The sequence below is a fragment of the Meles meles genome, chromosome 2 (assembly GCF_922984935.1).
Source record: "Meles meles chromosome 2, mMelMel3.1 paternal haplotype, whole genome shotgun sequence".
NCBI classification, from domain to species: Eukaryota; Metazoa; Chordata; class Mammalia; order Carnivora; family Mustelidae; genus Meles; species Meles meles.
Window position 1 is genome coordinate 176,387,435 of NC_060067.1, and position 72,089 is coordinate 176,459,523.

Sequence of the window (72,089 nt, forward strand, 5' to 3'; positions counted from 1 at the left end):
GTCTTATCCAACTACCCGGGTCCCTACACTGGATGTGTTATTGCCTTCACCTGCCAGACGACCTGTCACTAGGTTTTTTGTCCGCAGGTTTCATGAGTCTGGACTTTGTCTGACAAAGGACCCTCCCATCTGGAAAGAAATGAAGATCAAAAGTCCCTTCAGGAATATGTCTAGGTCTTCAGGCTCTGAGAAAGGGCCCTAGTTTGAAGAGCTGTCAGACTCAGACAGATGCAGTGACATTTGGAAAGTAATTTGAATTACCAGAGGACCATGGATATTGGATAGTTGGCAAAAATGTCTCCCCAACACCTGCTGTCAGCACCAATCAACCGCTGGTCAGGCTTCCTCTAGAGAGGAGCATTGGCTTCACCTGCGTTTTGGTGTCTTATGGAGTTCTATCATTTGGGCTGGCAGCCTGGGTGTGTTGCCAGAGAGAAATAATGGTCTGCGACTGGGATCATCCGCAGGGAAGATTCTGGGGTTTAGAAAGTTCCACTCTGGTGTTCTGAGCTTGCCAGAGAAGACGGGGGCTTGAGTACTTCCTCCGTGATCACCACCATCATTGGGAGCCACCCGTCATGGCCACATGGGGGCACTACCCTGCAGTCCCCACATGCAGGCACTACCCTCTAGCCATCCTACAAGGAGAGTGTTATAAGTCCTGTTTTAAAGATGAGAAACAGGGGAACTTGGGTGGCTCGGTCATTAAGCGTCTGTCTTCCGCTCAGGTCCTGATCCCAGGGTTCTGGGATTGAGCCCCATACCATGCTCCCTGCTTGGCGGGAAGCCTGCTTCTCCCTCTCCCACTCCCCCTGCTTGTGTTCCCTTTATTGCTCTGTCTCTGTCAAATAAATAAATATATAAAATATTAAAAAAAATAAAGATCAGAAACAGGCGGCTGGAAAATCGCGGAGCTGCTGGTCAAACTCTTGACGTTGGCTTCCTCTCTTGCCACTGGGCCTGGTTGTGCTTCTCCTATCCTTGGTCTTCTTAGAGGCCCTGGCCTCACAAGTACTTTTTTTCTGGCAGCACAAGAAGAGGGAATCAGGAGCTCGGTGGAATGATGGTGGGCTCCAGAAGGCAGAGATCAAGGCCAGGGTTCGAGGGCACTGACAATACCCTCCCGTCCGCAATCACTATTGCTCATCTCCTCTGGGCTGCCTGAAATCCCCAAAGTGGAGTTGGAATCCTTTAGCTTTAAGGTTTTCCCCCGCTAAGATGCAAGGATATAAATAACTCTGGAAAGGTAGGACTTTAAGCTGTTACCACTTATTTGCAACTTTAGAAAAACAAGTTTCACGTTTTTTTCTGGAGAGGAGATTTTTCTTGGAAAGGGGGCATGTGGAAAGTGTGAGCTGTATGGGTTTAGGTTAATCCCCTGAAGGGTGGAAAAGGGTACAGAGGAGCAGGCTGGGGGCACTAAGATCAAGTTCATCCCCCCGCAGCTTTATCAGGACTTGTTTGGGGGACAATGCTGAGGTTAGAGAGCAGAAGCTACCCTGGAAAATAAGCACTTGGTGAGTCCTACCACAGCCCAGAAGACACCCGTCATGGGTGTAGGGTTGGGGGCCAAGCACTACACTGGTGATTCGGAAGCCCTAAAACACTAATCATGACAGTGTCATTTTGTGTTACGTCCTGTTTCCTGGACCAGTCACCATTTATTCCAAACTTAAAGAAAACTTCCAGTACTTAATAGCACCTGGCACAAAGTCAGGACTCAATAATGTTTGTTCAGTATGAAACATTCTGCCCCAGATCCATATTTGCACAAGGAGTGGAGGGGATCCTGTGTGCACTCCAGCGCAGTGCCCCCACATGGGGCTGGAAGGAGGAAAGGACTCCGTGATGACACACGTCCGTGTCAGAAGATAGAGTCACTTGCCCCCAATGAGAGAGCTAGGTGGGCTCCTCTGCATGCCTCATGCTCCATATCAAGAAAACTGTTTTTATTTCTACCTATTTCTACCTGGTAAATAAGAAGAAATGGAATGACTTCCAGGCCTCAGGACATTGTGTTGTCCAAAAATCATATGTCCTCTTCTTCACCACCAGGCTGTGCCAGGGCTGGGCACCCAAAATCCTCTTGCTGACTTTTCAACCTTCGTTCCTGATCAGTCCTCCACCCACCTTCCTCCCTCATCTGCCCCTCGCTGGCCCCGGATGCCTGTGTCCTAGTCGTTCTCGTCCTCTGACTATCGCGGAACACAAAACCCTCATTTGCCTCGCTTCCTCTTTGCCGAAGCAGTCTCCCCTGGCTGGGAAAGGCTTTGTGGAGACCCTTTGTTTGAGTCCTGACCCAATGATGGAGTTTGTTTTCTGAAATATTGTGGCCCTTGTGGTAGAAGCCAGTCACCTAGTCCTCTATAATTTGCTTCCTTGGTTGGATTACTTAGTGGGCAAGACGCACATCTTCAGTGTTTTATCTAAAGGGCTTAGCGTGGGGCCGGCCCCCAGAAATTGCACAATAATGTGTGACGATAGCAGTGTTTCCAAGTCAGTAGCTCCTATTAGTCTAGGAGTTATTTGTAGGCATGCGCCTTGTGAAACACGGGCTTTCTGGTCAACTATGTTTGGCAAGTGCTAAGTTAAATGAAATATGTTTCCTTTCTGCAGAACTTCTCAGAATCTGTATAATATGCAGAATTTCCTACTTATTTACTTGACCATGGGGCCTTTCCTATGGGTCTATTAACCTCTGTATACACTATGAGTGTTGTGTTGGAGATCAGCTTGTACGAGCTTGCCAGAACCAATTGGTGAATTTCCAGGAATTTTTTCAACTTGGTAGATGTTATATCGGTACCTTGAAATTGGCCCATAGAGGGGACATTTACACCACGGAAATTGCTAAATGTTACAAATCAAGGCTCTTTACCCTCAGGGAGCCAGTCATTAAAGATTAATCAGCATGCTAAGGACACGAGACTTGCAGAGAACAACTTGGGAAATGCTGGGTTATAGGGACCCAGAAGAGAGGTAGTGGCAGGGTGAGAGAAAAAGCAAGAGAAAGGAACAATTAATCTGGCAGCCAGAAGGTTCTAGGATCCTTCTAAGAGCTCTCCCGGGCGAGAGGCACGCAGCATTGCTGGTGGGCCACAGAGGTGGTAATGAAGTTGATCGGATCTAACAAATGTGTGCGTCTCGCTCCAACTTAATTTGTTCCTTACTGGCTTACAGAGCTTGCTGCCAATTAACCAATTAGTAGCTAATTTAATTTCCTCATCAGGGTTGTAGCAGAAGGTTTTCTGATTTGAGTGTGAGGCATGCCAGGGCAGGTGCAAGCATGCTTCTGCGTCTGATAGTGACAGGCTGGCCTGCCCGGGGCCATGTATTCTCAGGGAGAAAGAAGCTAGACTGTCTGTCCCCAGTATGCCACCAGCTGATGAATGACCCTGGCCATGTCCTTATCCTCTCTGGGCTGATTTCTTCAGCTGCAAAATGAGGGGTTGAACCTGACGAGCTTTTAGGGCCCTTTCTGATTTAGGGCTCTGAGTAAGTGACTTTCTCTGTTACTTTCTCTGTTACTCTTACTGCTGTTGTCCCATGGGAGACAGACCAGTCCCCAGCCCGATTTTCTGAGACGTCAGCTTCCATAGGGCCCACACACAGCTCAGACACCATAGTCTGTGGCCTTGGGAAGGTGAGTTTCTCCTGCAGGCAGGTGTCCGAGTTTGTCCTTTGGTGGCTGAGAGAACCCAACCCTTAGGGCTTTGATTTCTTCCTTCAGAAATGGAGAAAATACCATCCTCTCTTCACTGCAAGTAAGACCTTCTTTAAGTAACCCTACCAGATTCAAAGCAAATGAGATTGGGAATTGATTATCTACTTTACAAATGGATCATTCATTCTGGAAAATGATGCTTGAAAAAGACATTTTCCTTAGGGAAATTAAAATACTAGGCAATTTGGAATTCACTGCTGAGGGCTCCTCCTCTCTGATTACCTACCTGATTGTTGCCAGTGGGGGTCCACCTTCTTTCCCTTCTGACTGCTCTCCTCCAGGTTCATTACCATTCCCTCGCGCCTGTTAGAGCTCCTGACCTGTCTCTGCTCTGTCAGCCCTCACGTCCGTTCACCTTATGCAGTGCCTTGCATTATGTATACATTTATATTTAGGAACTCCCAAATCACAGCCCCCACTCCTTCATGTCTTTATTAGTTCTAGCTACCCTTGGACTCTCTCTAGATCCCAATTTGAGGGTTGAGAAAAGTTCTAGATCAAGAGGTTGGACTGTTCAATACGGGGCTCTTGTAGTAGAGTAGAAAGAATTTTAAAAGCATCAGAAGCGGTCACTGGTGAGTTCAAGGGCTGGGCTGGAGGAGGGCACCTTGCCTGGTGTTCGTCTGCACACAAGTAGGCAAAGGTAAAGAATGCTACCTTACTGAGAGCAATTCTGCAAAGCCAAAATTCTTTTTCAAACAAAGAATAATCACACCCTTGTAAACCTCTTTGGGACCCAGATTCTCTTAAAGCATGGGCACTGCAAGTATCCCTTTGTCCTTCTCAATTCACAGATGCTCTGATGTGTTGTTGTTTTGGTAGGCATTCCTTTTATAGCAGTTTTACTGAGATATAACTCACATACTATATATAATGTACCCATTTAAAGTGTACGCGATGTTTTTCAATGTATTCAAAAGTTGTAAAACCATCACAACTATTTTATGAGACTTTCATCACCTCCAAAAGAAATGTAAAACCCATTAGCAGTCACTTCCCATTCCATCCTCCCTACCCCACCAGCCCTCGGCAGCCAACCAATTTATTTTCCTTCTCTGTAGACTCGCCTATTCTGATATTTCACTGAAACAGAATCACACGTGGTCATTTGTTACTGACTTCCTTTGCTTAGCCTAATATAGCCAAGGTTGCAGAATGGATCAGGACTTAATTTTTTTTTAAATTTCTGAATAATGCTCCATTATATGGATATATCACTTTCTTAAATCTATTCATCAGTTGATGGACATTGGGTTGTTTCAATTTTGGGTTATTATGAATAATACTGCTGCCAACTTCATGTACAAGTCTTTGTGTAGATACATTTCAGTTGCTCCTGGGTATATATCTAAGAATTGCTCAGTTATATACTATGTTTAATGTTTCCAAGAAGTACCAAACTCTTTTCCATAATCCTGCCTCATTTTGCTTTCCTACTAATAACCTATGAGAGTTCTAATTTCTCCCCATGCTTACCAACACTTATTATCTGCTTTCTGATTATAGCCATCCTGCTGGTGTTAGGTAGTATCTCACTGTGTTTTTGAGATGAAAATCCCTAATGACTAACGACGGTTGAGTATCTTTTTGTGTGCTTATTGGCCATTTGTTTATCTTCTTTCGATGGATGCTTATTGAAACGCTTTACTCATTTTATTTTATTTTATCTTAAGATTTTATTTACTTATTTGACAGAGAGAGATCGCAAGTAGGCAGAGAGAGAGAGAGAGAGGAGGGAGAAGGCTCCCTGCTGAACAGAGAGCCCGATGTGGGACTCGATCCCAGGACCCTGATATCATGACCTGAGCCAAAGGCAGAGGCCTAACCCACTGAGCCACCCAGGCACCCTTTACTCATTTTAAAACTGGATTTTTTGTCTTTTTAATTTTGAGTGGTAAGAGGACACAAATCAGATACATGATTTGTGAATATATATACATATATATTTTTTTCCTATGTGGGTTCTTTTTATTTTCTTGATTGTATCATTTGTAGCACAAAAAAATTTTCTTTATTGCTTCGTATTTTGGTGTCATATCTGACACCTAATTTAAGGGCGTGAAGATTGACTCTTATGTTTTCTTTTCAGAGTTTTATAGTTTCATCCCTACATTAAAGTCTATAGTTCATTTTGAGTTAATTTTTGTGTATCATGTGAGGTAGGGTTCCAACTTCACTCTTTTGGATATCTGCATCCAGTTGTCCTTGCATCAAAGGACAGTTGAAAACACTGTTCTTTCTCCACTGAAATACTTTTACACTCTTGTTGAAAATCAGCTGACCGTAAAAGTAAGGGCTTATTTCTAGATTTTCAATTCTAGGCCATTTATCTGTATGTCTGTCCTTTCACTTGTACCACATTATCTGGATTAGTTCAGCTATGTAGTCAGTTTTGAAATCAAGAAGTTCCAGTACTTCAACTTTATTCTTCATTTTCAAGATTGTTTTGGCTATTTTATGTCTCTTGGAATATCATGTAAATGTTAGGATAAACTTGTCAATTTCTGCCCAAAAGTAAGCTGAAATTTTCAGAGAGATTATGTTGAAACTGTAGATCAATTCAGAGAATAATGCTATTTTAATAATATTAGCCTTCCAATCTGTGAAAATGGAATGTCTTTCCATTTATTTAGACCCTTAAATTATTTAAAAAAATGTTTTGTCATATTTAGTATACAAGTCTTGAGATTTTGTTAAATTCATTCCTAGGTATTTTATTCTTTTTTGGTGCTACTATAGATGAAATTGTTTTCTTAATTTTGTTCTCATGTTGTTCATTGTTAGTGTATAGAGATATGATTTTTGTATATGATCTTGTTTTTCTAGTCTTGCTGAATTTATTTATTCTAACAATTTTTCATTGAGTTCCATGGAATTTTCTCTATATAATATCATGTCATCTGCATTAGGAATAATTTGATTTCTTTCTTTCCGGTCTGAATTACTTTTAATTTCATTTTCTTGCAAATTGCCCTGGCTGAGACCTCCAGTACAATGTTGAGTAGAAGTGTCAACGTGCTTATCTTGTTTTTGTTTTTGGGGAAGTAGTTGGTCTTTTACCATTAATTGTGACAGTAGCTATGGGTTTTTTGTAGGTGCCTTTTAATCAGGTTGAGAAAGGCCCCCGTTGGTCCTAGTTTGTTGAGTATTTTTTAAATCATGAAATGGTGTTGGATTTTGTTAAATGCCTTTTCTGTGTCTATTGTAATGATCACGTGGTTTTGTTTTCTATTCTATTAATATGGTAGATTACACTGATTACTGTTTGGGGGTTAAACCAACTTTTCATTCCTAAGATAAATGGCATGGACCATGATGTATAATCCTTATTTTGTTGCCGGATTTTTGTTGAGGACTTTGGTGTCTGTATTCATAGGGAGTACTGGCCAACAATTTTCTTGTGGTCTTTGGTTTTGGTAGCAGGGTAATGTGGGTCTCCTAGAATGAGTTGTTTGGGGGAAGAATTTATGAAGAGTTGGTATTAATTCTTTAAGTATTTCACAGAACTCACCAGAGAAGGCTTCAACATCTGGGATTTTCTTTGTGAGAAGTTTTATAACTATTAATTCAATTACTTGTTATAGCTCCATTCAGATTTTCTATTTTTTCTTCAGTTAGTTTCAGTAGTTTGTGTTTTTGTAGGAATTTGTACATTTCATCTAAATTATTTAATTTGTTGGCATGCAGTCACTCATAGTATTTTCTTATAATCTTATTCTTTTTATCAGGTCAGTATTGATGTCCCCTCTTTTAGTCATGATTTTTACTAATTCTAGCATCTTTTTTTTTTTAATCAGTCTAATTAGAAGTTTGTTGATTTTTTTGATTTTTTCAAAGAATCAGTTCTTGGTTTCCTATGTCCTAACTTTCTAAATTGTTTTCTATTCTCTAGTTTATTTATTTTCATCCTAATCTTAAATTTTTTCTACCTTCTGTTTGTATTTAGTTTAATTTTTTTTTAATTTAGTAAGTTGCAAGTTAGGTTATTGATCTTTCTTTTTTTTTAAATTAGGTATTTACAAGTAAAAAATATCTTCTAAACATTGCTTTAGCAGCATTTTATAGATTTTGGTGTGTTTTTATTTCTGTTTTCATTTATTTCAAGGTATATTTTCTAATTTCCTTTGTGATTTCTTTTTTAATCCATTAGTTATTTACAAATGTGTTGCTTAATTTCTGCATATTTTGAATTTCCTGAATTTCCTTCTGTTATTGATTTCTAATTTAATTCCTTTATGGTAAGAGAATATAGTTTGTATGATTTTAATCCTTTTATCTTTATTAAGGTTTATTTCAAACCTATTTTGCTAATTTCTCTTTATTATTGCTTAAGTCATTTGAAGTAATCACTAATCAAGTAGGACTTAAGACTGCCATTTTGCTATTGTTTATCATATGCTGTATGCTTTTGTCCTTCTACGACTCCTTCTTCGTGTGAAATAGATATTTCTAGCATACTATGTCAGTGTCTTTGTTATGTTATTTACTATATTTTTTTGGATTTTCTTTTCATAGTTGCTAGCATCAAAACTTTCCAATAATCTAGTATGACTTAATTTTTAAAATATACTTTATGTAATTATAATTTAATTTTTTATTATTTTTATATAATATATCATATAATTTATATTATATAATTGTAGAATATAATTTATATAATTATAATTTAATTTTTTTAGTAGTTGTTAGCATCAAAACTTCCAATAATCTAGTACAAGTTAACTTACTTTCAATATTATTGTTGTGCTCTATTCCTTGTCTCTTACTTTGTGCTATTATTGTCATATAAATTAAATCTTTATATATTATCAGCCAATCAACACAGTTTTATAATCATTGCTTTATGTAGTTATCTTTTAAATTAGATAGGAAAACTAAACTACTACAAAAGATACATTTGTACTGTTTTTCATTTTTGCCTAATTAGTTACCTTTGCCAGTGTCATTTATTTCTTCACACAGACTAAAATTGTGATCTAATGTCCTTCCTTGTAGTCTGAAGGAGTCCCTTCAGTACTTCCTGTGGGGCTTGTTTGCTAATAACTGAATTTCTCAGTTTTTATCTATGGATGTCTTCATTTCTCCATTGATTTTGAGTAATAGTTTTGCTGAAAATAGAATTCTTGGTTGACAGTTCTTTCTTTCAATACTTTAAATACATCTTCCCATTGCTTTTTGTCCTTTATGATAAATAATGAGAAGTCAACTGTTAATATTATTCAGAATCCTTTGTATTTGATGAGTCATTTTTCTCTGGGTATTTTCCTGATTCTCTTTTTGTCTTTGGCTAACAGCAGTTTGACCATGATGTATCTAGATGTGTATCTCTTTGAATTTATACTATATGGAGTTCATTGAGATTCTTGAATGTGTATTTTGTTTGGATCAGATTTGTGAAGTATTCAGCTATTATTACATCAAAATTTTTTGTCCCCTTCTTTCTCTTCTGTCCTTTTGAGATTCTCATTATGTGTATACTGATGTCCTTTGTGGTGTCTCACAGGACTTGGAGGCACCATTAATATTTTCCCCCATCCTCTTTTCTTTCTATTTCTCAGACTGGATAACTTCATTTCACCTATCTTTAAGAATGTTGTGTCTCCTTTCTGTGAGATCAGATATGCTGTTCAGCTCTTCTAGTGAATTTCCACTTCAGTTATAATTCTTTTCAATTACAGAATTCCCCCTTCCTTCTTTCCTTCCCCCTTCCTTTTTTCCTTCCTTCCCTTTCCTCCTCCTTTTTCTTTCTCTTTCTCCTTTTTGTTTTTTTTTTTAAATCCCTTTTTGATATTCCTTATTTCATGAGGCATTGTTGTCAAACTTTAATTCTTTAGATGGATTCCTTTAGTCTTTTGAGTATATATATAAAAGATGAAATATTTAAAATATTCGTCGCTATGTCCAACATCTGAGTGTCCTCCTCACTGCCACTACCTTGCCCCCACCAGGGAAGTTTCTAATGACTGCTTTAAAAAAACAAACAAAAAACCTATCTGGAGGTCGTGCTTTGCTATGTCTTTGCATGTTTTATAATTGTATATATTTTTTCTCATAAGCTAGACATTTTAGATATTATAATATGACAGTTCTGGAAATCAGATCTCCCTCCATGAGAGTTTATTTTTGTTAATATTTTTTTATGTTGTTTTTGTGGTTGTTGCTGTTTGTTGGCTTAATAACTTTCCTAGACAAATTCTGTGAAGCATATATTCCTTGTAGCATTTAGTCACTGAAATCTTTGCAAGTTTATTTTAGTGGTTGGCTAATGTTGGTCACATATTTCCTTAAGTACCTTGAACTAATGAGTTTTTCATCCTTTAATGAGTGGCTTTGTGTGCTTTGAAGTTGACTTAAATGTTCGGGAAAGCTTACAACTCTGTCTTAGCCATAACTGTCTCCTTTCACAGGGTCTCAAGGACACCCAGGGGGGAAAGATTGCAGACCTCTCTTGTCTTTCCTGGTATATGTACAGCCCTGCATATGCTCCTGGACTTCTAGATTCCCAGGAATATATCAGAGCTTTTCAAATAAATCTTTGGACATCTCATCCCCTAGATCTTTTTAAGTTTTTTACTAGGCTCTTGTTTTCCCCAACTGTTATTACAACCTCAAACAGCTGCATTTTTAAAGTGTTGTTGCTGAGTATAATAATAATAAAAATAATAAATAATAATTAGATATAATTTTATTATTATTGTAATAATTATTATTATTTTGAAAAAAAATCCTCTGGGGATAGGGCTTTTCTCCAAAGCAGTTCTGAATTAGGACAAATAATTATGGGGCTTTTTCAAGAAGTTGACAGATGAAGTAAGGACAATGCTCTGGGGATAGGGCTGTTTGAGGGTTTTAACCTGTTCTCCAAACCATGTCTGGTAGGTGGGAGGCAACTGGATTTCAAGGCAAATGCAGAACTGGGGAGACGGAGCTAGGAGTATAAGTTACTGTGCCAAAGTCCCTGCTGCTGTTCTGATGGTCTTTCCACCTTTGGAGTTCCATTTCATCCATGACATCATGCCTTTCAAGTGTCAATAATTAGCAGAGCATTTATAGTAAATACTAGCACAGAGGTGTTTATGGTAGCAAGTGACAAATTGGCCCCTTCAGTTTTGCATGGGAAACACTGCATTCAAGACTATGGGCACCAGCCTTTTTGTTGTTTATGTCCACACCTGTCAGTTCTTTAAGAACTATGGTAAAAAAAAAAAATTCATGTTATTTATAAAGTACTTTACATATGCTTTTATATCCATTACCTCATGTAAACTCACAGCAACCTGTGAGTTTAGATGAGGGAAACTTGACCCCTACATATCAGGACACTTCCTCAAGGTCGCGCAGTGGGGTTCTGACACAGGATCATAGCAGGATTCAGCCCTGAGGTTTCTGACCCAGGTTCACAACTTTTTCCACAACACGGCTGCCTTTGTTGAAAAAGGATTGAAATACAAATCAATCATTTTCCACCATTAGGAAAGCTGCTGAAAATGTTTGGTGGGGAAGGAGTTGAAATGAATGGTTTAAGTGAGGTTTTTCCGCACCATCTGTGGTTTCCTTGGCTTTGTGGTAGGAAACTCTCCTGGATCACCCCGCTTCTCTTGGACTTCTCTACTGACTCCTTCTCTAGTGGCTGCTTATGTCTGATACTTCTCAGCTCTTGGCTTGATCCCTTTTTTCATTAACTTTCTTTCCCAGAAAGTGGACCTCCTTTTGGACTTTCAGAAGAGTTCAAATCTGCTTGCAGCCTCAAGGTCTCTCTTGAGTTTAGTAGTTTAGTCCCCAAGGCTTCCTCCTTGCTGGGCATCTTTGTTTGGAATCCCACTCTTAAGATACTCTGTCTTTTAAAGCAATAATCCCAAGTCACTGAATATACATGCTGCTTGGCCAGAATTTAGTCCTTGCAGAAACACACTGATTCTCTCTCTGAGGCAAGGACAGTTCATATTCTGTCAGCTCCAGTGAACTTCAACAACTGACAGCTTTATAGACCCTTGGCCTTCCAGAGTTCTGAAGTGGCTGTTTGGTTGGTTGGTTGGTTTGTGTGTGTGTGTGTATATATATATATACACACACACACATATATGTATATATATATATATATATATATATATATATATATATATATGATAGGATAGAAGATTTTCTTCAAGGACTTAGCAAAGCAAAAGTGGGTTGTTTGGTTTTCCTCTGTTTCTTGAGGAGAGGGATGATTCCTTCCCAATTCTGCATTGTCCACTGAGGTCCTCTATGTTTCCTTCATTCCCTATATAATAAAATGAATCCTGAATATTCATTCTTGTTTCTTTTACTTCTGTGGTGTTATTTACATTTAAACCTTCAAGGATTTTGTCCAGTTTGGGCTTCTTAGCCTATGAAGTGCCAGAGGTCAGGGACAATAGGCAATCAACAAATGTTTGCTGAGTGGATGAATCTTTTAAACTCACTTTGCACAGAGAAGCACACAGCCACATGATACCCATCAGTATTGCTTAATGAATGCTCCTGATTTTAATAGTGCTCAAGACAAATTTAGGCCTTGGGTTCAAGAGCTTTTACAAAGAACATGGTGTAGGGCGGTTTTTTTGGAAGATAGAATTTTTAAAAAGAAGACTTGTTTATGTCCTTCTCAGCTAGGAGAGCTTAGTCATCCCCTTCTTTGCCTTTTTTTCCTGACATTTTATTTCCATGCAGCAAAAGAAAAGAGTTAAATGAGAGGATTCCCCAAACTCAGTGGTTTTTACACTATATATAAAGGAGAGTGGAGGAAGGAGAGTAGTTGTCCTGTGTGTGGCTAGGAGAAGGGCTCTGTGTAACTCCCAACTGGGATTGATTGTAGAGCATGGGCACAAGGTTTAAACAATGTTAGTTTAGAAAACTGAGAAAGCAGGACATATACTTTTGGTCTAGTTGCATGTTTTCCTTCAGTGCCTTTTCCTTCCTCTGGATGATTCCACTCAGTTTCTAAGTGACAAGTATTGTTCCTGAAATGAGGGATTTGAGGTTTTGATTAAAAGATATTTTCCCCAAGGTCCTCCTGGATGAATGTTTAATGTATTTGTCTTTCCTCTGAAGTATTGTCATGCAAGAGGAGACCTCTTATAAAGGAGGAGGCTCCTGGATGTGAAGGAAGAATTATTCCAAAGTCAGGAATAATGAGCATTGATGATTTGGAGAAAAGAGCTCTCTTGACTCTTCTCAAATCAAGTCACCCGAGGGACTGACTATCTGGCTGGCCTGTACCTAAGACTGGCCCTGGGTGAGTGTAAGAAACATGGTCATGAAGGGATGACATCATCACTGCTGGATCCTCAGCCTCCTTGGAGTTAATAAAGCCTATTGTTCAACAACCCAGCATCCAGGCCTTCACTTGCCTTCTTTATTTTCTTGCTTCTGCTCCCACCCCACCCCCAAACCAGTCTGACACTTATTCTGGGTGCAGAGGGCACCTGGTGCTGCTGCCAGTGGCTACTGTCACTCCTTGTCAACTCCAATCACCCTCATTTTGTTCCCTCTCCACAGTCCATTGACAACAGCTCTCAGAAGCCTGGGTGCTTACCTGCAGCCCCTGACCCTTGGCCTCAGGTATCATATAACCAGAGAGTGATTCTTGATGAAAAAGAATGAACAAACCTTAGCCTCTCTCAGCCCCTGTCACCTTCTGAGGAGACAATTCTCAAAAGGGTGGAAAATCCCGAGATGTTTTATATATATATATATATATTTAAGTTAATTCTGCAGACTGTTGTGTTGGTGACATTTCCTTCAAACTGCAATAACTAACCTGTCACAGCCCTACAAATGCTGACAATACAGCACCATGTGGGGTTGACTTAATAAACCTCATTTACATTCATTTTGATTCACTCAGGCGTTGAAAAACATTTCACAGGAAAAACTAGGAACCTCTCCAAGACGACATGATGTTTGCTGATACGATATGAACAGACTTAATAGGCAGCATATATGAAAACATGCATTGCTTAGGCTATTAGCAAGCTCAGTACTTTATTTTTTTTTAAAAGCATTTAAAAATTATTCTTTTGGACCCTAGGCTTCTAAGCTGTGAAATGTGTGGCCAGTTGCAGAGCCTTTCTGTTGAGTAGGTAGATAAGGAATAGTTAACACTCTCTTGAGAAGTGACCTTGGACAAATTCTTAACCTCTCCGCAATCTCATTTGTTCCATCTGCTCAATGAGCATCTTAAGAATACCTGTTTACCTAACTGTATCAGTCAGTTATTGTGGCAATAGTGCTGCCTAACAAACATTCCTAAAATGCAGTGCCTTACAACTACACGCGTTTATTTCTCTTCTACAGGTCTGTAACTACTTGTGGCTCTGCTGGAATTGGATAGGATCGACTGCATATAGTTCCAGGCTGTGGGTTGGATCATGCTCAAAATCTCTTCTAATTCTCTTTGGATCAGCAGCTACCAGGGGCATGTCCTTCTGAAGGTAACAATGTAAGAACCAAGGTTCTGCTCATGTCATGTTTCCTTGCATTATGTTGGCCAAAATGTAAGCCTCACAGCCAAGCCCAAAGTCAATGGGCATGAAGGTGTATTCTCCCCCTCTCTACTGGGAAGCACTTCAAGGTCATAAGAAAGAAGGAAAAGGCAAAGAATTGGGAATACCTACTACTGCATCTCACAGAGACCTTTTGAGAAAAGGAGCTGACATATTTGAGAGATCTGGAAATTGCAGAATGTCATGCAGATGTTAAGTCTTGTATGAGAGTTCTACAGGGGATGCTTTCTCCCAATATGATTGTTCTTTCGTTACGTATATTTGTATGTGGGTGGGGGCTGCCATCCTCTTAGCCACCCAGACTGAGATGTTGTCATCTTATTTCATGTCTTCCTTCCCCTCTTCTGTCACGTTGCATTATTATTGAGGAGTCTATCCAGAGATAATCACTTGCCTGCCTCTTCTTTTCTCTTTTCCCTACTTTTCCTCAGTTTTAGCCCCTTCTTACTTCTCATCTCTTCCCTAAAACTTAACTCCTAACTGATTTCTCTTAACACAAGCTCTGCCTACTCTAATCTATCCTGAACAGCACTGCTGGATTCATTCCCCTGTTGTGTGGCTTTCATCATCACCCTTCTGCCTTAGGTTGGATTTCCCAGATGCAGAGTTAGAGACAGGAATTCTTGTCCAAGTGATTTACTGAGGGAGTGCCCTCAAGTGAAACCTCTTAGGGAATAAGGGAAGCAAAAAACAAGAAGGAAAAAACAAAACAACAAAACCCAGCAGAGAGGAAGAAGATAGGCTGAGATCTAGCCTCAGCCTAATTGCATAGGAATCTCTGGAGGATAAATTGTGCCAAAGAGGTGGTTCCATACAGAGGCAGGAAGACTGGGCATTCATTCCTCTTAAAGTTCATCACTGGCCATGGCCATCCCTCCTGAAAAGCACAGGAAATGCCCTAGAGGCAGGTTCTGGTGTGAGCCTTTAGAGATGTTTGGTTAAGTACGGCTCTGTGCATGTGCACATTTGGTGCAGGGGGAGAAGCATCAGAGAGGGTAGGCAGAACAATTCCTGGGGCCCAAACAGAGCTAGGAATAATTTATATTCCCTTCAGTCATTTCCATATTTTGGGATTTTGGGGGGGGGTTGTTGTTGTTCTATTTTCTGGGACATTTCCTTGAGTTTAGATTCAACATTTCAGTTAATTTTTTAAGTCTCTGCTATTGTATTTAAAATGCATAAGATCTCTTTATTTTCAGAATATATTCTTTTAAATATATCTTCTCTCTTTTGTCTTAATTGATCTTGCCCAAGACTTCTATATCTATTAATCTTTCAAACAACCATATTTTGGTTTGTTAATTTTCTCGATTTGGTTTATTACTTTTCTTATCGGGCAGTTCAACTTTATTGCCTCTTAGCACCAAAATCTACCTTTGATTGCCCGGCTTGCAATTCTGGAACATTTCTTCCTCTGATACAAAATTAAGCTTTGTCAGAAGAGGGCGCTAGAGAGACATTGCAGGAGGAAGGGGCTTCCCTTCCTGGTTCCAGTATAGGTTTCTTCCGGTTAGCTCCTGTATTGTGCAGGATAGGCAGTGGAACTCACCCCTAGCAAGTTTTGAAAACTTTTGAAAGCAGGCACTTTTCCTGTGAGTTCTACGTGTGCTCCAGCTGGCATCTAGGTGATGAATTCAACAGCAAGCACCGCAGGCAGTTTCCAGAAGACTGTTGTTCTGCCGGGCCGACTCTTATTACCAGGCTTGGCCTGCTGAGACTCTGCTGGAGGTTTTCCCACTTGCTGTCCTGTCCTGTACTTCCCTGACCATCAGCTCTGCCCAGTGCCTGTGGATAAGCTCTGGCTCGGGACAGTCCCCCAGCAAACATCTTTACCATCTAGAGGGTTACAATCACAACCTCTTCAACAAAGCCTGAATCTTATATCTGAGATCTTTGGTGATAGCTAGCTGATCACAGTGTTCCTCAGAGCAGAATGGCTGGCCAGCCAAAGTACTTGTTGATCTATGTGATAGAAAAATGTGTTAATCCAGCCAAAAACTTGACTTGAGTCACCAGCTTGCAAACCCAAGTCAATGCACAGATCCAGAACCTCCTGATGGAAGGGGATGTTGGATCCCCCAGAGGAAGGAACCTGCCATATTTTCACAGGTAGTCACTGTAAGTGCAAGTCTTACCCAAAAGAGCTAGGGCCATTTACTGGGGTGACCATATGATACCTAAAGATTTTGGACATTACTAGACACTGACCGTGAATTAACACTAATTCTTGGGCATCCAAATGTGAGTCTGAGCCATCCAAATAGGGCCTATAGCAATCAGATAATAGATGGAGACTCATCTGAAGTTGGACCCACAGTCAGTCTGATTTATCCACAGACCCACCCTTTGGGGTATGTCCCCACATTTTAAATGTAACTTTAATACAGGTACTTGGAAACTGGACAATCCCCCACATTGACTCCTGGACCTGAGAGAAAAGAGCAATTATGATAAGAAGGGCTTAGTAGAAATCCTTGAAACGTATCCATACCAAGGTAATAAATCAGATGCAATATAGCATCTCTGGGGAAATTTCAGAGACATATGCTATCATCCAGTCCCTGAAAGAAGGAGTGGTGACACAGATTCTGTTCCCATTGAGCTCACCTGTTTGGCCTGTGCAGACTGTGGGTGGATATTGGAAAATAACTGCGGACTGTGAAAAATGGAAAGAATGCAGCTGTCGTCCGTGTTGTACCACCCCTGGAGCCAATCAGCGCACTGCCTGGCATTTGACATCTAATTCTGGATGTAGCTAATGTTTTTATTCTCCATACCAGTTTGAAAAGACCACCAGTGGCAGTTTGCTTTTAGCTGGCAGTGCCAACAGTGTGTCTTCACAGAGCTGCCCCAGGACGAGGTCAGTTCTCCTGTTCTCTGTCATGACATGGTCTGCAGAGATCTGGACTGTCTTGACATTTCACAAAACATCACACCTCATGTATGGTGTTCTACTGACTGGTTGATGAGCGGGAAAGTAGCAAGTATTTTAGATGCCTGAGCAAGACATATGCAAACTATATGTGGCTTAATAGCCCACCCAGGGGCAGTTGCTTTGCAAGTTTTGTTGTTACCCCATTGGCCAGTTTTCTGCTGGCCAGTCTCAGCTCTTTGACCCCCTGGTTGGAGGTTTCCTGTTTGCCAGTCTGGGCCTGTGGTTTCTGCCAGACGGGGACATACTCTGGCCCAAGGAAGTCCAGAGAACATCTCTGGCATCCGATGGATGGCCACCACACTTTCTCTAATGATGTCTGCATTCTAGCCTTGAGGACGGACACCCTCCCATTTTTTTGCATCCTTGGGTACCCTGTCTCAGACTTAGGTATTCTTTAGTGTTCTCTTTTTATCCTCACTATAGCAGGTAATTCCCTGCAAATAGTTAATAATTACTTACATTAAGAATTTCTTGTTCAGGGGCGCCTGGGTGGCTCAGTGGGTTAAAGCCTCTGCCTTCAGCTCAGGTCATGATCTCAGGGTCCTGGGATCGAGCCCCACATCGGGCTCTGTGCTCAGCAGGGAGCCTGCTTCCTCCTCTCTCTCTGCCTGACTCTCTGCCTACTTGTGATCTCTCTGTCAAATAAATAAATAAAATCTTTAAAAAAAAAGAATTTCTTGTTCAAATTACTATTTCTGCTTTTCTGACTGGATCATGATTCCTATACTTATTTTTAATATTCCTCTCTTATTTCGTTGGACCTAATCTGATCCTTGTTTCTAGTATCTTATGTTGAATCCTCAGTGTATTTTTTATTGACCTTTTTTGATTTCTAATAACATATTTAAACTAATAAATTTTCTTTTAATGTTATTTGGAGGTAGAGCCAAGTGCATAAATTTTGAACTGTGTTTTCATTTTATTTAGCCCTAATATTTCTTATTTCATTCAAGGTATCTATTTCTAATTCAATGATTATTTGGTAATATATATTTAGTTTCCAGACATGTGGGATTTTTTTTTAATTGCTTTGTTATTGATGTCAAATTGTATTGCATTATGGTCTAAGAACTTAGTTCTAGTATCTAATTCTGGGGGATTTATTGGGTTTCCTTTATGGTCCAGTATTCAATTTAGATTTATAAATGCTCTGTATGTACTCAAAATAGCACAGAGTGTCTATTCATTTCGGGTAGAATTCTCTAAGTGCTGAAACTTATTATTTCTCTTGTTCATCTCCCTTATATCTCTATTCATTTCTTTTGTCTGTTTGTTCTGCCTGTTTTGGGGAAAAGCTTGTTGAAATCCTCATCTGCAATTGTTGATTTGTCCCTTTTTCCTCTAATTTAGGTCAGTTGTTACTTTTAATATTTTGAGCCTGTATTGTTGGTGTGTTCATGTTCAAAATGCTCATATCTTTTTCTGGAGAGTACCTTCACCAGTATATGATACTTTTCCAGCTCCTGAGGGTTTTTTTTTTTTTTAAATCAGCTTGAGAGTCTGTTTTGCCCAGTATTAAAAGAACAAACCCAGATTTATTTTTGTTAATGTCTTTGAGGTATTTTATTTTTTCAGTTTCTACATTTCATCTTTTCTGGTTTGAGTTTTTGTTGTTGTTGTTCTAAGCATTCTTCTTACAGATATCTTATTGTTAGGTCATTTAAAATATCTAATCTGAAAACTTTTCTTTTGATTGGTGAGTATATTCGTTTGCTTGAGCTACCAAAATAAAACACCATGTACTGGGTAGCTTAAACGACAGATATTTATTTTCTCATAGCCCTGGAGGCTGGAAGTCCAAGATCAAGGTGTTGGCAATTCAGGTTTCTTCTGAGGCCATTCACCTTGGATTGCAGATGGCTGCCTTCTCTCTCACATGGCCTTTGTCTCATGTGTCTCGTGTCTCTCGTGTGTCCTAAGCTCCTCATTTTATAAAGACAGCAGTCATATTGGATTAGGGCCCAAGTAACAGCCTCATTTTAATTTATTACCTCTTTAAAGGTCCTATCTCCAAATACAGTCACATTCTCTGGTTACTGGGGGTTGAAACTTCAGGATACGCATATTGAATCAACACAATTCAGTCCTTGAGATTCATCCATTTTTATTTACAGTAATGACTATTGTATTAGGATTTATTACATCTTGTTTCATATTTTCCATTTGCTTTGCTCTTCTCCCCCATCCCCTTTCCTGTTTTCAGTTCAATGTCTTTTATCTTTCTTTAATTCTGGATTATGTATCTTAATTATTTGTTTTATTTTTTTATGGTAAGACATAGCATATGAGTTTATGGGAAACATATATGTAGAGTCTGAATATAGTTTTAAAAACCCACCCAGGTACTCACCACAAGATCAAGAAGTAGAACATCACCAACTACCCCAAACACCCTGCGTGCATTTCCCCACTACATCCCACCCCCGTCCTAGAAATGATCATGATTCTCAATTTTATTTTAATTATTTTTGTTTTAATTTTTTTTTTACCACCCAATGTGTATTCCTCAACCTATGTTATTTAGCTTCCCTTGATTTCTACCTTGATATAAATGGAATAATACTGTATTATTTTCTTTCTTTTAAGATCCGTACATGCTAATAAAGCTGTAGTTCATTCCTTTTCACTGTTCTCTCTCTCTTTTTTTAAAAGATTTTATTTATTTATTTGAGAGAGAGAGTGAGAAAGAGAGAGTAAAAGTGGGGGGGGAGGAGCAGAGGGAGAGGTAGAGGCAGACTCCCCGCTGAGCAGGGAGCCCAATGCAGGGCTCTACCCTGAGACTCCAGGATCACGATCTGAGCTGAAGTCAGATGCTTAACTGGCTGAGTTACCCGGGCGCCCCATTCACTGTTCTATATTCCATTGTACAAACAAGCCACAATTTATTTATTCATTATGGTCTTGGTGGACATTTGGGTTTTCCCCAGGTTTTTCCTATGAAGGATAATACTGCCATATAGATTGTTTTACATATTTTCTGGTACATGTGTTTGAGAATTTTTCTAAGATCTCTAGTGGTCGCGTTTCCAGGATGTAAATTATATGCATGTTTAACTTTACTTTGGCATGTCTGATGCCAACGTATTTTCCAAAATGGTTGCACCAATTTATGTCCCATCAGCAGGAGATGTGAGTCCCTATTGCTCCATATCCTCAGCAAAACTTTCAGAATTTTTAATTTGGCTCATATATTTATTATTGCTTCCATTTTTTTCTCCCTGTCCCACCCCCCACTCCTATTTGCTGTTATTAATACTTCCTTAAGATGTATATGTTTGCTTAAAAGAAGTATGTTTCCATCTCTTGCTCCTTTCTGGAAGATTTCTTCACTTAGGCCTTGCAACTCCTTGATTCATTCTCAGATGTATCCATTATAGATGTTATGTCATATAACTGATCCTTTATTTCTACTATCATTCTTCATATATAATATTTCTACTTGGTTCTTTTTTAATGATTTTTTGTTCTTTTTTACAATGCATATAGCTTTTCTTATATCCTCAAATGAAGTTGACCCTTGAATAACAGGGGTTTGAACTGTGCAGGTCCACGTCTCTGCAGATTTTTAAAAATAAATATAGTATAGTACTGTAAATGTATTTTCTCTTCCTTGAGATTTTCTTTTTAAATCACTTATCATTATTTTATATTCTTTTTTAAATCATAATAAGTTTAATCTTTAATTTCCATTCCCTATTCCCCCACCCCCCCCCATCTCCTTACCCACCTCCCCTCTGGTTTGTTCTCTATAGTTAAGAGTCTAATTCTTGGTTTATCTCTCTCTTCTTTCTTCCTTTGCTCATTTGTTTTGTTTCTTAAATTCCACATGTAAGTGAGATAATATGGTGTTTATCTTTTTCTCCCTGATTTATTTCACGTAGCGTTATAATCTCTGCTCTATCCATGTTGTTGTAAAAGGCAAGATTTCATTCTTTTTATGGCTGAATAATATTCCATTGTATACATATTTATACCACATCTTCTTTGTCTATTCATCTACGGATGGACATGTGCTGCTTCCATAGTTTGGCCATTATATATAATGCTGCAATAAACATAAAGCTGTATATATTCCTTTAAATTAGTTTTTGTTTGTTTGTTTGGTAAATACCCAGTAGTGCAATTCCTGGATTGTAGAGTAGTTCTATTTTTAATTTTTTTGGAGGAACAACCATGGTGCTTTCCATAATGGTTGCATCAGTTTACATTCCCACCAACAGTGCAAAGGGGTTCCTTTTTCTCCACATCCTCGACAATGCTTGTTGGTTCTCGTGTTCTTAATACTAGCCATTCTGACAGGTGTGAGGTGATATCTCATTGTAGATTTGATTTGCACTCCCTGATAATGTGTGATGTTGAGCATCTTTTCACGTGTCTGTTGGCCATCTGTATATCTTTGAAGCAATGTCCGCTCATGTCCTCTGGTCATTTTTTTTCATTGGAGTTTTTGTTTTTGGAGTATTGAATTGTATCAGTTATTTGTATATTTTGGACACTAACCCCTTGTGATTTGCCTAAAAACATTTTCCTTTCTCTAGCTTACTTTATTGTAATAATACAGTATATAATACATACAACACAAACTATGTGTTAAGTGACTATGTTAACAATAAGATCTCTGATTAGCAGGAGGTTATTAGCAGTTAAGTTTTGGAGAAGTCAAAACTGCATGTGGGTTTTTTATTGTTTGGGGGGGGGTGGTCAGTGCCCCAACCTCCATGTTGTTCACAGGTTAATTGTATCTCAATAACACCTATTTGAACTTTTTGTTCTGTCTACTCTAATTATTTGGCTTCAGATGGTTTATGCTGGTCATTTTACTACCTTTTTTGTAAATGGTTGTGCTGCTGGGGTGTCTTGGTCTTCAGGCTCAAGCTCCTTTGCGGAAGAGGAGTCTTACTCATTGAGCTTGAGGAGAAGGTAGGAGATGAACCCACAAACAAAGAGGCTCAAGAGCCACAGAATTATTGCTGATTGCTCCCAATTGCCCCAGGTTTATCAGGTAACTTCTCTGTTCAGTATTTTGTCTTTAAAGTCTTAGACTAAAGCATGCATGAGAGTAGAGTAAGTGCCCAAAGAAAGTTTCTCAGGCTGTACACACTTTCCTCATTCCTCCTCATCAGAGAACTTTGGCACCATCCTCTGACAAACCTCCTGGAGGTGGAGCCCAGCAATCTTTGTCTTGACAAACCTCCATGTAATTCTCCAGGTTGATTGTGGGGGAGAGAGCCAACAGTCTGAGTTAGTTTTCTGCCTTGGCAGGAACTGGAAACTTACCTCAGTATTCCCATTTTTGAATATTCCTTGTTCCTCTTTCATAAATTCATCTTCACTTCCCCTTTTGAAATGATGTGTTGGTTTTATTTTCTTCTTAAAGTTTTTTCCTCTTTCTTTCTTCCTTCATGGTTCACATTTATTCCAAGTTTCTTATTTCTGTTTTGTTTGCTTGTTTTAGTTTTGGACCTTCTTCTTTCTTTGGAATTTCCTCACATGTCTGGTAATCATCAAATGTCTGTTTATCATTAAGGGGTGAGGTTGATGGGAAGCTTTCCCCACGGGAAGCCTTCCCCATGGGAAGCCTGTATGGGGTTTATGGACTGGTAGGTTTTCCTGTAAGCTGATTGGGCTGTGACCCAGCCGTTTCATCTGGGATTCCCCCCATCGTTAATGTTGCTAACTGCAGATATTCCCTTTGGCCCATCAACTTACCAAGGGAGAATACTTAAATATCCTGCCTAGGACATAGCAGCTTGACTGACAATTTTGAGGCAGCTGGGATGTATGTTGGGGGAGGGGTTGGATGGTCAGTGTTCTGTATGTCAACTTCACCTAAGCCTTTAGTAGTTAACTACTGCTTTCAGCTACTGCTCTTGTCCTTGATGTCAGACCCTGTCTGGCTCAGTCTCCACAAAGGACAATAGTTCTCAGACTTCTGCGGCAGAATCAGCTCGAGGGCTTATTGAAACACAGATTGCTGGGCATCATCCCAGAGCTTCTGATTCAGAAGGCCTGAGACAGGGTGCAAGAATTAGCATTTTTAACAAGTTCTTAGGTGATGCTGATGCTGCTGGTCCCAGAGCCACATACTAAGAACCATTGCTATAAAATAACCCTAGCAAAGAAGGAGCCACCCAGCTACATGGGTAGAATGGGGCATCCGTAATCCTGACTACTTCTTTTAGTTAATTTTAACTAACACTTAGATGTTTAGTCCTGTCCTGCAGCCTTGCTTTAGAGGCAATTGGTGCCTTTAATTCTTGAGCTGTTTGGGGCTACCTAATGTCAAGTGGCCTGGTCCTTGAGGCTTCCCTCCTGCCAGTAGGGATTTTAGCTTTCTCTTGTCTGTTACTTAAACAATCATTTATCTACTTGCTTCCCTTCTTCCAAAATTTTGTTTACATGTCTTGTTGGCTGTGACTTCATTTGTTTTCTTTGTGAATTTGCTGAACTCTTGGGTTTTTCTCCTTTATTTTTTTCCCTCCTTTTTGTTGTTCTCATAGGGTCATTAGTCAAAACCAAGCAGAATAAATTACATGTACTCAATCAGCCCTCCCTCCACCTTACTTTTAAGCTGCCATCAGCTCTCACCTGGCAATAGATATCTTTTGCAGGGATGAATGAATGAACTTTGACACAGTGAAGAATACAGTCACGAGAGATGAAGTGCTACACTGCTAAGCCTCACTGAGATGCATCTCCATCCTGTTGTTCATATAAATGTCTCCCAAAGTTTCAGATGTCAGATGCTGAATTATCACTTTAAGCAACTTTCAGGGTTTAATTAAAGTACAAGGTCTGACTGGCAGGACTTGAGATGAATTTCGCTGTCTCAGAGGCAAGCTGAGATGCGGCTTTGAATTAAGGGAATAAAACAATCCCAAAGAGGTAGTATATAAGGTCACAAAAGAGCTTGATTCAGAAAGGGAGGAAGGAAGGGGAAAAATAAAAGCCAATATGTGGCATGTTCATTATCCTTGTGTGGGGGTGTATTCCATTTAATAAGTTGGGAGACTTTATAACAGAGCTCTGACCACAGGTAACTGGTCTTTGAGGTGATTTTAGTCATTTTGCTGATTGTTTACTTGAAAGAAATGTTTCTGCATCCAGAATTATCTGTGAAACCTAGGACTCAATAAGTCAGAGAACAGCTAAAGAAGTTTTGTGCTCGTGAGTACTGGGTAATTCCATGCAATCAATTATCCATAAATTGAATAATTTAATTTGCATTAAGGCAATTCACCATTGAAGCTGAGAAGATGGACAGTCCTTTGACAGCATAAAAATTCTGGAAGCACAGAGAGGTGAAAATGATAATCAGCCTCTCTGCCACTTCTGTCCCCCCCCCCCCCATAAAATGTTACTTTAACACATCATATTTCTTTGATGAATGAATACAAGTCGCATTGCTTTCAAAGGGGACTCTCCTTTCCCCTCCACTCAAAGCAATGTTCAGTCTGGGTCAGCAAATAACTTGACTGAAAAATTGGTCCGCTCCAGTTGAACACTGAACAGGTGGAGCCAGCTGTTGAACTGATTCTTGTGATTCCTTCAAAATTCACTTCTGAAGAATGCATGTCATCCTAGTCTTTGTCCTCCAAGCCCATTTCTGGTCCTTCCCTTTGTTCTTTTGACTCAGACGGTGGCCTCCGGAATGCCGTGTGGTTTTATTGGCTGTTGGTTTTCTAGTCTCTGAGATGTTTTCAGTCAAACCCTTGAGTTGCTCACTTGCTTTTTCCACCCCTCTCCCTCCTTGTCTCTCCCGCCTTGCTCCTTCCCTGCTCAAGAAAACCAAGGGAAATTGACAAGCAGCAGGACAGGGGAAATTGAGCTATATTATTTCTCCTTCGGGAGCCTTTCTTTGCTGCCTTTATCTGAAAGCTATCATTTTCTACATCTCTTGGCAAGAGTTCTCATCGACCAGTGACCCCTAAATGCCTATGCTGATCAATAGTCCCGGTATCTTATTGACATGCCCATTGACAGCTCTCACCAAGCACAGGAATCAGGAATGGCAGCCAATTGCAATCTGTTCAGGCTGCTTGAGAGGCAGGGAAGGCTCCGCGTTGATATTGACACTGTAAATGGAGACAGTTTACTTAGCGCTCAGGGAAGATTCTCCTTTGTTAAGGAGACCGATAGATCTCATTACTATTTAAGGGCAGAGGCTTTTCTGGCAGCCCACAGGGCTTGCTTATATCAAGCCTTCCCACTTACAGAGCCTGGCAAAACAAACCCTGAGTGATTTGTCCTCCACCTCACCCACATAAAAAGAACCATGGGATGGAATTGAATGTAAGTAAGGGGTGGACACAAGATTCAACAATGGGAGGCCTTGACCATGGCATTTAGGCCTTGGGTCATCTGAGCCCCAGTTCCCACTGACAGATGAGAGTGGCAGGGTGTCTGTCTGAGAGGGTGTGGCATCCTGTGCTCTCCCAGAGCAAAGGCAAAATCAGCAATCCCAGGCTCTCAGGGCAGGAAGGGATTTGGGAGTTGTAGAATTCATCTGCCCCCATCTCCTATTCATTGTGGGCGTTCCCATGCCAACATCCCCTCAATATGGCCGCCCTGCAGTTTGTTGCTCCCCTTCAGTGGCACAGAATTGGCCAACTTGAGAAAGAGTCCATGTCGTCATTGAGTCGCCGTAGTAGTGGGAAAGGTCTTCCTTCTCCAGGGCTGAAATCTGTCTGCCTGTAGCTTCTCTTACTTGTTCCTACATGGATTTTCTGTAGCTCCACACATATGTTAGAGACACTGACTTGGTGTTTAGGTTTCTTCATCCCTGATCCTGTCAATAAGTCTTCACAAAGGCACCCTCCTACCTTCTCCCCCATTTCCATTTTCCAGATTGGAAAATTCAAGTTTTGAGAACTTAAATAATTTGCTCAAAGACTCAGAACTGGGACTGGGTGTGCTGAATTCCCTGTTCTTTGTGCAGCTCTTCTCGTCTCCTGTCATGCAGAAGGTCTGGTCTGATTTTCTTTCCCTTATTTTCTCCCTGAACAGTATAATTTGTTTCCAAAGAGTAACACACGACTTCTGTACTGTGATGACTCTGGGTCTCAAGAAGCAGCTATTTTACCTTGTCCCTTGAATTGCCTCTGGATCACTGTTGTCCAACTCTCTCAACAAAAATCTTTGGCTCTTCTGCCTCCCTGTGTGGCACTATTAGCTCCAGCACCAAGCTCATTCCAGCTGTGACCAAGTTCTACCAATTCTCTCTCCCTTCTTTGTCTTTGCCCACAGGAGAAAGCGGGTACAGTTTGCTCACACGTCCCATCATAAGACCAAGACAAAGGCGGAGCAGGGTCAGAGCGGGACCAGTCAGGATTTCCACCAAGCTCTGAAGATTGAGGGCTGGTTCTTATGTCGGAGATAGGGTGGGAATGCAGTTTGGAATGTGTGTGGCGAGACGAAGGTGAGTGCTTTGTGTTGGCCTGTCCAGTCTCCACTATGAAGGGATGGGAGCTGGCGGGAACAGAGCGTAAAGTGGAGTCCAGCTGCTTGGCTAGAAATTTGGTGTGATCCTCTTTTCTGGAAACCTGTGCCTTTGAGGTCTGGAGTGAGGGGTAGAAAAGCCCTAGATTATCTGCAGTGTCTAGATGGAAAGGGATCATGGCAAAGCCTGGCTACCCAAGGGGTTTTGAAAGTTGCTGCTAACACTTCTATCTTTGGATACCTTGGGCTTTTATGAATCCCACTGGGACAATTGAGAGGCAATGAGTGGGACCAGAAATAATGAGTAGAAGTGGCACAGAAGCAGATTTTGAGGGGAAATTATTCCCAGGTGAAGGCTGAGTGGAAGCCGCCTATGAATGGTCTATGGAGGCGCCAGTTTCAATAAGTAAGCCGTGGTTTTAATGCTTGTTTTGAATATGCAGATATATTGACATCTTGTCTTCTAAACCAGCCGTAAGTCAAAGGATGCCACTGACTGCAGATGATCTGCTTACAAATTGGAATGCCATACAGGGGCTGGACAAAGACAAAGACTAATGTTCACTACCTCAGGCTGGACAATCGGCACTGTCCATGAGAACTATTGTAACACCTCATTGGTCTTCCTGTCCTTTAGCCTTCTGACTTGCTATCTGACTATTGCACACCTGGGAGGTTGGAATATGTCACTCTCCTCCATTCTCCATTGCATGGAGAATAAGGTCAGAGGTCTCCACCACAGCATTCATGATTCAGCATGGTCTACCCCAACTTTATGTTCCACCACGTGACTCAGACACCCTGTGATAAAGTTACACTAAAGCACTCCCGTGCCTTTTTGCCTTCCTTCCTGCTATTTTCTCTCCTTGACTAGCTTTTCTCCTTGCTTTTGGGCATGTTGAATTCCCATTCATTAGCTGAGACTCTGCCCGGAACCTTTTCTGATTCCCTTCATCAGAAAGAACTCTGTCTTTCGCACTCATACTCTATGGATGAATTTCCTAGAACACTTAATTCTCCATGCTGAATATGGTGATTATTTGTGCATATCTTTGGTAGGTCACTGAAAGGGAAGACTGTAACTCATTGGTATTTTCTCTCTGGGGGTCCCAAGAATGCCTTGCACATAGTAGGTATCAATGATTAGGACCTGATAGGTGGGTATTGGAGCTAGTTGTAGCCAGTCAGTACCCTGAGGCTCTGACCATAAGAGAGTCTAGTGCTCAGCAACACCCATACCCTCCTTTCCTTCAGGAGCGTGTGCAGCTGGTCCATTGTTCCAGGCACCCTAGTGGTTACGAATAGGCCAATAGGATGTGAGGAGAAGTGACGAGTGCTACTTCAGGCCTGCCCCAAACAGCCTCCTTTGGATGAGCCTCTCTTTCTCTGTATGGATGGCAGAAAGCTCCAAGGACCTGGACATGTTCGTTCTGAACAGAAAAGTAAAGCAGCAGAAGGAAAGGCACCTGGGCCTCTGAAGTGCTCCATGCTGCCACCAGCACCTCAAAATGGTTCTGAACTTTGGGAGAAATAAACCCTTACGGTGTGAAGTCCAGAAAATTTGATATGGTTTAAGAAGCAGCTAGCCCACCCCAGTGTGCTGACCAGTCACCCTGGCAATGGCATGTGGTCTTGTGTGAGTAGCAGGAAGGCAAAGGCAGATGTGTCTCTGTTGGGAAGGAGGGCCACAAGGTAAACTCAACGGTGCTTTTCTCCTGAAGGACAACCCGAGCCTCCTCTAAGCTAAACGCTCACCTCTTCCTACCTTTCCAGATGTGAAAAGTTCTTAGTGTTTCCTGCCATGCTGGTAGCTCACCTCTGGAGACATGTCTGTTTTCCAAAGACCACCGAAAATGCAGCTACAGAGTAAGTTGTGGTGTAGCACGCTGGGGGTTGAGAGTTTGGGCTCTGAACCTGCATTTCCTAGATTTGAGTCTTGGTTTCCCTACCGTCAGCTACAGGACTTGGCGTCTCTACATTTCCTCAGCTAAGAAACTGGGGTGATGGTAGTCCCATTCATAGTATAAACTTAAAGCATTCAAAATTTAAAAGGATACTAAGTCAAACATGGTACTGCACTTGAGGTAAATACTCAGCAACTTTAAACAATTTTATTGTCATTATTGTTACAGGAATAGTTACTTGTATGGCCTGAGGGCACAGAGTGGGATGGAACATTTATCTTCTCTGTTCCATGCAACAACCATTTTAGCTTGAGAATAAACTTTATTTTGGGGGTGCTTGGGTGGCTAAGCCAGTTATGAATCTGACTTCAGTTCAGGTCATGATCTCAGAGTCCTAGGATCGAGCCCCACGTCAGGCTCTGCATTCCCACATCGGGATCTGCATTCAGTGGGGAGCTTGCTTCTCCCTCTCGCTCTGCCCCTCCTCCTGCTTGTGCTCTCTCTGTCTCTCTATCAGATAGGTAAATAAAATCTTAGAAAAAAACAACCCTTTATTTTGGAGGCAGCCTTAATCAGTATGGAGGTGATGTGTCTGTCAAACCCCCACGTCATTTTCATACTTGCTGCTCTTGAGGCACATTTTTCTCCCTCCCACCTTCACCCAATTCTACATTTGAGAAGTTGGTATTTTGGGCCCAATCACAGGACCTTACATGTATCCCTTTATGTTTCATTTAATTAGACTCAGTCCTTTGTTCCAGCCTGTCAAGATCGTTTGGAATATTGGATCTGTCATTCAATATACTTATTATCCATCTTGTCTTCCCTTCATTTGAAAATCTGGTAAACTTCCCATCTGTGTCTTGGTGTAAGTCATTGAAACAGTACTAAAAAGGACAGAACTGAGAATAGCGCCCTACGATCTGCTATAGAAGCTTTCAGATGCCACCTGACACTATTTGGTTAAATCATTCCCCCAGTTATGAATCTGTCCTCATCTAGTATTTGTTCATTTTTTCATTCATTAATTCATTCACTCATTCGTCTATCAATCAGCAGACCTTTTCTGTTAAAGGCAAGACAGTAAATATTGTAGGTTTTGCCGGCCATCTGGTCTCTGTTGCAGCCACTACACTCTGTTGTTGGAGTGCAAAATGGCCTTAGATAGCACGTCAACTGATGTGTGTGGCTGTGTCCTGAGAAAACTTAATTTAAAAAGAAACAGGCTGAGAGCTGGCTCTGGCCTGCAGGCTGTAATTTGCTAGTCACTGGTCTAATGTATTACTCTTCCCACTGTAGACGTCTTTGTGTGTTCAATGGCCATCATCCTTGGAGGACAGAGTGCTGGGGAGAAGGCATATGTAAAAGCTGAAATGACTCATTACATTCACAAATGGAGCCTCTAGCTCATTCTACCCTAAGAATCTCCCCGTCATCCGTGAAGAAGTTTAAGGCTGCTGTCTATCCCTAGGCCACCCTGAGGGACACTTGTCTTTCTATAGCAAGCAAACTACTGGATTGTAGGCAAGAACTCTGCCCGGCTATGGTGGCCTCCTGGACACAGATGCTCACCAGGAACTCTAGCCGAGGTTAGGAAGAGGGCCATTACTTTGAGAGCTGTGTGGTTGGAAGCATATCTCTCACAGGTGGAAATTGCCCAACTAAAATTACTTCGATTTCAATTTCTGACTCTAGAATGACTTTTCCTATCTTCTATGAGGGAAGATTCCGATGATTTCAGTGTTTCTTGGACTTCATTTCTCATGTAATAATATTGTTAATCAACCCGATCCCCTCCCATAAATATTTATATCCATGACTCAATTTCTGGCCATTCTGACTTCTGCTCATTTTTTTGAAAGCTCATCTGTCCTTTCCATGGATCCCTGTTTTTTTCTCTCTCGTATCTTCTCTTAAGAGCTCCTGGATGCTATACCCTTCATGGCATGTTCTCCTCTGCCTCTCCAGCTACCCCCGGCTCAGGTTAGTTGAGAGAGGGGTGTACGCATGAATGTCAGGGTAGGAGTGGGGAAATGAAATAAATGCATGAAAGGGAATATTGAACTTCTAATGCATTGTAATTACCAAACGATCCTATCTCGCCCGTGATGGGTCCCGGTGGGATTTATTGCCATATTAACAGTGGTTTTCCCATTGCATTACTTAATGAATAATGTTTGAGCTAATAACCCACCAAAAAACCCCAGCAACAACAACATAACTCCCATTTGCTGTAATTATTATTTTTTTTTCGTAATGTGGTGGTTTTTATATGAATCCGGATGTCTCTTTACTAGGTTCTTGTATAACTACTTGCTTAAGTAATGGGCCCTATTAAATCGCCATCAACAGTAGCATGCCATATGTTAGTGTTTTCCTGATACCGTCCCACTGTATGGACTTGGGTTCTCAGGCTGTCTTAGGGCCCTGTGGGTGGTGCCACCTGCCCCAACCCCCTGGCCACCCATCCCCTCCCTGCCCCCCACCCCACCCCTACCTGGAATTGATGGCATTAGGGAAGCAGGACCAGGGCCTCAGCTGTGCAAACACTGTGCTTCTGTTTATTTTGGTAGCCTCCGAAATATTTGTTGAGAGTTATTCAAGCAGAAAGGCTGAATGGAGATCATTGCAATGTGTCAAATTAAGGAGTGCTTAATGCCTGCCTAATCTCTTGGTAATTACTGTTGTGGCAGCGGAAGGCTTCGGAGCCTGGGAGGAAAGCTAATGATGGTGGGAGACATGAGGCTGCCTGGGCGTCCGTAGCACTGCTGCTCAGCACAATTAGAGGCCCCACGTCCATGTGAGAGATGGGGCCTCTGTCACTTAAGAGACGGGGGATTGGCCTTTGGAGGGGAGGGGTCAGGCGGGAGTGTCAGCCTGGGTCACTGGACAGGGTGTCACTTTCTTAATGGGGCTCTAAAATGTGACAGCCTTGTGTGTGTGTGTGTGTGCGTGTGTGCACACTCACGCACTCCCACATGGCCTGAGGATGAAGTCTGACCTCAAGATATTTGGGACAAGATGGACAGAGAGCTTTCTTCCTAATTTTCCCATCTTTGTCTATCTTTGTGTCATTCAGTCTCTCTTCTTTCTCTGATTCTCTCTCTTTGGCCTAATTTTCTCTCTGAATCTCTCTCTGTCTCTGTATCTCTCTCTGGCTGATCTATTTAACTGGCACCTACCTCCCAATCATAAATTTTCATAGAAGCAGAAAATAATGTTGAAACAAAGAAGAAAATAAAACCCTCAATAAGACCCTCCAACTTCTGCCTGAAAAGGGTGGAGAAAAATGGGAATTTAAAAGAACCCAACAATCAAATTCACATAGAAACAAGTTGGAGAAAAAAGAAGTCTCCGACGCGCAGATTGCTGTGGCAGATTTCGGTGGCAGTCCAAGGAAGTACTTTGGTAACGTAACTTCCTCTTGAAGAATTAATGAACCCAGATCCAGGTTCACTTGAAGCTCCAGGGATCTGCAAGTGGCCCCCAACAGGGGGTCGGCCAATGTGAAGTCCAGTCCCAGCTCTATCATCCACTAGTCCTGTGGCTTTGGGGGAGCCATTTTACTCCTTTGTAAGATAGGGAAGTACTTAGCTGGCCGGGGTGTTACAAAAATCGAAGGAAACGTGTAAGAGTGCTCTGAACAGAATAAAACACTATAAATCAGTCAATCAGACAATTAAGCAAGGCATCAACAGAGATGAATGTGCAATGCACAGTTAATTGGGGGGCTCACAACTTGCCATAGTTACTGAGATCATGGTTGCCGCTGGCTTAGGCGGAAGGTGTTGCTTGGTAGGCCTGCTACTCCTTTGAACAGAGTGGCCTGGAGGGGATGAACTCTCTGTCTTCCTTGATATTCCTCCAGTCACCCTTGGGATCTCAGGGGGTGCAGAGATGCAGTAAGCACTTGCAGGACCCCAGGCAGGGATGAGGAGGGAGGATGTTGGAAGGTAGACATGGATTTTGATGGCAGTGTGGAATTAGCGACAAGGAGGAGGGAGTCTGAATTACTTCTAAAGGGATCTTGAACATTATGACGGCACAAGGCTGGGAGATAGAGTGTCTTGTCATTCCACACATTGTATCTTGCTAATTTTGACTTGGTCACAAAGGTGTGCGGTCACATAAGGAAGGATCCTGAGGTCGACCAGTGGTTCTTGTGTATTTCTCCACTGTGTGCTGAGAGGAGAAAGGCGATAAAATGAGTGTCCTCTGGGGATGGTAGAAAATCTAGAATATGAAGACTCCTAGTGAATAAATGAGGTCAGCTTCCTTTTGGGGCAAAATTCTGGACTATTGAATGCAGAAGAGCCCTTTTGTAACCCCTCATTTTTGGAGAAGCTGCAGCCCAGAGGGTGAGTCTTTGATCCACAGCCCCCTGGTTCCTCCCCCTGAGGACTCTGGTGCTAACGGTGTCAAACTCTGTGGGTAGCTCTGTGTAAATGGTGAACATCTTTGGATTTCCCAATAATCAGTTGAGAGTATGCTGCTTTCCCAAAGGATGGTTCTACTTGCAGACCAGTCTGTCTGAACATCAGCCCCAGAACCTGACTGGAGAGAACATAGTCTACTCAGCAGTTTTGTTAACTTTAGAGTTTCTTAGACTTCTCAACAGAGCAGACTTTAATTTCTCCCAAGATGTGATTGGAAATTTAGTCTTCTGAGGAAGATACAGAGAGGCTGGCCAGAGTCCTCCAACCTCTGCACCTGCCAGCACCAATTTGACGGGCCAGCGCTGCTTCCTGGTGACCAGACAATGACTTGGTGTTGACTTGAGAGGTGGTCCCTCTGGGATGAGGAGGCCAATTCTCTCATTAGCAGTGAGGGTGACGGGAGGTGAGAGGGCAGAGGGATGGGAGATCTGTAGGAGAGAGGGTGAGAAGGGCATGGGAATTGGGAATTGTGCCAGGGCTGAACGGAGGGAGAAGGAGGGAAGGGGAGAGAGGCCAGCCTAAACTGGCCAGCTCCAGTCACAGAGCTCGGCAAGCAAGAGGTTCATCATTAACTGTCAAATGGTGGTTTAATCAGCTCTGCTCCTCAGTGGAAGATAGATTTAATATCAGGGCACATTTTCAGAGCCATTAGTTTAATTATGACAGGTGTCTGCAAACTGGACGACTCTGCTTTCAGACCTGAGTGACAGCATTTAATTCTCCAGGCCCCTGGGGATGCTGGGGTGCCTTACCAAAATGAGCCTCCATTACAAGTCTAAGCGTTTTCTTTTCCCTTCTCCCCCCCACCACTCCTGTTTCTCTTTGCCCTCTTCCCCTCTTTTTCTTCTACTATACATATGAAAAGAAGGAAATGGATAGAAAATTGTGTTTCAGGAGAAAATAATTCACCTTGCCCACTGGAACTTATTTCACTGGGGTTTCCAACAGCCGAGTTCTTAGGCAAAAGCAGTTACTGTTTCTCTTAAAAACTTTCCATTGACATTTAGCGTGATGTCCACAGTGATTGCCTGCTGGCGATTTGGTTTGCTTTTGTGCAGAACCTGCGGGGCTCTTCCTTGATGCAGAGATGGCAAACATGGCTGCGCTCACTGTGCAAGCTGAGGGAGTGGGGGATGATCTGAGAGCATAGGATGGGGGCAGGCTCAGAGCGGTCTGGAAGAGTCTCTCAGCCACTAGCCAGGCTCTCTGCTGCTCCGTGCATTTCCTGGGCTACCATCTTTTATGATTATCCTCTCCTGAGGTGGCCCTGTCTGACTGACCAGCTGGGCCCACAAGGGCTGGGAGATGGTAGGCAGGTCCATGTGGTCTCTCTGAAACTTCCATCCGTGTGTACAAATGGTTGGGCTAGAACCATAGTGCATTTGACACATTTTCTGTTTTGTTGAAACAGAAGGAAAGTTAACATAAAAATCTCAGATGTGGGGCACCTGGGTGGCTCAGTGGGTTAAAGCCTCTGACTTCGGCTCAGGTCATGATCCCAGGGTCTTGGGATCGAGCCCCACGTCGGGCTTCCTGCTCAGTGGGTAGCCTGCTTCCTCCTCTCTCTCTGCCTGCCTCTCTGCCTACTTGTGATCTCTCTCTGTCAAATAAATAAATAAAATCTAAAAAAAAAAAAATCTCAGATGTTCCCAAATTAAGATAAATAGGGTTCTTTGGTGGAAACATGGCCCACTCAGTGGACTGCCCTCTCCTATCTCAGAAGCTCCTCAGATCTCAGGAGCCCAGACCATCCCCAGAGGACGGTCTCTGAGGGCCCTCCCAGCTTTGCGGCACTTGACCCAAAGCTGGGGCCTCATGCAAGGAGTTTACCCTCAGAAGCAGTTCACTGGACTGAGGAGAAATAACGCAGGAGCAGGAGGTCAGGACACAGCAGTTAAAGCGCCCAGCGGGAAGGAGAGGATGCCAGGTTAGGGCTGAGGACATGTTTTTATTTCTCCCTGGTTAGTTTACCCCTAAGGTTGGGTGCCTCCTCAAGCTGAGGGACACTCTATCTTACCTTGTCCTTTAGGATCTCTCTCAGATTCTTTTTACTGTATCTTTTCTGACAGGATGGGGAGGCAAGACCCAATGTGGCCTGACCTGGGGTCTGCCTGAAGACCTGGGGACAGGGGAGCCCAGCTTGCTGTTAAGTCTTATCCTGTGGGACTGTGGAGCTGGCTCCCTTGGCTGGTGTCCTGTGACCCCTGCTGCATGGCCAGGCTGTGGGAGAAGAAGAGAGAGTGAGGGAGAATGAGAAATAGAGAGGAGGCTGTGAAAAGACACAAGGCTTTCCTGAGTTTCTATCCTGACCCCTTTCCTTGGCCACCCCAATGACACAGATCAGTAATCTGCTGCTTTCCTCACACCAGCCGAAAGTCAGAACCTTGCCTGACCACCCTGAGTGTTTTTTCACTACTCCTTTCCAGGTGGAAATCGACCATCAGTCTCTGCAGACGAGAGGAAGCAAATAAACTTCAAAAAGAACCTGGTGTGGGTTTCTTGGGGCCAAGCTGGCCCTTTGCTAAATGGAGCTGCTGAAATCGCATCGGGGGCTTGAGAATATGTGGAGTTCTTTGGGTCTGCACCCTTAAAAAGGAGTTTGTGTGAAGAAGGGATGAGAGGGAGAGTGTTCTGGGCAAAGTATTTGGGGAAATCATGTACCAGGGAAGCTTACTCGTCTGACCAGACTCTAGCCTGTGTGTCTGGCCGAGGCAGTAAGGCAGAGTTCTGCAAATTGCCCTCACTCTCCGGGGAGGATGCAGCCATTCTGTGCTCATTTTTTTTGTTTACTGGTTCATTCACTCGGTCATACGCTCAATTATCAGTCATGGCAAGCAGATGCTGGTTGGCCCTCTCGCTTTGGCATATTGTCAGATGGGAGGGAATTTCTCCGGGATACCTTTCCATCTGAGGAGGAGGTCCTGCCCATTTGCTGGGAACCCCTTCCCTCTGGGGTTCTGATCTAGGTAAAATGGTGCTATGGAACCACCGAAACCAGAGACCACTGGATGGATTGGCATCTCATTCCACTCTTATGACAGAGTGCCCATAAATTTTACTCCTTAGGAACCTGGAGAATACACCTCTTTATTTCGACCTTTGCAGCTATGGCTCTAGCTGCCCACTTGAGGGTTGACGGGGTACCTTGTGGCATTTGTTCATATAGAGGGGATTATGGATGTCAGCCCAGAAGCAGTCAGTGATAGAGTAGGAATTCCTCATGTTTTCTAGGCCTCTGACTGTGGAATACCCTTGCTCCTCATTTCTGCCAAGTCCTGCCCTCCATAAAGCCCCCCTCCTCTTTCACCATTTAGCATTGGTCTGCCTCACACTTTTGAGCATTTGCTTTTACTGTGTTGAGCTCCCATTATTCTTTATGCAGAGTCCTGTTTCCTCAATTAGACTGTAAGTGCTGTAAGGCCAGGGTGACATCTCACTTCCCCTCGCCTCCCCCAGCCTCTGTGCCTCTTAGCATGGCACCCCAGAGAGACGTCAGCCCATAGACACACCTGTGGGATTTGCGGACTCTCTTTAGAAATCCTCTTTCAGTAGAGTGTTTACAAATCATTTTCAAATGTTCTCTTGCCACAACATAGTCAGGAAGTTCAGTTTACAATTTTCTAGCTTTAATCGGCCTTCAAAGAAGGGAGTGCCCTCAGGGTGCAACTCACCTGATGGCACCCACCTAATTAAACATTAGAAGGGATCTAGCTGTTTGGAATATGCAGACTTTACATAGTCTTCTCTTCCACCTGCTTAGAACAGAGGCATCCAGGAAACCGGAGCAGAGAAGAACCTCTAGTTTCGGAAATCTTCTAGGCATCGTGGAGTGGGACGGGACTCCTGGCTCCAAGGTTTCTTGGGTGGGTATTTACAAACCACTTCTGCACACCTCTTATGGCCTGTGTGAGGAAAACCCAGAAATTGCATTTTTCCATTTCACTGTGGGCCTCCCTTCTTAGGTGGAAGTAGTCTTATCTGTTTGTTTTCACTTTTAGAGTTTATTTGAAGGGATGTGGTAGTGGGTTTTGTATATTAGACAATTAGACAAAATACAGAAATCATATAACAAATTATTCATATAAGACTCAACTCCAGGACATGAGGAAAATCTGGCATTTGTAGAAGGTAAAGGTGGCAGGGACTGTTGTTCAAGAGTTGGCAAACTATGTGGGTTCACAAGGACTGTATTTTTATTTATTTATTTTTTTATTTTTATTTTTTAAAATTTATTTATTTTTTCAGCGTAACAGTATTCATTGCTTTTGGGTAATGGGGAGGGCATGTATTGCATGGAGCACTGGGTGTGATGCAAGGACTGTATTTTTTATTTGATAGCAAAAATTCGTAGCTTCAGAGCTTCAAAATTGCAGTATCTTATCATAATACTTTCAAGCCAATTTACCTTTTAATTATAACAGATGCAACAATGCTCTGTCACTGGGTTCTGTTTTTTTCTCTCTCTAATAAAAGAGAGAAATAAGCAGAACTTTAAAAAATGCACGGTGGCTAATTAGCCACGAAACTAATTAGCTGAAATTATTGTGATGAGTATACCTCACTAAAGTAGCAGTAAGTTGCTTGAAGGAAATGCAGAATACAGAGTGCTCAAAGCATTTCAAGTCCTGAACTCGTGCAGACCTAATCAGTGTGGGAACCATACCATATTACAATTTATCTGAAAGTTGTTAGGTATTTATCCGGGTTTTCTTGGCTTATAGTTTCCAGCCTTTAAACCTGAGTGAGGTCTTCTCATTTCTGTGTTGCTGGTTCAACGAGGGCAAAATCTCCGGGTTTTTCCTCACTCACCTCTGGAAGCTGGGATCACAGCTCTGCTTGGGTGTCATGGAGAAACGTGGGGCCTATTAGCCCCGAGAGATGATCTGATTGGAAGATACTGCGTCATGTCCTTCTCGAATATTATCAGTATATCCACTTTGTTAAAGATCTACAGTATTGGAAATCTGTTTTATTTTGTTTGACCCAGTGTTTCCCAATCCTAATTGACCAAGAAGACTTTTTTTTTTTTCCACTAACAGAAACATAGCTAATTAACATCTTGAGAGCCTTGCCATTTTATGGTTTATGGATAAATGTTTGATGTTTTCAGCACTTAACAAAACTACACTAATTGGCTCTGTTCCTGAACTGCTGGGTCAGAGGCCCCATCCCTCTTGAACTTTTCTTCAAATTGCCGGCAACATGCACCTTTCCCTGTCTCCCATCCCGTGACTGTATTGATTGTGCCAGTAAATGTTTTAAAGCAACTTGGGTTGAGAGCCAGGGATCAGGCTTCAGGATTGGGGTCAGAGGATTGGGGCCCTTCTCTGTGGAACTTTCAGGGAAGCCTGAGTCCTGCAGTCAGTTAAGTGTCCTGCTCTTGGTTTGGGCTCAGAATGTGATCTCTAGGTTGTGGGAATGAGCCCCATGTTGAGCTCTGCGTTGTGGGCTCTGTGCTCAGCGTGGAGTCTGCTTGAGATTCTCTCTCTCCCTCTCCCTCTTCCCTTCCTGCTCCAATTCTCTCTCTCTGAAAGAAATAATCTTAAAAACAGACAACTTTATGGAACTTTCTTCCTACAGTCTAGCTTGTGTATAAAACGATAGTGACTTTTGAAATCCAGATGAACGCCTGTACATCAATAACCTGAGATTTTTTTTTTAATTTTGTTTTTAACAATGGAGAATAGAGTGGAACGGTGGAAAAAACATGTGGTAGAGGGACTGAGCTGGGTTTGGTGCTGGTGCTACTTAACACTCTACATTCACAGCTGACTCTGAGGGTCTGGTGGCCTCTGGTGCTAGGCTCGCCATGCAACTCACGTTCTCAGTGTCTGACTCTCATTGTGTTCTCTTTCCTTATGTCTCTTATCTTGGACAAACCCTAAGCCACATCTGGAATACTAAATATAAGGGAGTTTGGGAAATGTAAATTTTCTCTCAGCTTTCAGCCTCTGCAGTTTGAGGAGGACCGACCCAAGAAAGACTGGAACGAGAAATTAATTAGACAATCCACAGTGTATGTGAACCTTGTCAAGTCTTACAAGAGTTCCATTGGTGCTTTTATGTCATCTCATCCCTCCCTCCCCACACTCATTCCTTCTCGTGGATCCAGGAAGGCTCTAATTCTGGATCTTGTCCTGCCAAATTATTTCTACTTCCTTTTAGAACTTATATTTATCTTTCCATGCAGGAATGTTGCCCTGACACCATTGCCTCTATTCTCTCTCTATGTTATGCCCTACAATAAAACTCTACACCTTTTAGACACCTAGGAAAACCTCTATGATTAAGTCTACCAGGGAAAAATATTCTATCACTCAAATAATTTCAAGAACATCTTCCTGTGGGCCTAAGAAAACATACAACTGCTTTGAAATGGAACCTGGTCCATGATATCTGGAGCAGAGAATGTTATCTAGAGGGTAGAGAGGTATGGCAGACACTGGCCAGGATGGCTCTAAGGCTTTTCCTCTTCTTGGGCTCACAAGAAGACCACAGTTCCCAGCCTTCCCTGAAGGCAGGGAGGATCCATGGGACTGGGTCTGGCCTGCAGAATGTGCATGAAAATGTATCCCACTTCCTCCATCTCTGGCTCTCCTTTTTTATTTCCCCAATTGTTGGCTGGCTGAACACAGAGGTCCCAGTGGGGGACTTTGGGGAGACACTACAAGATGGTGGGAGCACCAGTTGGAAGGCTCTGGATCCCCAGTTGAACTCCTGATTGGAGTGTAATGTGAATGAAAAATAAACTTAAATTTCAAATTTAAGCCACTGAGATTTTTGAGTTGCTATGATATCAGCCATTGTAACTACTCCGCATATATAGGAAATAAATGTGACATGGGTCTATCTGCATGACAGTTGTAAAGTTCTAGCGCAATGCCTGGTGAAAAGCAGGCACTCAGTGAAGATCAGTTCCTCCATATAAGACCTAGGTCAATGACAAAAGTTGGACGAGAACTAGACACCAAAAGCGGTGGGGGGCGGTATATTTCAGGTACCTAATTCAGTACCTTCATTTGAAATTAAAGAGATGAGATAGGAGCAAGAAAACAAAGCAAACGCCTGTATTTGGCTGCTTGAAGCACATTATCTCATTTAGCTATACCTGCAGCCCTATGAGGTCAGCACTGTTATTATGTCATATGACCAAGGCTTAGAGAATTTCAGTCAACTGTCTAAAGTTATACAATTGGCAGTGATGAAATACACTCAAATTCTGGGCATGTTCATTCCAAAGCTTGAGTATGCTAGCCTGGATTCTAGACTGATTTGGCTTCCCAAAGTATCCCTTCCCTTGGAGACCAGATCTGTGCTCTTTCTCTGATGGTTTCCCGACTTCTACAGATGGTACTTGGTAGAGGCCTCAAAAATATTGACTTGTTACTGCTTTATGTGAACTCTCTCAGATCTGAATCCAAGAGAACCTGGATAGGGATGTCGTCTTACCACAACCTGGCAAATCACGAAAGAAGTGAATATTAGGTTATCTCCGAGTGAACAGGCTGACCTTCTTGCCCCTGGGTATAAGAAGACAGTCATTCCTACGTGACCAACGTGGCATGGTGGCTCAGAGCCCTGATCGCTGAACATCGTTTGTGAAATGTCCTCTTGAAGAAAGATTTGAAAGGCTGGCTCACTTTTACTGGAACCTGCTAAAGCCATGGTTCTGATTTCATGTTTTTAGGGTTTTTGTTTTGTTTTTTGTTTTTGTTTCTGAAACCAGGCTTTCTAAGCCTTTTTTTTTTTTTTTTTGGTACTACAGAGCAATTTTGGGGAGTTTTTAAAATAAAATATATTTTATTGTAGAAAAGAGTAAGGAAAAACTTCTCATAACTTTGTTACACAGAAATAACAATTATTAACATTTTGGTATATTTCTTTGTAGCTTTCCTCATGTATGTGTTTATAATGTGGTTATTCTTACACTGAATATACAGCATTCTCTTTTTCATGTTACAACCTTTGTCTTATCCCATGTCATTAAAAATTCTTGAAAAACATTATGATGGTGGAGTAATAATCCATCTCAAACATGCAGTATAATTTATTTAAACAGTTCTTTATTTGGGAAATTTAAGTAGCTAAGTTTAATATAAATACTGCTATGCTAATATAAATAATGCCATGATGAACATCTTCGCATATATATCATTGGACTCTTACCTGATTTCCTTACGAGGCTTTCTGAAAAAAATATGAATACATATTACCAGGTACTTTTAAAAATGTATGAACACACGCTTCTACCAGCACTATATAAAATATCCATCCTACTGTACCCTTATTACGCATATGTTAACCATGAAGTTATAGAACTTCTGAATCTAGATTCCTATGGATCTTTGCATGGGATCTGAGAGGTCTGAGAGTATCCTAAAATTTCGTGCTTAATTTTGTGTATATGTACATTTTTATGAGGAAACAGGTCTTGAAGACAGAATGCTCTTAAGAGTTGAATTAGTCTTGTGTTTATTTAATTTTTCATGTCTTAGTGAGGCTGAACATCTCTTCATATATGTATTGGCCATTTGTCTTTCTGTTCTTGTTAATGTTCTATTGGAGTATTTCTCTTCATCTTTTTGATTTCTAAGAGAAGTTTGTATATGAAGGATGCTAATCTTTTGTATGCCATCTTTGTGTGACAATTTTCCAGCTTGGTGGATTTTCAGAGGGAGATCTTAAATTATTAAGGATCTGAAATTATTAAGCATTATTGAATGTTTCCTGGGTTACCTCAGCCATCATGCTTACATTTAGGAAGGCCTTTCCTGGTTAGATATTGTACAATGTATGTCCATGATTTCTTATACTGTATGATGGTTTGCCAAGTATTTAAGCCATTTGGAACTTAATATATTATTCATTCATTTATTCCTTTCTTCTCCTAACAAATATTTATTGTGTCCTAATTATGTGTCAGACACTTAATGTGAAGTGGGAATTTAATCTGCTATTTTCCTCCACTGATTAATCATTTTTCTCCATTATCACTTGCTGTATTCTCTACTGCTGCCTTTATTACATTTTATTAATTTATATTAAATTGTTTAAATATTAAAATGCAACTACTAATATTTTATATCATGAATATGTACACTTACATATTATACATTTTTTGAAATGATTTATTTATTTGTTTTAGAGAGGGAGTGCTTGAGCACAGGAAGAGGCAGAAGGAGAGAAAGACCTGAGCAGATTCCGCACTGAGCTCAAAGCCCCACGTAGTGCTTGATCTCATGACCCTGAGATCATGACTAAGCCAAAACCAAGAGTCTGAGGCTTAACCAACTGTGCCACCCAGGGGTCCCTCTGTTATACATTTTTATTAAGTATTAAATAAATCTGTTAATTGTTATACTAAGTAGGTATATTTGTTACCTATTAATCGTGAATACATTTAATATTAAATAAATATGGTATTTGGGTGCCATTTCTTTTATTTCACAAATCTCTCTTCGATTTTTTCCATTGCTTCCACACTGTTTAGATGACTGTAGCTCTAAGACTTATTTTAATATTTATAGGGCTTGCTGCTTCTCTTTGCTCTTCTACAAAGTTCTTAGCTATTTTAAATTGTTTTTTTAGACAAACTTCAGAACCATTTTTTCAAGAAAATTGGTATGATGTTTATCAATTTTGCTATGAAAATCCTTTTTGTCCTTATTTATGTTTTAACCCCTTTCCTCACCATAGCATGATATATGTATGTGCAGCTCCCATCAGTGTGGGCTTTCTAAGCATTTCCCCACTGGTATTTTGTAACAGATCAGGGTTGTTATTGCTGATGCTTTAATTTGTCAAGTTTAATGTTCTTTTTTATTTGAGATACACAATTTCCTGACTGTTTATTAATTCATTGTGTATTGTAATTCGGGTCTCTTGATCTCAGATTTCAGTCCCAGATGATACACAGCTCCTGGGCTGTTTCCCCCTGAAATCTGGAAACGCTCAGATCCAGAAAGAATTGCTGTGCTGCTGTAGGTGAGGCAACTTCGCATCCCACTTTCAAGTTGTTGAGTGCATTTGGAATGGATCTTTTACCACTGAAGCAAGAGTCTTCCTTGCAATCTTCAAGAATTCACTGAGTGATGTGAAATTAAGTAGATTTTGTCACTCAAATCAATCTGAGAATCTTTTTCCTCAAACTGAGTAACTTTTCATTTTTATCATCATAGTGTTTTCTCATTCTATTATCTAGTATTATACTCTTTGGGTTTGCACTGGTTTTTTGTGTGTGTGTGTATGTGTGTTTTTCCACTTCTATATGACAGTATCTCCTTACTCTATGATCTAGTTTTGTGCTTTTTGGTTTATGCTGCTTTGCTGATTTCTTTGCTTTCTTTTGCTATGTAAATGTGTTTCAGTTATTTTAGTAATTTGGAAGCCTTATTTCTGTGGAAGGCAAAATCGCTTCCTGATACTGACTAGGTTTGCCATGGAGCTTGATTCCAGAAATGAAAAGTGGGAAGTGGGTTTAAGAGTAGTCTGATCATGGTGTTTGCTTCCACTTCTCCCAAACTCGCTGAACTCTTAATAGTGCCTAAAACCAGAGGAGGGATTCCCTAACAAGGTGTCTTAGCTTTCAAGTTGAGCTTTCCCCACCTGCATAGTGGTTTGCGATTTAGGGGTAAGTCATTCTGCAGAAAGCAGGAGGGCAGCAGAAGCGGGTCATTCCTAACTTGCTGGGAGAGCGAGGAAGGAGCCCCTGTCTTCCTGGGGATGGCACAGATTTGAGCAAGGAGAACCAAACAGTCCGACTGAATGGGGGAATGATGTATGCACAGGTAATGTAATTCTTAAGAAGTTAATTTGGGGAGTTTTCAGAGGATAACCTTTAAGATAGATTACTGTAGATAGAAGATTCTCCTCTTGACTGTTTGCAACATTCTCTGGGCAAATAATTCTGCAAAATTGCCTTTCTCTTTCTATAGCTCTCTGTGATTCTGTGGTTATGTAAGCTTTTTGTGTGTAGGCTACTTTTTCCGATTCTGTACACTGATGGTTGTTTTGTTAACACACTCTGGGATATTGGTTGTTGTTAGTGTAATCAAATACACATTTAAACTTGTCAAGTACACAAATAAACTCTAATTATCAACGTTAAAAATATCTTCTGACTTCTAGTAAAAGAGGAATGCGGTGCTCTCCTTGCCTTGCCCCCTCCCACTTCCCCATGTTTGTTCATTTATCGCTAGTCACATAAATCTATGTCAGTAACAGTTTGTGCATATTTGATTAACATTTGAAACCAAATTCACAACAGCTCTGTTTATGCGCTGTAATTAGTTTTCAGAATGACCTCTCAGTCTCTCAGTCTATGATTCTTCTATTTCTAGTGTTTTATTTTCCGTCATCTCTCAGCTTGGTTTTCAAGCAGTCTTCTCAGACTACCACAGTGACATATTCTGTGACTGGGGACGCGTAGCTTGCCTTTTTGTAACAGCGAAATGGAATATAGATGAGAGAAAACTGAACTGAGGGGAAAGAAGTGGTTCGGTCTGCACATAGGGTCCATGCCGTGGGGGACGTCCCTCGCCGTCCTCATCGGTGTGGTACCTACATCTGACACCTGGCCCAGAGAGTTCAAGTTTATTTTAGCCCATCTCTGCCTTCTTAGGAAATGTGCTTCTTACCCTGCTTTAGAGTATGGAACATAAAATGATGAGACAATCATAGATTTCTCAGTCAGTCCATGTTTACATTGTCGCTTACGGCAATTTTGTGTGGCCTTTAAGGAGGGTCTTCTTTTATGTTTAATTCATTGTGTTGATTGCAAGTTTTTGGTGTGTCTCTTTAGTTGGAAAAAGATGTTGTAGGGGTCTCTTTATTCATTTGATATTTGTTTATTATTCTTGGCTTGGTGTTAATCCTAAAGCCCCTCTTAAGACAATACATACTATAGTATCTTCATGTCTAGACTTGATACCGGAGTCAAACCCAGGCTGCCTGGAAAGAAAGGAAGAGCTTTCGAGTACCATTTTAAAATGTCAGTCTAAAATTGTGTTATGCCCCTCAAAATGGGGTGTACCTCTGTCTGGAACAACTTGTGTACTCTCCTCTGGCTTTGGGCATCTTAGTGGAGAAGTATGGGAATCACAATTGATGGCAAGCCACTCAAGGCTTTTCAAGCCGAGAAGCAGAGAAGGAAAAGGAAGACACATCCAGAAGCAGAAGGAAAAGACCCTACTAGGGCTCAGGATGGGAACTGGTCGAGTCCTGAAGTAGGCTGGTGGTCTTGGAAGAAGAGAATGGTAGACATTTCAGAAAGATTTCAGAAATAAAACTGGGGAAGCCATGAAGGAAGAGGAGGGACCTAGAGTGACCCCTGGGGCTTATGGCGTGTGCAGCTGAGGGAATATGGGTACCGTTGCTTATGGCAGAGGATTTGGGAGGAAGAGAATCTGTATCTTGCAAGAGAGAGGCCACAAAGCCCAGGCCTGCTTCAGATTACTTACTCAGTGTTCCTTTTATTAATATTTAATAAAGGAGATATAAGGAAACATATTGCTCTTATTATAGTGATTATCATGAGGATTACTGATTGCAAGAAAACTTTGTCTCTGAGTAAACTGCTTCCAGAATATTTGTTCTGAAAGCACAGAGTCCTTGTCATACTTGCAAAAACTATCTTTTCTATCATCAAATTACCTTCCTATCCTACAGAGGAGTGTAGCCTTTTAGCTAGGATATTTTGTGATTTTCATCATTCTCCATGACCTCCATGACATAATGCATTGAGAAAGCAAGGGGACAAAACAGAGACAATACAGTAAAAGCATTTTTGAGATTAGTGGAGTCAGGAGTGCTGAAAAACAGGGCATTAGGGAGTAGGGAAGAATTAGAAGAGGAAGATCTTCCCTCCAGAGAGGGGAAGCACTATGTACTGCCTCTAGCCTCTGGCACAGAGAAGTGAGTGGAAAAAGGATTCAGAATAGTCTTGCTTCATGAATTTGTTTCTAGTGAGACTTTTCAGCTCAGCTCATCAGGGGAAGGAGCACTGGACTGGGAGTCAGAGACCTGGGCTATAGGCCACCCTCGAGCATTTTAGTCACTTCCTTATTTTGGGCTTCTTCTCTTTCCTTATCTGGCTAGTGAGTGGGCTCTCCCAGTTCTAAAGCTCAGAGAGGGTCTAATTCGTCCACATGCCTTATGGTGGACCTAATGCAAACAACAACAAAAAAACCACCAGTGATAAATAAAACATAACTGTTACTCAGATGAGTCCCAGGGAAACGATAACCTTGGAGCCAAACCCAACAAGAGAAGTTACCAGTTGTAGTCTTGGCATAAATGTGTTCTGGTGTCCATTTGTCCGACATCTGATCAGCTTCTTACCACCCAGAGCCATCTGAGGGCAACGAGCATCTCCATGTGTCCCATCACTGAGAGACCCTCCCCTGTGGCCGCTCCCCCTGTGGCCGCTCCCCTGTGGGCGCTCCCCTGTGCCCTCTGTTGTGGGCAGTCAGTCTCACTCCTCGCTGGTACACTGCCCCTTTAATTCCAATGATCACATCACCCTAGCTCCTTCACAGCCACCTCTAGGATGAAATGCTTTGAAGGTTCCGAGTTCAGCCTTGAGAGAACGGTGTTACCCACACTCAGCCAAAGATGGCTCATGGGAAAATGATGTAGATTGAATTTCCCCTTCCAGGGTTTCAGCTATAGCCCAACAGAACAGCCGTGAGAGTGGCCTGATGACTGGAGGTCCAGGAAACCACGTTCTCCAGCCTGGCAACGGAACGATGGTTCTTATTACTAAGGCCAGGAAAGGAATTACACCGGACCATCACACAGAAGCCCCTGTGATAGGACATCCTTAGCCCTACAATATGACAACAGCCATACAATAGATGTGATGACGAAGGTCATCGGGAATTTCCTCCTAATACCCATCAAGGGGAGTGGGTGGTGTCATCCCAAAGAACCGTTCAGTACGAGAGTTTCATTGGTGTTATCACAAGATGGACTAGAGAGGACGAGCTCTGCTGGTTTGTCTTCTTTTGGGGGTAATGAGTTGTCTGCTTCCTTTTCGGGCGCTAACTGACATTAGATTCTCCATGAAAAGAATTCCTTTTTTTTTTTTTTTTAATTGAGGTGAACTCTCCTGGCATTAGTACCCATTCTGTGCTCTGTGTATTAGTTAGGAATACTTTTGGCTTCCAGTAGCCAGAATCCCATCTAACAGTGGCTTTATGACACAAACACATTTATTGTTTACTTAACAGGGAATTCCGAAGACAGCTGCCTCATAGTTAATTCAGCAGTCTAAGTTTGTCATCAAAAAAAAAAAAAAAGAAAAAGAAAAAAGAAAAAAATCCAGGCTCTTTCTTTCTACTCTGCCATGCTGAAAACATGGCTTTTTGTTTTTGTGTTTGGTTCCTTATGGTTGCAAGATGGCTGCCACCGTGCCAAGCATTCCAACCATGCTCAAAAGCAGCTAGTATGGACAGGCAACAGGCTTTCTCCTTGTAAGGTTGCAATTATTAAGAAAGTTCTGCTTTTCCTCTAAGGGCCCAGAAGACATCACCTTTCACTGCCCTGGTCAGAAGTGGGACAGGGGCTACCCCTGTCTGCCACGGGAGCTGGGCGAGGGCAAAGTAGCAGATTCTCGACGGTGGCTTCTGGGCCGCCAGATAACAGTATCTTCCACACCCAGTGGAGTGCCTGAGACAGAAGAAGCCTTCACCTTGCTTGAAAGATTGTTTTCTAGGGCTGCGAAGACCTTTACAGGAGGAGCAACAAACTCTCGCTGCCTTGGACAAAAATCTATTCAAGCTTAAAATGCAAGAGCATTAGCTGCTCAGAGCCGTCACCAAGGAGAGATAAAATACATCTGCTCTCTCAAGACCTGGGAGATGCTTGCAGTGTGATTATTTTTTTGGCTGGGAAAGCTGCTTAGCCGACAGAAAAAGGAACGTACCTGAACATTTATGAGTTGGCTTTTCAAAGACAGCGACTCATCTTCCTTTTCACCCCTCCCCCTTTCCCCTTCCCTGTAAGGGAACACTTAGCAAAACGAAATAAATTATCAGCCCGGCCATGAAGAAATGCTCTCACTGGGTTATGCCTGCGAGCCCCAGAGCCGTAAAGGCAAACTCTAGAGCTCAGGTCCTCTGCAGGGAGGAGGTGGGGTGGGGAGGGCCTCTACAGGGGGCCAGCTGGGAGAGAAGGGAGTGGGGAGCTGCCCTGTCACCTTGCTGGTTTGGACTTTGCTGTTCTGGGGCTGGAACAGAGCTATCGTGGGGCTGCTCTGCACTAACCCAAAGGACCAAGTGGCCAAACTGTTATCACTGGAGGGCTCCCAGGGTCACGTGATTGTTGAGCTAGGACAAAGCACCGTGCTGTGGTGAGCTGAGCACAGGCCCTGCCTTACCAGCTTCTTGCTGGCTGACCTCTGGTGAGTCCGTTAATCAATCTGAACTTGGCATTATTTGGAAAAGAGGGATAATAAGGGGGGCATTAATCTCTGCTATAAACTGAATTTTGCATCCCCCCCAACCCCCTGCCCCAATTCATATATGAAAGCCCTACGCCCCCAGTTTGACTGTATTTGGGGTGAGGGCTTTTAGCAGGTAATTAAGGTTAGGAGAGGTCATAAAGGTGATGGAAGTGGGGGGGGAACCTAATGTGTCAAAGCTGGTGGCTTTACAAAAAGAAGAAGAGAGAGAGGTCTTCTGCTCTGTCTGTGTGTGCTCAGAGGAAAGGCCACGTGGAGACACACCGAGATGGGGGTTGTCTACAAGCCGGGAAGAGGGTCCTAACCGGGAACTGGACTGGCCGGCACCTTGACCTTGGGTTTCTGGCTTCCAGAACCACGAGAAAGTGCATTTCTGTTGTTTAAGTCACCCAGTCTGTGGTCTTTTGCTGTGGCAGCCCGAGCTGACTGACACCATCTCCTCGGGTGCTTGAAGGCAGCAAGGAGAGGGAAGGAGGAGAGGCTTTCCTGTTCCTGTGCTCTGTGCAAATGTTAAATGTCCCGTGTGTCACGTAGCACGTGGGGAGTCTGAGGCCAAGAGGTGTGTTAAGGGACTCTCCCAAAGCTGGCCAGCTCTGAGTTCTGCTGGAGGTTTTGTTGGAGGAGGAGCCCTTCCAGCCTCATGGTGGCCACCGTGAGGAGCACAGACAGGCCTCCCCCTGCGGTGCCAGAGGCCAAGTTCGGCTTCCGCCCTTCTCTGCACAAAGCAACAGGATGGGACACTTTGTGCTACTTAGCCACAGTCTCCTCCTGAGATTTTTTTGTCCAGACGTTTTCAGGAATAATCAATCAAAACCTGACTTTTCCTTACTGTGATCTCAAACCCCCAGGGATGATCGGTCTGTGTGCTTACAGTGACAACATTTCTGTAAGGGTGGAATCTTTGGGAAACGTTGTCCCTTATTTAATTAAAAAATTATGTTTATGCTTTAGACCATGCATATTCTGCCCCCTTTTAGATTGGGGGGAAAATAACTAAAAATATATTCTAACTGTCCAGGGCCTAGTTCCAAAAAGCACGCGGCCAGATGCTGAGCTCTCAGGTTGCTGCTTAGCTTTGGCCAGCCCCATGGGACCCATAGGTCTCCTGTGGTAGCTCTGGTGACCCTGATCTGATCACTGGAAAATGGGAGGCCTGGGGAAGCATTTCCTCATTGACGTGAGTTCGGGCACAGCTGCCTGTGGCCGGCAGCTGGTGGTGGGTGTGGGGGCAAGCGTCTTTAGCCTAGAGCCCGTACTTGGTGAGGGGATGACTGAGCCCCGGCTTGGAAGGGCCAAGTGTCTTAGCTGTTGCTTCAGGATATTTATGCCCAGTCCTCCTTGTTCCTTTTGACGTGGTTTTTATTTTAACCTCAGCATTTCATTCGTTTTTGACTACCAGAAACCTCTACACCCACACCCGTCCACACCCACACCCACACACATATCCACACACCCATACACGCTCTGAATCTCCTTGTAAGGAGAAAAACAAGGTAGGCTATGGTTTCCCTCTGTTTAAAAAAAAAAAAAAGGAAAGAAAGAAAGAAAAAGCACCACCAACTCCTCACAGTATGATTTCATAGGCCATGCTAATTATTTTTTAGGGCGAGCATAATAAAACCCAGGTGATTTGCCTTCAGCGGTTTCTCCTTATCTTCACACAGCTCTGGATCATTTACCCACATGGCAAGCAATTACCATGAGCCCCGCAGTTTTTACCAGACATTCTTTGTGGGAGCCCTGCTAGAGTACACAAAGGTTAATACGCTTTTGCACTACAAAATCTGGGCATTATCTTGTGTATTGTAAGACATGCCTGTGACACGTTGAATTCAGACGATTTACAAGATCAGCAAAACAGAAGGTGTTCCCATTGGGAGTTTTTTCCGGGAGTTTTTTCCGCTAACAATTTCCTCATCAGAATGTGGCTCAGCGGCAAAGTGCAGTGTTTAGCCCAGGCTTTCTGCCTGGGGCGGCGGGGGGCAGGGCTTGGCCCTCCTACCCTGCTTCTCCTGGAGAGCTGAGCGGCTGGGAGTGCTCAGGTTGGCCATTGCAGAGACCCGGAGAGGTGCTGCCCCTGGGGGGAACACTAGGTTTTGTTTCTTAAAATGACTGCATAATGTATTTAAAGTAAGAACCGGGTGTGACACGCGTCATTCATGTAGAGTCAACAGCACTGACCACTGGAACTAAAGCAAATATTTGGAATAATTTTCTAGAAAGGGAGACAGGGACCTAAATATCAACTAGATTGCTAGGTACGTTATATGCTCTCCACTGAGATCTCAGCTCAGATGTGGCCTCCTCCTGGGGGCGGTGCAGGGAGGTGGGAAGGGGCATCCCTGACTGCTTGTGCTATGTTGTTCCACTATCCTGTCACCACTGTCCCCATTCCCTGGGCTTGGCCTCCTGCCTCCTCTCCTTATTCTCTGTAATTCTTGTAAGTGTGTTTGTTAAATTGATACTCCGGCCATCACTGCCACTAGGATACAACCCCACCCTGTTACCGTCAACCTTCCGTCCCAGAAGCCAACTCAGTGCCTGGCCCAGAGTTGGTCCCAGGAAGTATCTGTCGAGTTTTCATGTATGTTGTTTCCACACCTGCAGAGAAAGTGCAGGTGCTGGGCATGTGACAGTGTTGGGTACCGGACTTGCATACACTGTGTTTGAGGACCCACGGTGAATTTGCCCATTCATTCATTTGTTCATTGAAATGTGAACATACACACACAGGCTTTGTGACAAAGTCACCATAACAGTCACCCTGTAGCTCCTGGTTATGTGGTTTTGAGAGCACTGTCTGGGGATAGACAGAACCTGGGAGGTGGCTTTCTGGCCCCTCAGACTCAGTTATAGGGTAAGTGCTCTCTCTGTACCTAACCCCTCATTGCTGCTGGAGGTGAAGCCAGGGGACATCAGGAGTGAGGGTGCCCCCTGGAGATCACTGCCCTTCATGGTTTCTGGCACTTCCATCCCTTGTCTGCTTCTCCATTTCACAGAAGTGGAAATCAAGGCTCCCGGGAACTGAGCTGCTTACATGCCCCGTTGGGGAGCAGTGGAGAAACCAGGACGAAGAAGCACTTATTCTGATTCAATATGGATGGATTTTGATAGTAGGTTTCAGTGTGGCCTTTGTTCACGTAGCCCAAGAAGAGTTCTCTGCTATCCTGTCTCTCTGGCCTGTCGTTTAGGGACAGAGCAAAGCAGAGAGACCATAGCCCTTGGAAGGATTCACAGTTGGAAATGATTTTCCAGATCATCCAGTGCCTGGATGAGGGTAAGGTGAGGAGAGATGAAGTAATTTGCTCAATGTCACATAATTGATCAGGTCAAGGTCAAGGTCATACTCCAGGTCTTAGGGTTCCCAGACCAGTGCTTCCAGGCACATGATGCCCCATGACCTAACTGGGGTGTCACCACGCAGCCTCCAGGGTGATAAGGGCTGCGGAACACATCCTGGAAGGAGCAGACAGAGTCACTTTCTCTGTTCATTTTGCTCTGGACCTCCCAACACTGCCTTCCCTCTCAGCTTTTCCCACAGGAGCCCTTGCCATTGACCCTCCCCTCCCCGTGGGCCAGCCACCACTCCTGAAGCTGGAGTAACTGGTACCACAGCCAGTGGCAAGGCTGTGCACAGATCATCTTGGAAGCCCCATTCACTGAGGCTTCTGGGACCTGCCCCAGGAGCACCCCCAAGTCACTCCACCATGCTGGCCCCTTTATCTCACAAAGTGCCCTACAGCCCATCATTTGAGCACAGACTTGGCATTCCCTGTTCAACGGATACTTCTGCTCTCTCTGGTCTCCCTCTCTAAATTCCTACTGCAGGGATGACTTAGGATGCCCACCCCTCACCTCGAATGCAGCCATTCCAGTTGCTCTCTATTATCTAACTTGGAGCTATCTTGTCTTCCATAACATGATGAGTCCAGATCATGTGAGTATCATCCTGGTCCCCAATAAGTACATATTAGTTGACTGGCTGAAACATTTTATCTTTTAATTTTTTTCAGTGACAGAGTACAACATATTAACATGATCTTTAACAGTGCAGGCGAGATAAATGGGTTGCAGGTTAACTTCATGTTCTGGTGTCCTCTGGCTTCTAATGCTCCTTCCTGTTAGATTTGGGAATATAAATTCAGACTTCTTCTCTGCACTCCCATTCTTCTAACCTTTGTATGAATTTCTATGAATGATTCATCAGCCACACCCAGTTCTGGTCTGGAGGTATGGTGACTTCTTTTAGCCTCTGCTCTTCCTGACAGGAAGTTGCCTCTAAGTTCCCGACATCATTCTGATGATTACAGTCCTTGATGTCACAAGCCCTGATTATAATCTTGTTGCTGGAACTGGTCATCGGGAGAAACCACTTGGGCCAGTTGGACAGCAGCCTTAACAGTTTTTTTTTTCCAAACAAAACCAAACCTGCTTTGACATCAAAAGGGGGTACTGGGGAATATCAGTCTGAGAGGTTTCTGTTTTTATCAACAAGCTCTCCAAACTTCCTCTGCTTTCATGAGTCTGACAATTCCTTTTAAAACACAGATCTGACCCCGTAGGGGCCTCGGGAAGACTGTTGAACACGAATGCCATAAAAGCCGGGGTTTCAACTTTGCAAAAATAACAGCTGCAAGACTTGATGGAAAAGGCCTTGGAAGTCCAGGAAAGGAACGTGTTCACGAGCATATATGCACACACACCCTGCAAAATCTGTTTGGACCGTGTCTGTCTTCATTTAACTAAAAATGGACAAACCTGAAAAATTAAGAAAAGTTCAAGCCTGTTGTGAACAAGTCTGCAAGGCAGAGAAGAGCCAGGGTTCTGTCTGTGTCCCTCATGGCAAAGTATCTCTTCCCTCCCACCCATACCCCAACTGCTCCCCCCACACCTCCTTACTCCGAGTTTGCCCCTGAACAAGTCATTTACGAGAGATGACTGTCGCGGCGCATAAAGAAATAATTAAAAAAATCTTCAAAAGGCTGGCAGCATAAAAATCCCTGGCTCTGTCGTTTCTCTGTTTCTGCAAGCAGCAAAAGATCCATAATTCTCACACTTAATGTAATTCCAAGGCATCTAAAGTGATTTACAGTCGGTTTACTCAATACTTTCAGCTTTATTTAATGTAACAGTTATGGCACATAAAAAGTTTATTGAAAATCCTTTGGGAGTGCGATTGAGTAAGAAAGAGTCGTTGCTAATACCATTATAGGAACAGGAGGGAAGGATCCCAGCCTGTTTTCTCTGTGACCTTTATGGTTCCACGAACAAGGGTTATGGAGGGAAGGACTTCTCTCCCACCCTCGGCCATCACTTGCTCACTGCCAGCTACAGTGCTGCCATCTTGCTATTTCTGGACAGCTCTTTTTCAAGCTTGGCTGGCAAGGTGACTTGGATGATCGCCCTTGGTTTAGATTACCCTGGAGTCTCTATTATTATGCAGAGTCTGGGTTCAGAAAGGCCTGCTAAAGGGAAAAAGAAAACATGATCATTTTCCCCTCTCTAATGCTGCCCTGTTTTCTGATTTTTAATAAGGCCCACTTTCCAGTTGGCCCGCCTCCACCGGAGTTCAGTCCCGCCCCCCGGAGTCCCCACAGCTGTGGGGGTGACATGGGGAAACATGGGCAAATATCCCCCAGACCCTTTGGCAACAGTCAGCTTCGCTCATTGCTATGGGGACGGAAGCTCTGGTGTTTCGTGTCCTCCCCGTGTTGTCTACATCAGAAAGGAAATAGTACATTAAAACGGTGCCTTTCACCATTGTCTCAAAATACTTGACATGTGTCCCCATAACTTCCCATTGGCTGTGAAAGAAAATTTAAGTGTGGCAGATGTCTAGGAAGTCAGACCCAAGGAGTCTGACTCCACAGTGTCTGTGAAATCAACAAAAATGGCTTCTTGTCTCTCAGCGAATCATGTCATTTCCTGCGTCCGCTCTACCTCTGTGACTTATACTGAAGAATTCTAAGAACCTCGATGGTCACAGAGTGGGCTTTCGTGCAGGTAAAGATCAGCATTAGTCTTTCATTCATTTCCTTATGAAATGTGAACCTAAGTTCTAGCTGTAAGATCTTCAATTCTTCAGTAAAAGTAATACTCATGGGTCTCTCTCTCTCTCAGGCATACACACACACACACACACACACACACACACGTCCGCACGTGTACACACACAATTATTTGGTGTCTTATTTTTCTCGTTGTTTTTCATTTTATTTTCCCTCTAACTTTCTCATATCTAGACTGAGCAAGACCATGTAATCCCATTAAAGCTTCATTCCGTGATATGTATTTTAGTTTTACAGAGGTGTTTCTCTACCTGCCTCCGGATTCTTGCCTGCACTCCCAACATTTGTTGCTGTCAGTTAAGTATTCAGCATATATGTGATATATATGAGGTGGGATATGGTTTATATGTATGTGCAGACATACATGTTTATATGTGCATCCATACACTTGAGGGATTGTTTAAAAATTAATTTACAAAATTTCTTGCCAGGATTATGTATGGGGGTTACAATGTTTCCTTGCTGGCTTGACTCTGTCTGAGAGCTCTAATGCCACGATGACTTCGGTTCTTCCTTAGGAAGTCTCGGTAATGACTCTGCCTCCAGATACCCAGTCCTTAGGACTTAACATGATCACTGACTTCACCTGCTTGAAATCTGTTTTAGACTGAAAACTTTCTCTCAGTACATCTCAATAGTCAGATGACTGTCGTGGAAGTCTCTTTTGCACTGAAACAAGAAAAAACAAAAACAAAACCAGTGGACCTTCCATTTAGGAAGCCCATGCTGAGGTGGGTGCTGTTCCCCATGCCCGTTCCCCAAATCATCTCCTGCCGCCTCATCAGGAAGTAACTTTGTGAATATACAATGATATGGCAAGGCTCATTGTAAAGTTTGTATCTTTCTACTCAATTATCTTCATAACTGACTGTTCTTCAGTTCTTTTCATCACTACTGTAAAAAAGAAAATCTTTTTTTTTTCTCACTGGAGGATCTTCCATGAATCTGAGAACCATTTGAGAGGTAGTCTGGGATCTGTTGTATCAGTGAATGTGGACACTGTGGGGTTCAGCAGAAAATGTCCTAAAACTGGTCTCTGGTAGCAGCTAGCTACTGGATGACACAAAGTTTTGCAATGTGCTCTGACAGGTGTACCTAATTTAATCTCTTGCAAACAACTTGTTGGGTCGGTTTTGTCATATTTTGCAGATATGAAAACTGATACTGATAAGTGATCAGTCAATACTGAAGCGGCAGAGTCGGGACTTGACGCCAGACCCAGTAACTCCAAACCTTGCCTTTGTTCCATCCTGAGGAGCTAACCATATTCCCCATAGCTTGCAAAGCAAGGAATGCCATCCGGTCATCTTTGGGCAGCACTTGGCAATACCGAGATGGTGAATGTCCATATTTGATCCTTCTCTCATATCTCTCATTCTATTCCCTGAAAAGCTTTTCTTCCAACAAATACTAACAAAGAGTTATTTAATAATGGAAGATGTTGCCAGCAGTCCTAAGGGTATTTTATTTTAATAGGGAACCTCTTAAAGACTCCAAAGCCCTCGAGACTGAAGCCACTGAAGGCCTCGTGGCAGACAGAGTAGAAGGAAAAAAGTGTAAAGTGACACTTTGTATTCAGTGCCAGTGACATGTCAATATCTTGCTAGTGCCAACTTTCTCCTGAGAATAGCTTGGCGCTCATCAACTTGCAGGACACATTGGGCAATGAGGACTGACGTGGGGTCTTTTGGGTTGGGGCAGTTGGATCTATAACCACTAGAGGGCAGCAGAGGGCTGACCCTCTGGTTAGAGTAGAAAGTAGGTAAATTTCTCAGGAAAGGGCGGAAAGTATAGTCCAGAGAGACCCATTGGATCACCCCATGTAGTGAATGCCGTGAAGCTTGTCCCAGAAAGTGCCTTCCCACAGGTCCAATGCATACATCCCTCAGCTTCTGCAGCACTGGCTGCTGACAGCTGACAGCGGCAGGTGCATACTCCCCGTTAATTGCCCTGGGCAACAGGGAACTGCTTTGCCCAAAGTTATGCCTTCTCCAGGGGGGTGACCAATGGCCCACCAGTGCAGGGATAGAAAGGCCCGGATCCCTTGCTTCAGTTTGTACAATTATCAAGGGCCATCCAAGATCCAGAGCTCCAGGACTGGTTGTGGCCTCAATTAGGGATCATTTCCCCCCTCTATCCAGTTGTACCTTCCTGGCTTCCTTACAAGGCTATCTCCAGAGACCATAGCCTAATAAATGCATGCATCTCAGAGTCACTTTCCTGGGAGCCCTGTCTAAGAAACACAGCTCCTCGGCGTAGATAAGGCCAACAGTTAAACCAGAGGAGGAAGGGAGCGGAGTAGCGTCCAGCCGGGAGCACCGATGGAACACAACCTGGGAGTCTCAAGGTCAGGGCTTGGAAGCAGACACATGAAGGGAGGTACCAGGCTAGGGCCAGGCAGGAGCTGGGATGAAAGTGGAGTCAAGTCCGAAGTCCAGTAGAACTGGGACCACAAGTTCCAGAACTCAGAGGACCAGACAGAGGAGGTCAAGGGTGGAAAGAAAATTTGTTTGCTGGAGTTTGTGTAAGGGTGGTTGGGTTTAAAGGTCTTCTCTACCCTCCGTCCCCTACATATCTCTTAGCATTGAGCAACTGGCAGGACCCACTGCCTCAAGGCCCCACCTGAGCACTGTGTGTACTTGCATTAACTATGGCTGCCTCCCCACTCTGGGGCTCTCCTAGAACCGCAGGACACCTTCAGACATGCCCAGAAACCATTTACTACGAAGACTCGGCCAAAGGCAGCTGGCGGAAGAAAAGAGTTCCTTTGCTTTAAGTCTTACTGTCTGGTTTCCTTGGCATTCTTTTTAACCCTGGAGCAGGGAGGCCATTGCCTATTTTCAAGTCCGTTGTAGGACCATTGCACCGAAATAGCAGAGGGGCCACCACTCTCCAGCGTCAGCAGACTCCCCCTTCGTTCAGCCTCCCATTGTTCAAGAAACGGACTCTGACAAGCACGCGCAGCAAACCTAGCATCGCAGAGCTTGTACCAGCGTCTGGGACCTCCGCAGGGAGATGACTGAACGGCCTATGGATTAATGTACTATTATTACATTACTCTTTAAGCTTCAAAGGTCTGCCAGGAGGGCTAAGCTCGCTATCTATTCCATGACATTTTAAGAACAAATAATACATTAATATATTTAATTTGAGAATAAACACATACATTACAGGCAGGGGATTTTGTCTATGCTGATAAGGCACCAAATGACCTTTCCAGAGCAATCCCAGCACGCAGAGCCGAAAAGGGACGTGTTCCAAAAAACCTTTTGTATCTATCGGCTGTAATATGTGGGCTTTAATGCAGGTTTGGCCCGGGTGGAGCTGCAGCCGCCACACTCTTTGGAGATGGGAGCCTTCGCTATAATTACCCCTTCGACACTAATCTGCAGGAACACTAAATTTTGTTGCCTCAAATTAGTTAATCAATTAAGTGTCAAACCACAAAATGTTGGAGATTTTGGTTTGTATTTATTAACTTGGCAGGCACTTCCTCCCTCAGCCCCTTGGCTCCTTCTCCCTTCCCCTTGCAGGGGAGCTGGCTTTTAAAAATGACCAGTCACTCATTGTTTATTTCTGGCCTATTAGCAAAACAGTTGAAGTTACATAAGCCTGGTGCCCAGCACTGGAGCAGCCCGAAGACTGACGGCTTGGAGAGCATTCAGGCAAAGTTGTGTATTTGGATAGTGCCTTTTCTGGGCTTAACTTAGAACAGCACAGAGCTGATGAGCCAGCACCTTCCGCTGTGTTCGCTAAGGTCAGCCATTTTGGAGCCGACATCAGTTGTTTGAAAGCCTTGTTTATTGTTACGTCATTCTCCCGAGGTGAGCAAGGGACAGGCGGTGGTGTTTCTAGAACTCCCTGGTCAGAGCCTCTGTTTTCTCCAGGGCCTCGGCCCCCACCCCCCAGACCCCCAGCTGTGTCTAGACGTGCTGCAGCTGTGGGCTCCAGGGGGACCAGGAAGTGTCGGAGTAAGCTGCCAAGGTCTGTGCCCAGAGCTCTGGATCTGGCTGCCGGTGCATCCCATTGGTTCCACTGACGTGACCCCAAGAGCCCATCACTTCCACCTCAGCTCACTCTAACCATCTGTCTCAGTTCAGCCACAGGAATGAGCTCACCCTCAGGTCTCAGATAGGCACAACCAAAATAACAAGACTAATTCTACTTGACGATGAAAAACCCAAGGTAAGACAGGGCCATTAGTGCTTAAGGAGCGTATGGTCTCCTCGAAAGGACAGAAATGTATGCACATGACAATAAAAAAGGGAACACAGAGCAGTGCACACATATTCAATTACTGAGCTGCAAACTCCACGTCGACGGGGCTCATCGGTGGGATTGCCATTACTACCCCGTCTCTGTCCTTAGAGACCATATGTCTTTTTTCATTTGAGGGGTGGATAGGCTGTTTCAGTGGTTCCAGAGAGGAGTCTGTGGATTGGAGCCCGTCCACAGTGAATTATATTCTCTTTAAACTTGGGGAGTTAAAATGTCCTTTCCTTGTGACATCATGGTGAAAGTCTATGGTAGTTTTTCCAGTGTTCAGATTTTGCCAAATAAGAAGGAGTCAATGTTATGTTAGCTGCAGAGGATTTTATTCATTGCAGATTTTGACTTTAAAATTTCACTACTCCAAGAAATCAGAAAACCTGAATTCAAAAATCTTAAGCCCCCAATCTTATTTACTGCCCTATTAGAGCCAAGGAGACTGAAGAGAGAAGCGGTCCCCATTGGCCAACTGCTGGCTACAAACTCTCATCACCAGGCCATTCAGGTCCCACAGAGCCAGGGACAGTTAGGACTTGGTTTCCACAGTGCCACACGCTGGTCAGCACGGTGTATTGCGGGCTTCTGGCTGGCCCTGGGACTTCCAGGCAAGGCACTGAAGGGGTTTACAGAAATTCCTCATCTGGAGGAGATCTTGGGCATTATCAAATCCAGCTCCTCAGTTTTGGGGCTGAGAAGACTGAGGCTCAGAAAGGGGAGGATTCCCCCAAGAGCAATGACCACCCCATCTCAACTTGGGGTTCAACGTCTGGCATCCAATGAGTTGCTCCCTCCATCAGCCCTTGCTGGGTCCTAGAGGCCAGACCGCTGGGACTGCTTTCCTCATGGACCCTGCACTGCCCGTGTCAGCATCCCTGTGCTCACAAGCGTGGGGTCTCCAATGAGCCCGTTTGGGGTCCTCCCTGGGGAAAGTCAGATGACTCCTGGGGACTTGGTTAGTACTGGGTATTGCAAAGGCCTTGGTCTGAAGTCAGAGAGCTCTGTGTTTGAATTTTACAGCTTGGACAAGTGGTTAAATCCCTGGATAGCCATTGACCTGTCCTGTCCTTGAAAGATGGACACAAAACTCACCAGGTAAGCTGTTTTCAGGAGCCACATGTCAGTGTACAGAAGGCGCTAAACCAAAGCAGGCATGAAACCCAAAAATTCTCTTCCCCAATTTCCTTTCGCCCACGCTACTCATCATGAGGCCGAGAAACCAGTCGTGGGAGGAAGGCCCCCCGGGAAGACCTCTCCAGCTTCCTGACCAGGTTTCCCAGCCCCACACCCTAGAAGCCCCAAAGCCGTTTGATTGTTGAAATCATAGTGGGAAAAACCAAAGCGGATGGACAACATGCTTGAATTTTCACTGAATGTCAGGTTCGTCTAATCTTTATTATGTCACCAGTGTGTTAATTAAGGCTTGAGGAAGTCTTTTTAGGGTGGGGTCAAAAATAGGCTCGGACTTCCTGAGCCGCTCTGGAACTTGAGGATCACTCTTCCTACGCAAGTGTGAACAGAGCAGGCAAGAGCCCCGGGAGCTCAGTGTGTCTACCAACTGAGAGGAAATTCAGTGGGCCAGTGGAGTCAAGGCCCTGCGGTCGGCCTGGTCTTGCTGGTCTGCCTCTTTTGAATTCAGCTTTTTGTCCTTTTCTCAACCCTCCAGATCCTTCCATTTACACTCTCCCTTACCACGTGTAAAACAATGCTAAAAATTCCTGGAAACCAGTGTGCCTCTTCTCCAATGAGGCTCGTGCGCCTGAGTCCCTCCACCGATCTCCTTGCTTGCCGGCTTGCAAGACACACGGCTCAGGCTTGGCTTTGTTTCCTCAGGTTATGATTTACGCGGGTGGACCCCAGGCAGGGAAGAGTCGAGTATCAATTTCGCTGGGTTACCGTGTTAAATGACCGATGCATGGATGGTTATTGCTGCCTCGGGAGCAAATGAAAGCTCTTCGCCTCCCTGACACCACCGTCCCCCCTCTGCTGATGATCAGTTAAAAATGTAAATAAAAAGACTGCACTTTGGAGAGAGTCAGCTCGGGAGGGGAGGGGGGAAATTGCAAAAGCGAAGTTTATTGATCCCCTGGTCAAGATTGATGGCACAATAAGAACAGGAGGCGAAGAGTGATTTTGCTTTTGAAAACGTTGATGAATAAGCACTCAGGGGCAACAAATAGCCAGGCTCCCCGAGTGATGGACGGTGGTGGGGGAACAAGATGCATTTTTATAAATGGGTGAAAGGAGAGGAGGACTTATTAAAAAAATGAATGACCACATGTGGCAGGGAGATGCCAGTAGGGAGAAGAAAGCCATTGATTTATGTGCACTACTGGCATTTGAAAATTCAATAATAACATTGACAAATGAGAGGCAAACCTGGCCACAGGACAACGCTGAGCCTGGAATGGAGAAAGAAAATGCCAAGGTCAGAGAGAAGGAACAGAAAAACATGCTTATGTTGGAAAGCCTCTACATTAACTCATCTATAGGAAGACATTAAGAAAAATCCCTCCACAATCAGTGCCCGGCTCTCTGAGTCAAGGAGGCAGGGCAGGTGGGCGGGCGAGGGGAGCCCAGGGAACAGGGAACCAACGGGAAGCTGCGGGTTCCAGGTGTCCTCCTGCGGCCCGAGGGGAGGCTTCTCGCTGGCCACAGAGGGGTGGCTGGGCTTCATCCCACCTCCTCGCCCTGCTGCCCGAGCCTGAAATAAACAAGCCCCCACAATGGGAGGAGATTTCCTGTTGCCACTTACATTCTGTTCAGAGCCATTCCTTACCGGGGCCCATTGTTAGCACTTTTCTGTGCTGGGACCGCTGTGTTTTGTTCATCAGGGTTTCTGGACACGTTGTTCCTTGGCTGTGGGTCCTACGGTCCCTGAAGACAGGCCCGTCTTAGGTGTCCTGGAGACCCCTAGGGTCTCGCAGATCAGTAAGTGACCATCATGGGCCGTGTCAGCTCAATGTTTCTAGCTCCTCTGAATCTCCCTCCTCCATTTCTTTCCACTCCATACTCAGCCCTCGTGCTTTTTACCAGAAAGCCTTTCATTCTATTCTCATCCATCTGTCCACTCACTCATTCATTCCCTCAGGTCCCTAAGAAGCACTGGCTCTGAGCATCACTGTGCTGGGTGAAAAGTACAGATGGGATCCTTGGCTTGTAGAATTTGGCAAGAATCTTCTGCTGGGCAGTGCTTCCCCTTAGAAAGTAGGGGTTTGGGGCTCTTCACACCCATTCCTCTGCCCACTCAGAGCGTTTCTCCCACGTGACACCTGATGGCTGCCCTAAGACACCTTTCTTGGGTGAAGTGGAGCCGCCCTGGGGTTCTGGGTTTGCTTAGCTTCAAGCCACCCTTGGCGATATTTTATGCATTCCTCTTCTTTCTGGCTCTCCCTAACTTATCGCCAGGTGTTATTCAGTGAAAGGAGGGCCCTGGAATCCAGCAAGCCTGAAAGAGTGCTCCCTGACTGCATGACTGTATGGGACTGGGGACACCCACACCCACCTGCTTGTGTGCACACCTTTCCGGGTTGACCGTGGCCCTCCGAAAGAGCTGACCTTTGACCTTTGACCTGTGACCTGCACCGGCCTCATGATCCCAGGGGATGCTGTACCCCGTTCTCTGCCTATAACCACGAGCTTCTTGACAATGCAAGCCAATACTGTGATGCTATGATTTTAACACTTCAGCCACTTAATACATTTCACTTTTCTTTCGTTCCTTGGCTCTGTCTTAAATGGCAGAGGAGCCTGAGATGAGGAAGTCCTCCCAGGAGAGGGCTGGTCACCTGTCAGTGAGCTCTCTTTGCTCATTCCCCACTTTTGCTGCTATCCCCCTGTGGCCTGGGCTGGCTCCTATGACGTCTTTTCCAAATGCTACAAGGTGAGAGGGGCTTAAGCAGCAACGTAAATCCTTGCTAATATCCTCTTGGCAAAGCCTGGAGCTATGGCCTCTCCTGGGGACTTATCCGTGGGCCCGATCCAAGTGGATAAAGTGGCCATAGGGCCCAGGTGTGTGTGTGTGTGACGTGTCCTCAGGGTTCTGTTGGGCTCCCTAGGCCCCTAGCAGTTCATTGAATTTTCAAGTTTAAAAATTTTATTAGCTTTTACAATACAACCAGGTCTTCTTTTCACTTTTTGCCTTAGTTCCTAGTGGCAGATACAAGTAGCAGAGAGAGAGAGAGAGAGCACGGAGCTGAGGGCTGGGATGATAAATCAGACGGATTGTGAGAGTCAACCCAAGACTGTGCCAGTCTCTCTGGATTCTCGGCCCACGGTCTGAAAAAAGCTCTCGTGCACATGCTCGTGTCGGTCTAAAGGTCTAAGCGTAGCTTCAGAGTCACCTGTCACCCATTTTGGAGAAAATCCATCTTAAGCACTTTGGATGAGCCCCTTAGGCTGGAGAATGCAGTAAGTGTCCTATTCTCCCCAAATCTCTGGGTGCAGAGAAGACCACACAAACAAGCAATTGCCTGCCTGTCACAGATGTATCTCTCAGAGCCCAGGACGGGCCTGGCACCGGGTTGGTTTGTTGAATGAGTGAATGAACACGGTGTATGAAATGTTCTCTTGGAGAGACGGAAGTACACACCGTGGATACGGAAACTTCATTTTGCTTCAGAGAATGAAGGAAATCTTCACAGGGGAGGTGACATTTGAATATCACCTTTGAGGATGAATAAGAATCGGGATGAAGCGAGATCCCTCTGGTGGAGGTAAAGGGAGGAGTGGAAGGACACCATCGGTAGAAGAGAGGCCAGTTTATGGAGAGCAGAGGAAAGACAATGAGAAATTAACCCCATAAAAGTGCTAATCACTGACATTTTGTGAGCACGCCCTACAGGTGGTATTTTCCCACCGATGACACTGCATTTCAGCAATAACGTCATTTGCTCTTCTCAACATTATTTTTATAGACACTAAGGCTCGGAAAGAGCTGAACCACCTCCTGCGGTCACACAGATGATGAGCTCGAGCTGGAGCCCAGGTCTGTCCCACCCAAAGTCCACGCCGTGAAGTTCCAGGCTGTGGGCAGTTTCCACGTCTCCTGAGTCCTGGGGAGGAGCGAGCCCCATAGCTGGCACACAGCTTGGGGCAGAGTCATGACTCAGTAAATATTTGCCGAATGGGTAAATAGTGGTTCATTCCATGGTCTGGGAGACTGAAAGCCTTGGCTTTGCTGTTTCCCTTGAATGACTCTCCCAGGAAGGGGAAGGAGAGGGAAGTTTGGAGAGAACCTTACTGGCCAATTAAAGCGAATGTGAAACCTACGTGAGTTGACCTTTAATCACAGGAAATAATCATGTCACCATCTATAGGTGTTGAAAACTACCACAGATAACCTCCTCAGTGGTTTACAAGCGTTGAAAATTGTACAAGGTACGTGCTTCCTCCAGATGCAAACTACAGCTTACCCAGTGTGATGAGCAGAGATGGGCAGGGCTGTCCAGACTGGGGTCGGGTGGGGGTGGCTGGGAGATTGGGAGCCCACCCCTCAGCCTCCTCACACCCCATGGGAGATGTGGATATGCACCCACAGAATCTTATGGCAACTCGGAATGTGACCTGAAACCCTTGACCGAGGTCCAGCCCTGAGGGGAGTCCGAGGGCCGGAGAGGGGAGATGGCCTGTGGACAGGGCACAGCAGGGTAATGCAGCACCCAGGTTCAGGGTTGGAGGGCTCTGGCCTCACGGATCACGACTGTTTTAGACAAATTCAATAAGGGCCCAGGAGAAGCCTCTCTTGGGCAGTTTTCAGGGATTTGGCACTGTGTTGGCTCAGCAAATATTGGCGAGAAGGGCCTCGAAAAGATCCCATTGTGTTTTTCTGTCTTCTTTCTGGCTCTAGCTCTCGCAGAGAGGCACAGGGCTGGTGTCCGTCATGACTGAGGCACTGTAACTCCCTCCTGGCGGGCGTCGAGGGACACGGGGTAGGACTCTTTCAGGGTGAGAGGACCATCTCCTTCATCTTTCCATTCCCTCCAGCCTACTACATTGCTATGAGTTAAAGCTGGTATTTGTTGATTGAATCATAAAAATATGTTTTCCTTTCAGATATTGCTTTTCACAAGGTTCCCATCTGTTTGGTCAGATGAATCCTCCAGTTGTAGGTATTTTCTTCCTTGAACCTCCCCCCCACCCCTCACAAGGCCACCCCTTGTTCACATAGATACCGGCGGGACTGGGGGAGAGAGACAGGGCTGGACAGGGGAGGGGGCCAAGCCACCACCCTTGGGCATCACCGTTCCAGGAAAGGTGAAGAAGTAAGCTGGTCCTGGTCTGCTTCTGGCAGGACCTGATTCAAGGTAAGAATAATCACTTTTTCCTTAATGAGGATATTAATAATCAACGTCTCCCACTCATCTTATTTCTTCTAAAGGAGCCGAGCAAGCTCCTGGCCCTCAGCAGCTTGGGGCCACGGGCATGACGGGCTGCCTGGGCACTGCTGCGTCAGGTGGGTCCTGCCAGCCAGAACAGAGGGCAGGAAAGCCGGACCCCAGCTTCCTGAGAACACAAAAGACAGGCCTGGGGTGGGGGTGGGAGGCAGAGTAAGGGGAAGCTGTCCTGAGTCGGCGAGGGAGGCTAGTGGGTCACCATGGCCGTGATGCAAACCGCTTTTCCGTAAATTTGCTTTTCCTCCCACGGGGTCACGTGAATTCTTTTCATCGGGAAGCGGATCATCCATCCCTCCAGGCCTACTCTGTGACCTAAGTGCTGAGGGGCCTCGAGGACGTCTCTGAGCCTGGGTTTTCACCAATAACGTTTCAATAACGTTCACCTCACAAAAATGTCACAGGAAATTATCCACTGTTAATGACTGAAATACTGGGAAAGCGATGGTGTGCAATGTGAAAGCAAAATTATTTACTAAAGCAGTTGGTGCGAAGAAGAGGCTTTCCTCTTCTGGGTGGGGAAAAACCCAGAGCCAGGGGGAGAGTTGGCACCCAGGGATGTCCCATCCCTGCAGCCGGGGTGGCTTGCTCTCTTTGTCAGACTATCAGGCTGTCCAGCACAGGGGCCCAGGGTCCAGGTAATGGGGAGCACTGGGCAGGGGGAACAAGGAGGGGGCGTGAAACGGCAGGCCTCCACTTGCTTAGTATGTGTTTTTCGTCAGTTGTTTATGGGTGGATGGCTGGGACCTCTCAGTCCACATTGCATGAGTCACCACTTGGGGAATGTGCACGGTCCCTGTCTTCATTTATACAAAGCCTTTGCCTCCTTCCTGAGGTGCAGGGTCATGGTTAGTTGTGGGAGGTGGAAAGAGTCTGGTTTAACTTAGTGCATTTCTGGTTCGATCACTTTTTTGGCAGAGTGTCTGTTGGTTGTCATTTACAGTCTTTCCCACTCAGAGTTGTTGCAATCCCTGGACTCCGTCAGAGCGGAGGAAGTGGGGGGGGGACAAAGACAGACAGACAGACAGATAAACAGACAATCAGACAGACAGATCAAAGTTGCAAAATTCTGGGAAGTGAGTCTAGAAAAAGCTTTATCTCCCTTCACTGCTTAGGGAGGTCACTCTTACAGGGAGGTCATCCGTGTGTTAGAGAATATGAACATGAGGTCATATCCACGTGTGTATCTCACTGCTGTGACCCCTCAAGACAATGGCAAGAGAATCATTGCATCGTGTTGTCTACTCCCCTTCTGTTGGGCTGAGAATATGGAGGCAGAGCCAGTAACGCCAAGAATATCACAGCTGTGACTGACTCTGGTTCCTGAGGTCCTGTTTGCCGGTGTGTTTTTTCTCTATTATTTGCCATTATCTTGATGCCAATATTAAGTTGGGGTATAAAGCTTCAGGGCTGGATAGAGTGGCATTGCCCATTTTCCTATATATGCCATAAGATCCCAACTTCAGACATCAGGTGAAATAAATAGAAAGAAAACTAGAAGATCTTATATAGCATGATATAAAATGTTTATTAACTGGGTTATAAACGGCACTTTTTTTTTTTTTTTTTTTTGGCAGTCCTTATCTATAGGATAACGGAAACCTAGTAGGGAATTCCATTTGATATAGACAGACTCTTTCTTCTCAGAGGCTGACTAAATGTACCAGCAACGTGAAAGGGGTGGGGAGAGGATGGAGAAAAAACAGAACAGGACTAAGATATTCTCCTACAGCCTCAGGTCCTGGCCTCAACTCGTGGCCTCTAAAGTCCTGGCTCCACTGGCTTCTGCACCATGTGCTCGAGGGCGAAGTACTCAGCCTCTGGCTTCCCTTGTGTCCTCATCTATAAGATGGAGATAACAGTAAAAACCATCCTCTTGTTGTTATGAACATTAAATGAGTTAGTACGCGCAAATGTCATCGAACGCACTCAGCTCATAGTACACATTCAACCAGTGTGAGCTATCGATAGACTCCCAGCTGGAAAGTCTCATCGGACGGTGAGCCCCATGAAGGCAGGGGCATGACCGTCCAGCTCATCAGTCTGTTCTCAATGTTTAGCACAGTGCTGCCTGCCTAATAGGCCCTAATCATTATCTGTTGGTGGAACAATGGGTCAAGTTTGGTCCCATGGAGCTTGTCTAAATTGTTGACTTTGTGAAGCATGGTTAAGGTGTCATCTGGGATTATGAGGGTGAAGTCAGTACCTCTTACGTCTAGAATGACTCCCAGGTCTCAGCAATGATTGAGAACACACAGAGGGGTCCTGGGGACCACCCAGGCCAACAACCTGCTTTTCAGCATGGTGGTGGTCTAAAAGCTACTGAAGCCTAGAATGGCCTGCAGCCCGTTGTGAAGAGTGAAGTTCAGACAAATGCTGACGGTGGTATCCAGGCTCCTTGATGCATGTCTGCGTGAACCGGCCACTACCCCCAAACTCGAGCTCGCACTATTTCTCGTCCTGTTGTTTTGGCGAGGGCCAATGGCCATGGGGACAGGGGCTGCCATAGGGGTGTAGGGTGATGGGAAATGAAGTGTCTCTTTCTCTGAAGCAGCTGGGCTTATTTTAATGGGCAAGGTCAGCAATGAAATGACCAGGAAGAGAAATTGCTGCCATTATGCATCAGTTGCAACCTTATATCAATTATTCCCTGCGCCATTCCCTTTGCCACGGGCTGGAGCAAACATGGCCCTAATCAGTTTTACATCTCCGTTTAATTTTATTGGAAAGAAGAGCTGGCAATGCATCACAGGGGCCAGTGTGACATGAAAGGTGACCCCCCGCCAACTTAATGGCACAATACATAACCCTTAATGAAGTCGCTATCTTGTCCCTCTTTTCCTGTCTCAGCCCCGTGATTTACGACGGCATCATTTTGCTTTGCCCTCTTTTCATTTCAGCTTTGACAAAGTGGATGAAACAATTATCTTCGTTATCGGCCAGAGCAGTAGAAATGGGATAGTTCGGAGATCTCTGCAGGTGGAAGGCCTTGGCCAGAGATCAAAACCGACGGGAAAATGTGCTTGGGGATTGTTTTTCCTCCTCTCCCCTTCTTCCTGTGACTATGGGCTCCTGAAGATGGATTGTGTATCCCAATGAGCAGTGTGAGCCCTATATCATTGTGGCAAGAAGTAATTTCAGGAGAAGGGGAAGCTGCAGATAGAAGAGAGCTTGGAATTTTGCAGTCTGTTCTCTTTGAGCTTCTTGTATTTGTTTTTCGACGCACGCCCTGGCCAAGCTCTCTCTATCAGACAGTGCATCTCACCTGCACGCACGGAACATGGATTTTTCTATATTATAAGGGATACCTTGTATTTATTTAGCCCAAGTTATTCATTCATCCATCATTCAACCACCGTTTGTTGGGGTACCTTCTAGATAAACAAAATTAGGTCTGTGGAGAGAGAGAAAGAGAGGGAGAAAGAGAAGGAATATAGATTTTATCCTCCAGAAATGGTATATTCTACCGACAGAAGTAAGACATGAGTATGGGTAGGGGTAGTAAGATAGAAAGATAGATTAGCATATCAAACACTATAGCCAGAGGGTCCTGTGGTTGTTCAGAGGAAGGTGAAGTTATTCCCAAACTGGGACAGCCGGACCTTAAACAGGGGGGATGAGGTTTGAAGAAATAAAATGAAACGCACTTACAGTTGTCATCTCAGGGAGAGTGCAGGTGTGTGCGTGGGAAGTTAGGTAGATAACCAGACTGGACTCTCCTAGCAGTTTCATGTTATTCTGACAGAACGACAGACTGAGCGGGAGTGGGAGGAGCAGGGAAAGACAGGTCCTGCTTTGGATCAGGACAGCGGTGAATCAATGTCCCCATTTGCGCCTCTCTGAAGGCCGAGCTAACAGCAGAGGCTGTGTCTTCAGCGCTGCTTGGCTTGGTGTTCTTCCTGTCCTCCACCCCCATTCCCAGGCTAGATGCCCCTGGTAGGGGCTGACGCCTATGATGCCATTTGCTTGTAGGGACTCATGGTTGTGTGTATAAATACGCACTGTTGTTGACTACCTAGGTAACTTGGTCTCTGGGGTCCGTATTTTTCAAACAGATAAGCTTGCAAAAGCCAACTCCAAGAGTCTTTTTTTTTTCCGTTGTATTGGCTCAGGGAGAGCTGCAATCCGTTTTCACTTACTTATGGGTTCTATGACGTCTAAAGATAATTGGTTAGAGGTCCTTTAATCAATGAGCCTCTCTTTGCAAATACTATCCAAATGAGGCCTGTGTTATTAATGGGATTGTTAAAATGGTGAGAGTTTTCCATTGCATTTTTTTTCTCAGGTGGATGGAAAGCTGGAATGCTGACATGGTTAATTGGGGTCTTAAGTAGATCCTTCATATAAATCCGCATGTAAGTAAATTTTAAGATAAGTAAGTCATATAAATTGACATATGTGTATACAGAGAAACCATCTCCAGAAACATCAATATACAATCCATTTCGCCTCTGTCCCCACTCTCCCCCTGGTCCGGTCGGTGTATGGAGAATGAGGGGAGCTGGGAGGAAGGCAACTCCACATCCTGAGTCTAAAAACAGCATCTACTCAACACGTAGCTTTAGGCGAGTTGATTGACCCGTTAGTTGTTTAAGTCTGTAGTGAAAATATTAGAGGAAGCAGCGTGAAAGTCAGGCTCACCCTGTTCACCACGCAACCGAAATATCAGTGGACAGACTGTGGGGCTCACAGAAGGGAGCTCCAGGGGCGCCTGGGTGGCTCAGTGGGTTAAAGCCTCTGCCCTTCGCCGCCCCTGTCATGATCCCAGAGTCTTGGGATATAGCCCTGCCTTGGGCTCTCTGCTCAGGGGGGAGCCTGCTTCCTCCTCTCTCTCTGTCTGCCTGCCTCTCCCCCTACTTGAGATCTCTATCAAATAAAATAAATAAAATCTTAGAAAAGAAAAGAAAAGAAGGGAGCTCCAGAGAGGCGTTCTTTTCCCCTCCCCCGTCCCACCGGCCTGGACCCCGCGCCCACCCCCAGCAAGCGTGCCGGTCCTGCGCACAGAGGCGTAGGCATGGCTGCCTCTGATGTTGAGTCGCGCCTCAGTTTTGTCCCTGATGGGTGCTGTGCAGAACGAAGAGGTTAAAATAACAGCAATAGTGGCCACTAAGCCCCGGGAGCAGTTTGTCCTGGCGTTCCCGTGGCTGATTATCCACGAGGGGGAGCCATCCCTTTTCACCTGCTCTGCTCTTTATTCCTGTCCTGTGGGGACTTGAGGGCCCTTGGTGACCCAGAATACAGCTTGTCCATCATGTGGAGCACCACGTGCCTGGGGACCTTCCAGAGACTCCCCCAGAGCAGGCAGTGGAGGGTGATGGGATAATCTTTGGGAAAGAAAACAAGACATTTTTTGGCCGGGGTTGGGGAAAAAGGGAGGCGGGAGAGGGGGAACCCTGCAGTTACTTCCTTCGATCTCAGTAAATTGGAAAGGTCTTTCCCCTGATTCCTGCTGATATTTCCTGATGGAAATTTCTTCCATTGACAGAGATACAGATGGAGTTTACCGACATGGGACTGTAGACACACTCTGGGATAATGAAAAAATGCCCAAGGTAGCCATATGCTCCGTGGCAGTTTGTTAGAAGGAACTCCAGTTGGGTGAATACATAATAGCATTTTTGGCAGCATTGACTAAGGGAGATCCTCTGTATTTCTATGTCTTTTTGCATTTCTTGGTCTCATTTGTGTGAATTTTGAAATTGTGGTTCTGTTTATTAACGTTCTTTATGAGGCGCTCGTTCCTCCAATCGGGGTTTATTTCGAAGAGATCAGAATGAACTGAGGCAAGCCCAAACTCTGAGAATAGATTCCATCTTCTGTGTCGTTTCCTTAAAATCTCAATTGCAACCTTCCTTTTTTCTCCTCCGAAAGAGTGTCACAGCTCACAGGGATGCTATTAACGATGATCGTGATAATTAATATTCTCCTAACAGCAGCCATGAATTTAGCATTATGGCTTAATTGTAGACATTGTTATCCTTGTTTTACAATCGTGGAAACGGAAGGTCTTTGAGGTTTTTGCCCAAGGGAACACCAGTAACAATGATCTCAGATTTGGGATTAGAATCCAGGTCCGCCTTGCCCAAAGCTTCCAGAATTCCATGCTTTCCAGAATACCACGTGTCTGTCTAACGTGGGGACAGGAATGGATGACAAGAGTAAGTGTCTGGTTGTAAAACATACCTCTCAGAGGCAATGGCACTTCAAGTTTAGATTCCTGATTCATTTTATAACCCAAGGCTGCAAGGTTGCCAAGACAGTTCTCTTGAAATACCTGTCTTTATTATCGTGGTCTTTTCCGGAAAAGGGTTTTGGGTGTGTATGTGTGTGTGTGTGTGTATGTGTGTGTGTGTGTGTGTGGTATTCAAGGCTTAGGATTTACACAAATATTATTTTTAAAAATATTTTACTCATTTATTCGAGAGAGAGAGAGAGAGAGAAACCATGAGCGGGGGGCGGGGGGAAGGGCAGAAGGAGAGGGCGAAGCAGACTCCCCACTGAGTAGGGAGCCTGATGCAGGGCAGATCCCAGGACCTTGAGATCATGACCTGAGCAGAAGGCAGACACTTAACCAATGAGCCATCCAAGCCCCACCCCCCCAATATTATTTAATTTTATTATTTATTTAGTTCTGGGGTATTGAGGGTAACACAGCTAACAGATCACACCAATGTTTGGGGGATAAAACCCAACACACACTTTTGTCCATCCAGTTACCTGAGTCCTTTCCTTTGAGCCACTTGGCAGAAATACCACGATGGAACAGCAGTGGGTGTGGGAATTTGTAGGAGCAGAAGTTCAATTAAAGGGCAAATGTTCGGATCCAGAATTAAGCCAGGAATTTTAGGAACCAGTGTTTTGAACCCAGCATCCACCGTGAATAGTTTGCCTCAGGCCTTCTGATATGCATGGAAATCGACTCCGAGTGAGCCTGCAAAAT